This window comes from Falco peregrinus, chromosome 1 (genome assembly GCF_023634155.1).
Source record: "Falco peregrinus isolate bFalPer1 chromosome 1, bFalPer1.pri, whole genome shotgun sequence".
NCBI lineage: Eukaryota > Metazoa > Chordata > Aves > Falconiformes > Falconidae > Falco > Falco peregrinus.
The window spans coordinates 55,613,685-55,683,956 of NC_073721.1; positions in this window are offsets into that span (position 1 = coordinate 55,613,685).

Genomic DNA, 70,272 nt, shown 5'->3' on the forward strand with positions numbered 1-70,272 from the left:
AAGCAGGTAGAACAAGTCTTGTGGTGCCTTTCAGCTGCCTACCCGAGTAATGTAAAAAATTTTAACAGAACTCCTTTCTGGCACCTTCTCCAGTGGAGTTGTGCATGGGGTGTGTTTGGAACTTTTTGTCACCAGCCGAGTCCAAAATTCAGCGCTTCCCCATCTCAGCCCAGAAAGCAGGTAGAACAAGTCTTGTGGTGCCTTTCAGCTGCCTACTGGGCTAGTGTAAAAACTTCCAACGGAACTCCTTTCTGGCACCTTCCCCGGTGGAGTTGTGCTTTGGGTGTGTTTGGAACATTTTGTCACCAGCCGAGTCCAAAATTCAGCGCTTTCCCATCTCAGCCCAGAAAGCAGGTAGAACAAGTCTTGTGGTGCCTTTCAGCTGCCTAACGGAGCAATGTAAAAAATACCAAAAGAACTCGTTTCTGGCACCTTCCCCGGTGGAGTTGTGCATGGGGTGTGTTTGGAACATTTTGTCACCAGCCGAGTCCAAAATTCAGCGCTTTCCCATCTCAGCCCAGAAAGCAGGTAGAACAAGTCTTGTGGTGCCTTTCAGCTGCCTAACGGAGCAATGTAAAAAATACCAAAAGAACTCGTTTCTGGCACCTTCCCCGGTGGAGTTGTGCATGGGGTGTGTTGGGAACATTTTGTCACCAGCCGAGTCCAAAATTCAGCGCTTCCCCATCTCAGCCCAGAAAGCAGGTAGAACAAGTTTTGTGGTGCCTTTCAGCTGCCTACTGGGGTAGTGTAAAAACTACCAACGGAACTCCTTTCTGGCACATTCCCCGATGGAGTTGTGCATGGGGTGTGTTTGGAACATTTTGTCACCAGCCGAGGCCAAACATCAGCGCTTCCCCATCTCAGCCCAGAAAGCAGGTAGAACAAGTCTTGTGGTGCCTTTCAGCTGCCTACTGGGGTAGTGTAAAAACTTCCAACGGAACTCCTTTCTGGCACCTTCCCCGGTGGAGTTGTGCTTTGGGTGTGTTTGGAACATTTTGTCACCAGCCGAGTCCAAAATTCAGCGATTCCCCATCTCAGCCCAGAAAGCAGGTAGAACAAGTCTTGTGGTGCCTTTCAGCTGCCTAACGGAGCAATGTAAAAAATACCAAAAGAACTCGTTTCTGGCACCTTCCCCGGTGGAGTTGTGCATGGGGTGTGTTTGGAACATTTTGTCACCAGCCGAGTCCAAAATTCAGCGCTTCCCCATCTCAGCCCAGAAAGCAGGTAGAACAAGTCTTGTGGTGCCTTTCAGCTGCCTAACGGAGCAATGTAAAAAATACCAAAAGAACTCGTTTCTGGCACCTTCCCCGGTGGAGTTGTGCATGGGGTGTGTTGGGAACATTTTGTCACCAGCCGAGTCCAAAATTCAGCGCTTCCCCATCTCAGCCCAGAAAGCAGGTAGAACAAGTTTTGTGGTGCCTTTCAGCTGCCTACTGGGGTAGTGTAAAAACTACCAACGGAACTCCTTTCTGGCACCTTCCCCGATGGAGTTGTGCATGGGGTGTGTTTGGAACATTTTGTCACCAGCCGAGGCCAAAATTCAGCGCTTCCCAATCTCAGCCCAGAAAGCAGGATGAACTACATCTGTGGTGCATTTCAGCTGCCTACCCGAGTAATGTAAAAAGTTCTAAGAGAACTCCTTTCTGGCACCTTGCTCGATGGAGTTGTGCATGGGGTGTGTTTGGAACATTTTATCACCAGCCGAGTCCAAAATTCAGCGCTTCCCCATCTCAGCCCAGAAAGCAGGTAGAACAAGTCTTGTGGTGCCTTCCAGCTGCCTACCCTAGCAATGTAAAAAATACCGAGAGAACTCCTTTGTGGCACCTTCCCCGATGGAGTTGTGCATGGGGTGTGTTTGGAACATTTTGTCACCAGCCGAGTCCAAAATTCAGCGCTTCCCCAACTGAGCCCAGAAAGCAGGTAGAACAACTTTTGTGATGCATTTCAGCTGCCTACCGCGGTAGTCTAAAAACTAGCCACAGAACTCGTATCTGGCCCCTTCGCCAGTGGAGTTGTGCATGGGGTGTGTTTGGAACATTTTGTCACCAGCCGAGGGCAAAATTCAGCGCTTCCCCATCTCAGCCCAGAAAGTAGATAGAACAAGTCTTGTGGTGCCTTTCAGCTGCCTACCCTAGCAATGTAAAAAGTACCGAGAGAACTCCTTTCTGGCACCTTCCCCGGAGGAGTTGTGCATGGGTTGTGTTTGGAACATTTTGTCACCAGCCGAGTCCAAAATTCAGCGCTTCCCCAACTGAGCCCAGAAAGCAGGTAGAACAACTTTTGTGATGCATTTCAGCTGCCTACCGCGGTAGTCTAAAAACTAGCCACAGAACTCGTATCTGGCCCCTTCGCCAGTGGAGTTGTGCATGGGGTGTGTTTGGAACATTTTGTCACCAGCCGAGGCCAAAATTCAGCGCTTCCCCATCTCAACCCAGAAAGCAGGTAGAACAACTTTTGTGGTGCCTCCCAGCTGCCTACCCTAGCACTGTAAAAAGTACCAACAGAACTCCTTTCTGGCACGTTCCGCGGTGGAGTTGTGCATGGGGTGTGTTTGGAACATTTTGTCACCAGCCGAGGCCAAAATTCAGCGCTTCCCCATCTCAGCCCAGAAAGCAGGATGAACTACATCTGTGGTGCATTTCAGCTGCCTACCCGAGTAATGTAAAAAGTTCCAAAAGAACTCCTTTCTGGCACCTTGCCCAGCGGAGTTGTGCATGGGGTGTGTTTGGAACATTTTGTCACCAGCCGAGTCCAAAATTCAGCGCTTCCCCATCTCAGCCCAGAAAGCAGGTAGAACAAGTTATGTGGTGCCTTTCAGCTGCCTACTGGGGTAGTGTAAAAACTACCAACCGAACTCCTTTCTGGCACATTCCCCGGTGGAGTTGTGCATGGGGTGTTTTTGGAACATTTTGTCACCAGCCGAGTCCAAAATTCAGCGCTTCCCCATCTCAGCCCAGAAAGCAGGTAGAACAAGTCTTGTGGTGCCTTTCAGCTGCCTACCCGAGTAATGTAAAAAATTTTAACAGAACTCCTTTCTGGCACCTTCTCCAGTGGAGTTGTGCATGGGGTGTGTTTGGAACATTTTGTCACCAGCCGAGTCCAAAATGCAGCGCTTCCCCATCTCAGCCCAGAAAGCAGGCAGAACAAGTTATGTGGTGCCTTTCAGCTGCCTACTGGGGTAGTGTAAAAACTACCAACGGAACTCCTTTCTGGCACCTTCCCCGGTGGAGTTGTGCATGGGGTGTGTTTGGAACATTTTGTCACCAGCCGAGTCCAAAATTCAGCGCTTCCCCATCTCAGCCCAGAAAGCAGGTAGAACAAGTTTTGTGGTGCCTTTCAGCTGCCTACCGGGGTAATGTAAAAACTACCAAGAGAACTCCTTTCTGGCACCTTCCCCGATGGAGTTGTGCATGGGGTGTGTTTGGAACATTTTGTCACCAGCCGAGGCCAAAATTCAGCGCTTCCCCACCTCACCCCAGAAAGCAGGATGAACTACATCTGTGGTACCTTTCAGCTGCCTACCGGGGTAGTGTAAAAACTACCAACGGAACTCCTTTCTGGCACCTTCCCCGGTGGAGTTGTGCATGGGGTGTGTTTGGAACATTTTGTGACCAGCCGAGGCCAAAATTCAGCGCTTCCCCATCCTAGCCCAGAAAGCAGGTAGAACAACTTTTGTGGTGCCTTCCTGCTGCCTACCCTAGCAATGTAAAAAGTACCAAGAGAACTCCTTTCTGGCACCTTCTCCAGTGGAGTTGTGCATGGGGTGTATTTGGAACATTTTGTCACCAGCCGAGGCCAAAATTCAGCGCTTCCCCATCTCAGCCCAGAAAGCAGGTAGAACAAGTCTTGTGGTGCCTTTCAGCTGCCTACCCGAGTAATGTAAAAAATTTCAACAGAACTCCTTACTGGCACCTTCTCCAGTGGAGTTGTGCATGGGGTGTGTTTGGAACTTTTTGTCACCAGCCGAGTCCAAAATTCAGCGCTTCCCCATCTCAGCCCAGAAAGCAGGTAGAACAAGTCTTGTGGTGCCTTTCAGCTGCCGACTGGGGTAGTGTAAAAACTTCCAACGGAACTCCTTTCTGGCACCTTCCCCGGTGGAGTTGTGCATGGGGTGTGTTTGGAACATTTTGTCACCAGCCGAGTCCAAAATTCAGCGATTCCCCATCTCAGCCCAGAAAGCAGTTAGAACAAGTCTTGTGGTGCCTTTCAGCTGCCTACCCGAGTAATGTAAAAAGTACCAAGAGAACTCCTTTCTGGCACCTTCCCCGGTGGAGTTGTGCATGGGGTGTGTTTGGAACATTTTGTCACCAGCCGAGTCCAAAATTCAGCGCTTCCCCATCTCAGCCCAGAAAGCAGGTAGAACAAGTCTTGTGGTGCCTTTCAGCTGCCTAACGGAGCAATGTAAAAAATACCAAAAGAACTCCTTTCTGGCACCTTCTCCAGTGGAGTTGTGCATGGGGTGTGTTTGGAACATTTTGTCACCAGCCGAGTCCAAAATTCAGCGCTTCCCCATCTCAGCCCAGAAAACAGGTAGAACAAGTTTTGTGGTGCCTTTCAGCTGCCTACTGGGGTAATGTAAAAACTAGCAAAGGAACTCCTTTCTGGCACCTTCCCCGGTGGAGTTGTGCATGGGGTGTGTTTGGAACATTTTGTCACCAGCCGAGTCCAAAATTCAGCGCTTCCCAATCTCAGCCCAGAAAGCAGGATGAACTACATCTGTGGTGCATTTCAGCTGCCTACCCGAGTAATGTAAAAAGTTCCAACAGAACTCCTTTCTGGCACCTTGCCCGATGGAGTTGTGCATGGGGTGTGTTTGGAACATTTTGTCACCAGCCGAGTCCAAAATTCAGCGCTTCCCCAACTGAGCCCAGAAAGCAGGTAGAACAACTTTTGTGATGCATTTCAGCTGCCTACCGCGGTAGTCTAAAAACTAGCCACAGAACTCGTATCTGGCCCCTTCGCCAGTGGAGTTGTGCATGGGGTGTGTTTGGAACATTTTGTCACCAGCCGAGTCCAAAATTCAGCGCTTCCCCATCTCAGCCCAGAAAGCAGGTAGAACAAGTTATGTGGTGCCTTTCAGCTGCCTACTGGGGTAGTGTAAAAACTAGCAAAGGAACTCCTTTCTGGCCCCTTCCCCGGTGGAGTTGTGCATGGGGTGTTTTTGGAACATTTTGTCACCAGCCGAGTCCAAAATTCAGCGCTTCCCCATCTCAGCCCAGAAAGCAGGTAGAACAAGTCTTGTGGTGCCTTTCAGCTGCCTACCCGAGTAATGTAAAAAATTTCAACAGAACTCCTTTCTGGCACCTTCTCCAGTGGAGTTGTGCATGGGGTGTGCTTGGAACATTTTGTCACCAGCCGAGGCCAAAATTCAGCGCTTCCCCATCTCAGCCCAGAAAGCAGGTAGAACAAGTTATGTGGTGCCTTTCAGCTGCCTACTGGGGTAGTGTAAAAACTACCAACGGAACTCCTTTCTGGCACGTTTCCTGATGGAGTTGTGCATGGGGTGTGTTTGGAACATTTTGTCACCAGCCGAGTCCAAAATTCAGCGATTCCCCATCTCAGCCCAGAAAGCAGGTAGAACAACTTCTGTGGTGCCTTTCACCTGCCTACCGCGGTAGTGTAAAAACTACTAAGAGAACTCCTGTCTGGCACGTTTCCCGATGGAGTTGTGCATGGGGTGTGTTTGGAACATTTTGTCACCAGCCGAGTCCAAAATTCAGCGCTTCCCCATCTCAGCCCAGAAAGCAGGTAGAACAAGTTTTGTGGTGCCTTTCAGCTGCCTACCGGGGTAATGTAAAAACTACCAAGAGAACTCGTTTCTGTCACCTTGCCCGATGGAGTTGTGCATGGGGTGTGTTTGGAACATTTTGTCACCAGCCGAGTCCAAAATTCAGCGATTCCCCATCTCAGCCCAGAAAGCAGGTAGAACAACTTCTGTGGTGCCTTTCACCTGCCTACCGCGGTAGTGTAAAAACTACTAAGAGAACTCCTGTCTGGCACGTTTCCCGATGGAGTTGTGCATGGGGTGTGTTTGGAACATTTTGTCACCAGCCGAGTCCAAAATTCAGCGCTTCCCCATCTCAGCCCAGAAAGCAGGTAGAACAAGTTATGTGGTGCCTTTCAGCTGCCTACTGGGGTAGTGTAAAAACTACCAACGGAACTCCTTTCTGGCACATTCCCCGGTGGAGTTGTGCATGGGGTGTTTTTGGAACATTTTGTCACCAGCCGAGTCCAAAATTCAGCGCTTCCCCATCTCAGCCCAGAAAGCAGGTAGAACAAGTCTTGTGGTGCCTTTCAGCTGCCTACCCGAGTAATGTAAAAAATTTCAACAGAACTCCTTTCTGGCACCTTCTCCAGTGGAGTTGTGCATGGGGTGTGCTTGGAACATTTTGTCACCAGCCGAGGCCAAAATTCAGCGCTTCCCCATCTCAGCCCAGAAAGCAGGTAGAACAAGTTATGTGGTGCCTTTCAGCTGCCTACTGGGGTAGTGTAAAAACTACCAACGGAACTCCTTTCTGGCACGTTTCCTGATGGAGTTGTGCATGGGGTGTGTTTGGAACATTTTGTCACCAGCCGAGTCCAAAATTCAGCGATTCCCCATCTCAGCCCAGAAAGCAGGTAGAACAACTTCTGTGGTGCCTTTCACCTGCCTACCGCGGTAGTGTAAAAACTACTAAGAGAACTCCTGTCTGGCACGTTTCCCGATGGAGTTGTGCATGGGGTGTGTTTGGAACATTTTGTCACCAGCCGAGTCCAAAATTCAGCGCTTCCCCATCTCAGCCCAGAAAGCAGGTAGAACAAGTTTTGTGGTGCCTTTCAGCTGCCTACCGGGGTAATGTAAAAACTACCAAGAGAACTCGTTTCTGTCACCTTGCCCGATGGAGTTGTGCATGGGGTGTGTTTGGAACATTTTGTCACCAGCCGAGTCCAAAATTCAGCGATTCCCCATCTCAGCCCAGAAAGCAGGTAGAACAAGTTTTGTGGTGCGTTTCAGCTGCCTACCGGGGTAATGTAAAAACTAGCAACAGAACTCCTTTCTGGCACCTTCCCCGATCGAGTTGTGCATGGGGTGTGTTTGGAACATTTTGTCACCAGCCGAGTCCAAACTTCAGCTCTTCCCCATCTCAGCCCAGAAAGCAGGATGAACTACATCTGTGGTCCCTTTCACCTGCCTAACGGGGTAGTGTAAAAACTACCAACGGATCTTCTTTCTGGCACCTTCCCCGGAGGAGTTGTGCATGGGGTGTGTTTGGAACATTTTGTCACCAGCCGAGGCCAAAATTCAGCGCTTCCCCATTTCAGCCCAGAAAGCAGGATGAACTACATCTGTGGTACCTTTCAGCTGCCTACCGGGGTAGTGTAAAAACTAGCAAAGGAACTCCTTTCTGGCACCTTCCCCGGTGGAGTTGTGCATGGGGTGTGTTTGGAACATTTTGTCACCAGCCGAGTCCAAAATTCAGCGCTTCCCCACCTCACCCCAGAAAGCAGGTAGAACAAGTTATGTGGTGCCTTTCAGCTGCCTAACGGAGCAATGTAAAAAATACCAAAAGAACTCGTTTCTGTCACCTTGCCCGATGGAGTTGTGCATGGGGTGTGTTTGGAACATTTTGTCACCAGCCGAGTCCAAAATTCAGCGATTCCCCATCTCAGCCCAGAAAGCAGGTAGAACAACTTCTGTGGTGCCTTTCACCTGCCTACCGCGGTAGTGTAAAAACTACTAAGAGAACTCCTGTCTGGCACGTTTCCCGATGGAGTTGTGCATGGGGTGTGTTTGGAACATTTTGTCACCAGCCGAGTCCAAAATTCAGCGCTTCCCCATCTCAGCCCAGAAAGCAGGTAGAACAAGTTTTGTGGTGCCTTTCAGCTGCCTACCGGGGTAATGTAAAAACTACCAAGAGAACTCGTTTCTGTCACCTTGCCCGATGGAGTTGTGCATGGGGTGTGTTTGGAACATTTTGTCACCAGCCGAGTCCAAAATTCAGCGATTCCCCATCTCAGCCCAGAAAGCAGGTAGAACAAGTTTTGTGGTGCGTTTCAGCTGCCTACCGGGGTAATGTAAAAACTAGCAACAGAACTCCTTTCTGGCACCTTCCCCGATGGAGTTGTGCATGGGGTGTGTTTGGAACATTTTGTCACCAGCCGAGTCCAAACTTCAGCTCTTCCCCATCTCAGCCCAGAAAGCAGGATGAACTACATCTGTGGTCCCTTTCACCTGCCTAACGGGGTAGTGTAAAAACTACCAACGGATCTTCTTTCTGGCACCTTCCCCGGAGGAGTTGTGCATGGGGTGTGTTTGGAACATTTTGTCACCAGCCGAGGCCAAAATTCAGCGCTTCCCCATTTCAGCCCAGAAAGCAGGATGAACTACATCTGTGGTACCTTTCAGCTGCCTACCGGGGTAGTGTAAAAACTAGCAAAGGAACTCCTTTCTGGCACCTTCCCCGGTGGAGTTGTGCATGGGGTGTGTTTGGAACATTTTGTCAACAGCCGAGTCCAAAATTCAGCGCTTCCCCACCTCACCCCAGAAAGCAGGTAGAACAAGTTATGTGGTGCCTTTCAGCTGCCTAACGGAGCAATGTAAAAAATACCAAAAGAACTCGTTTCTGTCACCTTGCCCGATGGAGTTGTGCATGGGGTGTGTTTGGAACATTTTGTCACCAGCCTAGGCCAAACTTCAGCGCTTCCCCATCTCAGCCCAGAAAGCAGGATGAACTACATCTGTGGTCCCTTTCACCTGCCTACCGGGGTAGTGTAAAAACTACCAACGGATCTTCTTTCTGGCACCTTCCCCGGAGGAGTTGTGCATGGGGTGTGTTTGGAACATTTTGTCACCAGCCGAGGCCAAAATTCAGCGCTACCCCATCTCAGCCCAGAAAGCAGGTAGAACAAGTCTTGTGGTGCCTTTCAGCTGCCTAACGGAGCAATGTAAAAAATACCAAAAGAACTCGTTTCTGGCACCTTCCCCGGTGGAGTTGTGCATTGGGTGTGTTTGGAACATTTTGTCAACAGCCGAGTCCAAAATTCAGCGCTTCCCCACCTCACCCCAGAAAGCAGGTAGAACAAGTTATGTGGTGCCTTTCAGCTGCCTAACGGAGCAATGTAAAAAATACCAAAAGAACTCGTTTCTGTCACCTTGCCCGATGGAGTTGTGCATGGGGTGTGTTTGGAACATTTTGTCACCAGCCGACTCCAAAATTCAGCGCTTCCCCATCTCAGCCCAGAAAGCAGGTAGAACAAGTTTTGTGGTGCGTTTCAGCTGCTTACCGGGGTAATGTAAAAACTAGCAACAGAACTCGTATCTGGCCCCTTCCCCGATGGAGTTGTGCATGGGGTGTTTGGAACATTTTGTCACCAGCCGAGGCCAAAATTCAGCGCTTCCCCATCTCAGCCCAGGAAGCAGGTAGAATAAGTTTTGTGTTGCATTTCAGCTGCCTACCGCGGTAGTGTAAAAACTACCAACGGAACTCCTTTCTGGCACCTTCCCCGGAGGAGTTGTGCATGGGGTGTGTTTGGAACATTTTGTCACCAGCCGAGTCCAAAATTCAGAGCTTCCCCAACTGAGCCCAGAAAGCAGGTAGAACAACTTTTGTGGTGCCTTCCAGCTGCCTACCGCGGTAGTCTAAAAACTAGCCACAGAACTCGTATCTGGCCCCTTCCCCGGTGGAGTTGTGCATGGGGTGTGTTTGGAACATTTTGTCACCAGCCGAGTCCAAAATTCAGCGCTTCCCCACCTCAGCCCAGAAAGCAGGTAGAACAAGTCTTGTGGTGCCTTTCAGCTGCCTACCCGAGTAATGTAAAAAATTTCAACAGAACTCCTTTCTGGCACCTTCTCCAGTGGAGTTGTGCATGGGGTGTGCTTGGAACATTTTGTCACCAGCCGAGTCCAAAATTCAGCGCTTCCCCATCTCAGCCCAGAAAGCAGGTAGAACAAGTCTTGTGGTGCCTTTCAGCTGCCTACCCGAGCAATGTAAAAAGTACCAAAAGAACTCGTTTCTGGCACCTTCCCCGGTGGAGTTGTGCATGGGGTGTGTTTGGAACATTTTGTCACCAGCCGAGGCCAAAATTCAGCGCTTCCCAATCTCAGCCCAGAAAGCAGGATGAACTACATCTGTGGTGCATTTCAGCTGCCTACCCGAGTAATGTAAAAAATACCAAAAGAACTCCTTTCTGGCACCTTGCTCGATGGAGTTGTGCATGGGGTGTGTTTGGAACATTTTATCACCAGCCGAGTCCAAAATTCAGCGCTTCCCCATCTCAGCCCAGAAAGCAGGTAGAACAAGTCTTGTGGTGCCTTCCAGCTGCCTACCCTAGCAATGTAAAAAATACCGAGAGAACTCCTTTGTGGCACCTTCCCCGATGGAGTTGTGCATGGGGTCTGTTTGGAACATTTTGTCACCAGCCGAGTCCAAAATTCAGCGCTTCCCCAACTGAGCCCAGAAAGCAGGTAGAACAACTTTTGTGATGCATTTCAGCTGCCTACCGCGGTAGTCTAAAAACTAGCCACAGAACTCGTATCTGGCCCCTTCGCCAGTGGAGTTGTGCATGGGGTGTGTTTGGAACATTTTGTCACCAGCCGAGTCCAAAATTCAGCGCTTCCCCATCTCAACCCAGAAAGCAGGTAGAACAACTTTTGTGGTGCCTTCCAGCTGCCTACCCTAGCAATGTAAAAAGTACCAACAGAACTCCTTTCTGGCACGTTCCGCGGTGGAGTTGTGCATGGGGTGTGTTTGGAACATTTTGTCACCAGCCGAGGCCAAAATTCAGCGCTTCCCAATCTCAGCCCAGAAAGCAGGATGAACTACATCTGTGGTGCATTTCAGCTGCCTACCCGAGTAATGTAAAAAGTTCCAAAAGAACTCCTTTCTGGCACCTTGCCCAGCGGAGTTGTGCATGGGGTGTGTTTGGAACATTTTGTCACCAGCCGAGTCCAAAATTCAGCGCTTCCCCATCTCAGCCCAGAAAGCAGGTAGAACAAGTTATGTGGTGCCTTTCAGCTGCCTACTGGGGTAGTGTAAAAACTACCAACGGAACTCCTTTCTGGCACATTCCCCGGTGGAGTTGTGCATGGGGTGTTTTTGGAACATTTTGTCACCAGCCGAATCCAAAATTCAGCGCTTCCCCATCTCAGCCCAGAAAGCAGGTAGAACAAGTCTTGTGGTGCCTTTCAGCTGCCTACCCGAGTAATGTAAAAAATTTTAACAGAACTCCTTTCTGGCACCTTCTCCAGTGGAGTTGTGCATGGGGTGTGTTTGGAACATTTTGTCACCAGCCGAGTCCAAAATGCAGCGCTTCCCCATCTCAGCCCAGAAAGCAGGTAGAACAAGTTATGTGGTGCCTTTCAGCTGCCTACTGGGGTAGTGTAAAAACTACCAACGGAACTCCTTTCTGGCACCTTCCCCGGTGGAGTTGTGCATGGGGTGTGTTTGGAACATTTTGTCACCAGCCGAGTCCAAAATTCAGCGCTTCCCCATCTCAGCCCAGAAAGCAGGTAGAACAAGTTTTGTGGTGCCTTTCAGCTGCCTACCGGGGTAATGTAAAAACTACCAAGAGAACTCCTTTCTGGCACCTTCCCCGATGGAGTTGTGCATGGGGTGTGTTTGGAACATTTTGTCACCAGCCGAGGCCAAAATTCAGCGCTTCCCCACCTCACCCCAGAAAGCAGGATGAACTACATCTGTGGTACCTTTCAGCTGCCTACCGGGGTAGTGTAAAAACTACCAACGGAACTCCTTTCTGGCACCTTCCCCGGTGGAGTTGTGCATGGGGTGTGTTTGGAACATTTTGTGACCAGCCGAGGCCAAAATTCAGCGCTTCCCCATCCTAGCCCAGAAAGCAGGTAGAACAACTTTTGTGGTGCCTTCCTGCTGCCTACCCTAGCAATGTAAAAAGTTCCAAAAGAACTCCTTTCTGGCACCTTGCCCAGCGGAGTTGTGCATGGGGTGTGTTTGGAACATTTTGTCACCAGCCGAGTCCAAAATTCAGCGCTTCCCCATCTCAACCCAGAAAGCAGGTAGAACAAGTTATGTGGTGCCTTTCAGCTGCCTACTGGGGTAGTGTAAAAACTACCAACGGAACTCCTTTCTGGCACATTCCCCGGTGGAGTTGTGCATGGGGTGTTTTTGGAACATTTTGTCACCAGCCGAATCCAAAATTCAGCGCTTCCCCATCTCAGCCCAGAAAGCAGGTAGAACAAGTTTTGTGGTGCCTTTCAGCTGCCTACCGGGGTAATGTAAAAACTACCAAGAGAACTCCTTTCTGGCACCTTCCCCGATGGAGTTGTGCATGGGGTGTGTTTGGAACATTTTGTCACCAGCCGAGGCCAAAATTCAGCGCTTCCCCACCTCACCCCAGAAAGCAGGATGAACTACATCTGTGGTACCTTTCAGCTGCCTACCGGGGTAGTGTAAAAACTACCAACGGAACTCCTTTCTGGCACCTTCCCCGGTGGAGTTGTGCATGGGGTGTGTTTGGAACATTTTGTGACCAGCCGAGGCCAAAATTCAGCGCTTCCCCATCCTAGCCCAGAAAGCAGGTAGAACAACTTTTGTGGTGTCTTTCAGCTGCCTAACGGAGCAATGTAAAAAATACCAAAAGAACTCGTTTCTGGCACCTTCCCCGGTGGAGTTGTGCATGGGGTGTGTTGGGAACATTTTGTCACCAGCCGAGTCCAAAATTCAGCGCTTCCCCATCTCAGCCCAGAAAGCAGGTAGAACAAGTCTTGTTGTGCCTTTCAGCTGCCTACCGGGGTAATGTAAAAACTACCAAGAGAACTCGTTTCTGTCACCTTGCCCGATGGAGTTGTGCATGGGGTGTGTTTGGAACATTTTGTCACCAGCCGAGTCCAAAATTCAGCGATTCCCCATCTCAGCCCAGAAAGCAGGTAGAACAAGTTTTGTGGTGCGTTTCAGCTGCCTACCGGGGTAATGTAAAAACTAGCAACAGAACTCCTTTCTGGCACCTTCCCCGATGGAGTTGTGCATGGGGTGTGTTTGGAACATTTTGTCACCAGCCTAGGCCAAACTTCAGCGCTTCCCCATCTCAGCCCAGAAAGCAGGATGAACTACATCTGTGGTCCCTTTCACCTGCCTAACGGGGTAGTGTAAAAACTACCAACGGAACTCCTTTCTGGCACGTTTCCTGATGGAGTTGTGCATGGGGTGTGTTTGGAACATTTTGTCACCAGCCGAGTCCAAAATTCAGCGATTCCCCATCTCAGCCCAGAAAGCAGGTAGAACAACTTCTGTGGTGCCTTTCACCTGCCTACCGCGGTAGTGTAAAAACTACTAAGAGAACTCCTGTCTGGCACGTTTCCCGATGGAGTTGTGCATGGGGTGTGTTTGGAACATTTTGTCAACAGCCGAGTCCAAAATTCAGCGCTTCCCCACCTCACCCCAGAAAGCAGGTAGAACAAGTTATGTGGTGCCTTTCAGCTGCCTAACGGAGCAATGTAATAAATACCAAAAGAACTCGTTTCTGTCACCTTGCCCGATGGAGTTGTGCATGGGGTGTGATTGGAACATTTTGTCACCAGCCGACTCCAAAATTCAGCGCTTCCCCATCTCAGCCCAGAAAGCAGGTAGAACAAGTTTTGTGGTGCGTTTCAGCTGCCTACCGGGGTAATGTAAAAACTAGCAACAGAACTCGTATCTGGCCCCTTCCCCGATGGAGTTGTGCATGGGGTGTTTGGAACATTTTGTCACCAGCCGAGGCCAAAATTCAGCGCTTCCCCATCTCAGCCCAGAAAGCAGGTAGAACAAGTTATGTGGTGCCTTTCAGCTGCCTACTGGGGTAGTGTAAAAACTACCAACGGAACTCCTTTCTGGCACATTCCCCGGTGGAGTTGTGCATGGGGTGTGTTTGGAACATTTTGTCACCAGCCGAGTCCAAAATTCAGCGCTTCCCCACCTCAGCCCAGAAAGCAGGTAGAACAAGTCTTGTGGTGCCTTTCAGCTGCCTACCCGAGTAATGTAAAAAATTTCAACAGAACTCCTTTCTGGCACCTTCTCCAGTGGAGTTGTGCATGGGGTGTGTTTGGAACATTTTGTCACCAGCCGAGTCCAAAATTCAGCGCTTCCCCATCTCAGCCCAGAAAGCAGGTAGAACAAGTCTTGTGGTGCCTTTCAGCTGCCTACCCGAGCAATGTAAAAAGTACCAAAAGAACTCGTTTCTGGCACCTTCCCCGGTGGAGTTGTGCATGGGGTGTGTTTGGAACATTTTGTCACCAGCCGAGGCCAAAATTCAGCGCTTCCCAATCTCAGCCCAGAAAGCAGGATGAACTACATCTGTGGTGCATTTCAGCTGCCTACCCGAGTAATGTAAAAAGTTCTAAGAGAACTCCTTTCTGGCACCTTGCTCGATGGAGTTGTGCATGGGGTGTGTTTGGAACATTTTATCACCAGCCGAGTCCAAAATTCAGCGCTTCCCCATCTCAGCCCAGAAAGCAGGTAGAACAAGTCTTGTGGTGCCTTCCAGCTGCCTACCCTAGCAATGTAAAAAATACCGAGAGAACTCCTTTGTGGCACCTTCCCCGATGGAGTTGTGCATGGGGTGTGTTTGGAACATTTTGTCACCAGCCGAGTCCAAAATTCAGCGCTTCCCCATCTCAGCCCAGAAAGCAGGTAGAACAACTTTTGTGATGCATTTCAGCTGCCTACCACGGTAGTCTAAAAACTAGCCACAGAACTCGTATCTGGCCCCTTCGCCAGTGGAGTTGTGCATGGGGTGTGTTTGGAACATTTTGTCACCAGCCGACTCCAAAATTCAGCGCTTCCCCATCTCAGCCCAGAAAGTAGATAGAACAAGTCTTGTGGTGCCTTTCAGCTGCCTACCCTAGCAATGTAAAAAGTACCGAGAGAACTCCTTTCTGGCACCTTCCCCGGAGGAGTTGTGCATGGGTTGTGTTTGGAACATTTTGTCACCAGCCGAGTCCAAAATTCAGCGCTTCCCCAACTGAGCCCAGAAAGCAGGTAGAACAACTTTTGTGATGCATTTCAGCTGCCTACCGCGGTAGTCTAAAAACTAGCCACAGAACTCGTATCTGGCCCCTTCGCCAGTGGAGTTGTGCATGGGGTGTGTTTGGAACATTTTGTCACCAGCCGAGGCCAAAATTCAGCGCTTCCCCATCTCAACCCAGAAAGCAGGTAGAACAACTTTTGTGGTGCCTTCCAGCTGCCTACCCTAGCAATGTAAAAAGTACCAACAGAACTCCTTTCTGGCACGTTCCGCGGTGGAGTTGTGCATGGGGTGTGTTTGGAACATTTTGTCACCAGCCGAGGCCAAAATTCAGCGCTTCCCAATCTCAGCCCAGAAAGCAGGATGAACTACATCTGTGGTGCATTTCAGCTGCCTACCCGAGTAATGTAAAAAGTTCCAAAAGAACTCCTTTCTGGCACCTTGCCCAGCGGAGTTGTGCATGGGGTGTGTTTGGAACATTTTGTCACCAGCCGAGTCCAAAATTCAGCGCTTCCCCATCTCAGCCCAGAAAGCAGGTAGAACAAGTTATGTGGTGCCTTTCAGCTGCCTACTGGGGTAGTGTAAAAACTACCAACGGAACTCCTTTCTGGCACATTCCCCGGTGGAGTTGTGCATGGGGTGTTTTTGGAACATTTTGTCACCAGCCGAATCCAAAATTCAGCGCTTCCCCATCTCAGCCCAGAAAGCAGGTAGAACAAGTCTTGTGGTGCCTTTCAGCTGCCTACCCGAGTAATGTAAAAAATTATAACAGAACTCCTTTCTGGCACCTTCTCCAGTGGAGTTGTGCATGGGGTGTGTTTGGAACATTTTGTCACCAGCCGAGTCCAAAATGCAGCGCTTCCCCATCTCAGCCCAGAAAGCAGGTAGAACAAGTTATGTGGTGCCTTTCAGCTGCCTACTGGGGTAGTGTAAAAACTACCAACGGAACTCCTTTCTGGCACCTTCCCCGATGGAGTTGTGCATGGGGTGTGTTTGGAACATTTTGTCACCAGCCGAGGCCAAAATTCAGCGCTTCCCCACCTCACCCCAGAAAGCAGGATGAACTACATCTGTGGTACCTTTCAGCTGCCTACCGGGGTAGTGTAAAAACTACCAACGGAACTCCTTTCTGGCACCTTCCCCGGTGGAGTTGTGCATGGGGTGTGTTTGGAACATTTTGTCACCAGCCGAGGCCAAAATTCAGCGCTTCCCCATCCTAGCCCAGAAAGCAGGTAGAACAACTTTTGTGGTGCCTTCCTGCTGCCTACCCTAGCAATGTAAAAAGTTCCAAAAGAACTCCTTTCTGGCACCTTGCCCAGCGGAGTTGTGCATGGGGTGTGTTTGGAACATTTTGTCACCAGCCGAGTCCAAAATTCAGCGCTTCCCCATCTCAGCCCAGAAAGCAGGTAGAACAAGTTATGTGGTGCCTTTCAGCTGCCTACTGGGGTAGTGTAAAAACTACCAACGGAACTCCTTTCTGGCACATTCCCCGGTGGAGTTGTGCATGGGGTGTTTTTGGAACATTTTGTCACCAGCCGAATCCAAAATTCAGCGCTTCCCCATCTCAGCCCAGAAAGCAGGTAGAACAAGTCTTGTGGTGCCTTTCAGCTGCCTACCCGAGTAATGTAAAAAATTTTAACAGAACTCCTTTCTGGCACCTTCTCCAGTGGAGTTGTGCATGGGGTGTGTTTGGAACATTTTGTCACCAGCCGAGTCCAAAATGCAGCGCTTCCCCATCTCAGCCCAGAAAGCAGGTAGAACAAGTTATGTGGTGCCTTTCAGCTGCCTACTGGGGTAGTGTAAAAACTACCAACGGAACTCCTTTCTGGCACCTTCCCCGGTGGAGTTGTGCATGGGGTGTGTTTGGAACATTTTGTCACCAGCCGAGTCCAAAATTCAGCGCTTCCCCATCTCAGACCAGAAAGCAGGTAGAACAAGTTTTGTGGTGCCTTTCAGCTGCCTACCGGGGTAATGTAAAAACTACCAAGAGAACTCCTTTCTGGCACCTTCCCCGATGGAGTTGTGCATGGGGTGTGTTTGGAACATTTTGTCACCAGCCGAGGCCAAAATTCAGCGCTTCCCCACCTCACCCCAGAAAGCAGGATGAACTACATCTGTGGTACCTTTCAGCTGCCTACCGGGGTAGTGTAAAAACTACCAACGGAACTCCTTTCTGGCACCTTCCCCGGTGGAGTTGTGCATGGGGTGTGGTTGGAACATTTTGTGACCAGCCGAGGCCAAAATTCAGCGCTTCCCCATCCTAGCCCAGAAAGCAGGTAGAACAACTTTTGTGGTGCCTTCCTGCTGCCTACCCTAGCAATGTAAAAAGTACCAAGAGAACTCCTTTCTGGCACCTTCTCCAGTGGAGTTGTGCATGGGGTGTATTTGGAACATTTTGTCACCAGCCGAGTCCAAAATTCAGCGCTTCCCCATCTCAGCCCAGAAAGCAGGTAGAACAAGTCTTGTTGTGCCTTTCAGCTGCCTACCGGGGTAATGTAAAAACTACCAAGAGAACTCGTTTCTGTCACCTTGCCCGATGGAGTTGTGCATGGGGTGTGTTTGGAACATTTTGTCACCAGCCGAGTCCAAAATTCAGCGATTCCCCATCTCAGCCCAGAAAGCAGGTAGAACAAGTTTTGTGGTGCGTTTCAGCTGCCTACCGGGGTAATGTAAAAACTAGCAACAGAACTCCTTTCTGGCACCTTCCCCGATGGAGTTGTGCATGGGGTGTGTTTGGAACATTTTGTCACCAGCCTAGGCCAAACTTCAGCGCTTCCCCATCTCAGCCCAGAAAGCAGGATGAACTACATCTGTGGTCCCTTTCACCTGCCTAACGGGGTAGTGTAAAAACTACCAACGGATCTTCTTTCTGGCACCTTCCCCGGAGGAGTTGTGCATGGGGTGTGTTTGGAACATTTTGTCACCAGCCGAGGCCAAAATTCAGCGCTTCCCCATTTCAGCCCAGAAAGCAGGATGAACTACATCTGTGGTACCTTTCAGCTGCCTACCGGGGTAGTGTAAAAACTAGCAAAGGAACTCCTTTCTGGCACCTTCCCCGGTGGAGTTGTGCATGGGGTGTGTTTGGAACATTTTGTCAACAGCCGAGTCCAAAATTCAGCGCTTCCCCACCTCACCCCAGAAAGCAGGTAGAACAAGTTATGTGGTGCCTTTCAGCTGCCTAACGGAGCAATGTAATAAATACCAAAAGAACTCGTTTCTGTCACCTTGCCCGATGGAGTTGTGCATGGGGTGTGATTGGAACATTTTGTCACCAGCCGACTCCAAAATTCAGCGCTTCCCCATCTCAGCCCAGAAAGCAGGTAGAACAAGTTTTGTGGTGCGTTTCAGCTGCCTACCGGGGTAATGTAAAAACTAGCAACAGAACTCGTATCTGGCCCCTTCCCCGATGGAGTTGTGCATGGGGTGTTTGGAACATTTTGTCACCAGCCGAGGCCAAAATTCAGCGCTTCCCCATCTCAGCCCAGGAAGCAGGTAGAATAAGTTTTGTGTTGCATTTCAGCTGCCTACCGCGGTAGTGTAAAAACTACCAACGGAACTCCTTTCTGGCACCTTCCCCGGAGGAGTTGTGCATGGGGTGTGTTTGGAACATTTTGTCACCAGCCGAGTCCAAAATTCAGAGCTTCCCCAACTGAGCCCAGAAAGCAGGTAGAACATCTTTTGTGGTGCCTTCCAGCTGCCTACCGCGGTAGTCTAAAAACTAGCCACAGAACTCGTATCTGGCCCCTTCCCCGGTGGAGTTGTGCATGGGGTGTGTTTGGAACATTTTGTCACCAGCCGAGGCCAAAATTCAGCGCTTCCCCATCTCAGCCCAGAAAGCAGGTAGAACAAGTTATGTGGTGCCTTTCAGCTGCCTACTGGGGTAGTGTAAAAACTACCAACGGAACTCCTTTCTGGCACATTCCCCGGTGGAGTTGTGCATGGGGTGTTTTTGGAACATTTTGTCACCAGCCGAGGCCAAAATTCAGCGCTTCCCAATCTCAGCCCAGAAAGCAGGTAGAACAAGTCTTGTGGTGCCTTTCAGCTGCCTACCCGAGTAATGTAAAAAATTTCAACAGAACTCCTTTCTGGCACCTTCTCCAGTGGAGTTGTGCATGGGGTGTGCTTGGAACATTTTGTCACCAGCCGAGTCCAAAATTCAGCGCTTCCCCATCTCAGCCCAGAAAGCAGGTAGAACAAGTCTTGTGGTGCCTTTCAGCTGCCTACCCGAGCAATGTAAAAAGTACCAAAAGAACTCGTTTCTGGCACCTTCCCCGGTGGAGTTGTGCATGGGGTGTGTTTGGAACATTTTGTCACCAGCCGAGGCCAAAATTCAGCGCTTCCCAATCTCAGCCCAGAAAGCAGGATGAACTACATCTGTGGTGCATTTCAGCTGCCTACCCGAGTAATGTAAAAAGTTCTAAGAGAACTCCTTTCTGGCACCTTGCTCGATGGAGTTGTGCATGGGGTGTGTTTGGAACATTTTATCACCAGCCGAGTCCAAAATTCAGCGCTTCCCCATCTCAGCCCAGAAAGCAGGTAGAACAAGTCTTGTGGTGCCTTCCAGCTGCCTACCCTAGCAATGTAAAAAATACCGAGAGAACTCCTTTGTGGCACCTTCCCCGATGGAGTTGTGCATGGGGTGTGTTTGGAACATTTTGTCACCAGCCGAGTCCAAAATTCAGCGCTTCCCCAACTGAGCCCAGAAAGCAGGTAGAACAACTTTTGTGATGCATTTCAGCTGCCTACCGCGGTAGTCTAAAAACTAGCCACAGAACTCTTATCTGGCCCCTTCGCCAGTGGAGTTGTGCATGGGGTGTGTTTGGAACATTTTGTCACCAGCCGAGGGCAAAATTCAGCGCTTCCCCATCTCAGCCCAGAAAGTAGATAGAACAAGTCTTGTGGTGCCTTTCAGCTGCCTACCCTAGCAATGTAAAAAGTACCGAGAGAACTCCTTTCTGGCACCTTTTCCGGAGGAGTTGTGCATGGGTTGTGTTTGGAACATTTTGTCACCAGCCGAGTCCAAAATTCAGCGCTTCCCCAACTGAGCCCAGAAAGCAGGTAGAACAACTTTTGTGATGCATTTCAGCTGCCTACCGCGGTAGTCTAAAAACTAGCCACAGAACTCGTATCTGGCCCCTTCGCCAGTGGAGTTGTGCATGGGGTGTGTTTGGAACATTTTGTCACCAGCCGAGGCCAAAATTCAGCGCTTCCCCATCTCAACCCAGAAAGCAGGTAGAACAACTTTTGTGGTGCCTTCCAGCTGCCTACCCTAGCAATGTAAAAAGTACCAACAGAACTCCTTTCTGGCACGTTCCGCGGTGGAGTTGTGCATGGGGTGTGTTTGGAACATTTTGTCACCAGCCGAGGCCAAAATTCAGCGCTTCCCAATCTCAGCCCAGAAAGCAGGATGAACTACATCTGTGGTGCATTTCAGCTGCCTACCCGAGTAATGTAAAAAGTTCCAAAAGAACTCCTTTCTGGCACCTTGCCCAGCGGAGTTGTGCATGGGGTGTGTTTGGAACATTTTGTCACCAGCCGAGTCCAAAATTCAGCGCTTCCCCATCTCAGCCCAGAAAGCAGGTAGAACAAGTTATGTGGTGCCTTTCAGCTGCCTACTGGGGTAGTGTAAAAACTACCAACGGAACTCCTTTCTGGCACATTCCCCGGTGGAGTTGTGCATGGGGTGTTTTTGGAACATTTTGTCACCAGCCGAATCCAAAATTCAGCGCTTCCCCATCTCAGCCCAGAAAGCAGGTAGAACAAGTCTTGTGGTGCCTTTCAGCTGCCTACCCGAGTAATGTAAAAAATTATAACAGAACTCCTTTCTGGCACCTTCTCCAGTGGAGTTGTGCATGGGGTGTGTTTGGAACATTTTGTCACCAGCCGAGTCCAAAATGCAGCGCTTCCCCATCTCAGCCCAGAAAGCAGGTAGAACAAGTTATGTGGTGCCTTTCAGCTGCCTACTGGGGTAGTGTAAAAACTACCAACGGAACTCCTTTCTGGCACCTTCCCCGGTGGAGTTGTGCATGGGGTGTGTTTGGAACATTTTGTCACCAGCCGAGTCCAAAATTCAGCGCTTCCCCATCTCAGCCCAGAAAGCAGGTAGAACATGTTTTGTGGTGCCTTTCAGCTGCCTACCGGGGTAATGTAAAAACTACCAAGAGAACTCCTTTCTGGCACCTTCCCCGATGGAGTTGTGCATGGGGTGTGTTTGGAACATTTTGTCACCAGCCGAGGCCAAAATTCAGCGCTTCCCCACCTCACCCCAGAAAGCAGGATGAACTACATCTGTGGTACCTTTCAGCTGCCTACCGGGGTAGTGTAAAAACTACCAACGAAACTCCTTTCTGGCACCTTCCACGGTGGAGTTGTGCATGGGGTGTGTTTGGAACATTTTGTCACCAGCCGAGGCCAAAATTCAGCGCTTCCCCATCCTAGCCCAGAAAGCAGGTAGAACAACTTTTGTGGTGCCTTCCTGCTGCCTACCCTAGCAATGTAAAAAGTACCAAGAGAACTCCTTTCTGGCACCTTCTCCAGTGGAGTTGTGCATGGGGTGTATTTGGAACATTTTGTCACCAGCCGAGTCCAAAATTCAGCGCTTCCCCATCTCAGCCCAGAAAGCAGGTAGAACAAGTCTTGTGGTGCCTTTCAGCTGCCTACCCGAGTAATGTAAAAAATTTCAACAGAACTCCTTTCTGGCACCTTCTCCAGTGGAGTTGTGCATGGGGTGTGTTTGGAACTTTTTGTCACCAGCCGAGTCCAAAATTCAGCGCTTCCCCATCTCAGCCCAGAAAGCAGGTAGAACAAGTCTTGTGGTGCCTTTCAGCTGCCGACTGGGGTAGTGTAAAAACTTCCAACGTAACTCCTTTCTGGCACCTTCCCCGGTGGAGTTGTGCATGGGGTGTGTTTGGAACATTTTGTCACCAGCCGAGTCCAAAATTCAGCGATTCCCCATCTCAGCCCAGAAAGCAGGTAGAACAAGTCTTGTGGTGCCTTTCAGCTGCCTACCCGAGCAATGTAAAAAGTACCAAAAGAACTCGTTTCTGGCACCTTCCCCGGTGGAGTTGTGCATGGGGTGTGTTTGGAACATTTTGTCACCAGCCGAGGCCAAAATTCAGCGCTTCCCAATCTCAGCCCAGAAAGCAGGATGAACTACATCTGTGGTGCATTTCAGCTGCCTACCCGAGTAATGTAAAAAGTTCTAAGAGAACTCCTTTCTGGCACCTTGCTCGATGGAGTTGTGCATGGGGTGTGTTTGGAACATTTTATCACCAGCCGAGTCCAAAATTCAGCGCTTCCCCATCTCAGCCCAGAAAGCAGGTAGAACAAGTCTTGTGGTGCCTTCCAGCTGCCTACCCTAGCAATGTAAAAAATACCGAGAGAACTCCTTTCTGGCACCTTCCCCGATGGAGTTGTGCATGGGGTGTGTTTGGAACATTTTGTCACCAGCCGAGTCCAAAATTCAGCGCTTCCCCAACTGAGCCCAGAAAGCAGGTAGAACAACTTTTGTGATGCATTTCAGCTGCCTACCGCGGTAGTCTAAAAACTAGCCACAGAACTCGTATCTGGCCCCTTCGCCAGTGGAGTTGTGCATGGGGTGTGTTTGGAACATTTTGTCACCAGCCGAGGGCAAAATTCAGCGCTTCCCCATCTCAGCCCAGAAAGTAGATAGAACAAGTCTTGTGGTGCCTTTCAGCTGCCTACCCTAGCAATGTAAAAAGTACCGAGAGAACTCCTTTCTGGCACCTTCCCCGGAGGAGTTGTGCATGGGTTGTGTTTGGAACATTTTGTCACCAGCCGAGTCCAAAATTCAGCGCTTCCCCAACTGAGCCCAAAAAGCAGGTAGAACAACTTTTGTGATGCATTTCAGCTGCCTACCGCGGTAGTCTAAAAACTAGCCACAGAACTCGTATCTGGCCCCTTCGCCAGTGGAGTTGTGCATGGGGTGTGTTTGGAACATTTTGTCACCAGCCGAGGCCAAAATTCAGCGCTTCCCCATCTCAACCCAGAAAGCAGGTAGAACAACTTTTGTGGTGCCTTCCAGCTGCCTACCCTAGCAATGTAAAAAGTACCAACAGAACTCCTTTCTGGCACGTTCCGCGGTGGAGTTGTGCATGGGGTGTGTTTGGAACATTTTGTCACCAGCCGAGGCCAAAATTCAGCGCTTCCCAATCTCAGCCCAGAAAGCAGGATGAACTACATCTGTGGTGCATTTCAGCTGCCTACCCGAGTAATGTAAAAAGTTCCAAAAGAACTCCTTTCTGGCACCTTGCCCAGCGGAGTTGTGCATGGGGTGTGTTTGGAACATTTTGTCACCAGCCGAGTCCAAAATTCAGCGCTTCCCCATCTCAGCCCAGAAAGCAGGTAGAACAAGTTATGTGGTGCCTTTCAGCTGCCTACTGGGGTAGTGTAAAAACTACCAACGGAACTCCTTTCTGGCACATTCCCCGGTGGAGTTGTGCATGGGGTGTTTTTGGAACATTTTGTCACCAGCCGAGTCCAAAATTCAGCGCTTCCCCATCTCAGCCCAGAAAGCAGGTAGAACAAGTCTTGTGGTGCCTTTCAGCTGCCTACCCGAGTAATGTAAAAAATTTTAACAGAACTCCTTTCTGGCACCTTCTCCAGTGGAGTTGTGCATGGGGTGTGTTTGGAACATTTTGTCACCAGCCGAGTCCAAAATGCAGCGCTTCCCCATCTCAGCCCAGAAAGCAGGTAGAACAAGTTATGTGGTGCCTTTCAGCTGCCTACTGGGGTAGTGTAAAAACTATCAACGGAACTCCTTTCTGGCACCTTCCCCGGTGGAGTTGTGCATGGGGTAGGTTTGGAACATTTTGTCACCAGCCGAGTCCAAAATTCAGCGCTTCCCCATCTCAGCCCAGAAAGCAGGTAGAACAAGTTTTGTGGTGCCTTTCAGCTGCCTACCGGGGTAATGTAAAAACTACCAAGAGAACTCCTTTCTGGCACCTTCCCCGATGGAGTTGTGCATGGGGTGTGTTTGGAACATTTTGTCACCAGCCGAGGCCAAAATTCAGCGCTTCCCCACCTCACCCCAGAAAGCAGGATGAACTACATCTGTGGTACCTTTCAGCTGCCTACCGGGGTAGTGTAAAAACTACCAACGGAACTCCTTTCTGGCACCTTCCCCGGTGGAGTTGTGCATGGGGTGTGTTTGGAACATTTTGTGACCAGCCGAGGCCAAAATTCAGCGCTTCCCCATCCTAGCCCAGAAAGCAGGTAGAACAACTTTTGTGGTGCCTTCCTGCTGCCTACCCTAGCAATGTAAAAAGTACCAAGAGAACTCCTTTCTGGCACCTTCTCCAGTGGAGTTGTGCATGGGGTGTATTTGGAACATTTTGTCACCAGCCGAGTCCAAAATTCAGCGCTTCCCCATCTCAGCCCAGAAAGCAGGTAGAACAAGTCTTGTGGTGCCTTTCAGCTGCCTACCCGAGTAATGTAAAAAATTTCAACAGAACTCCTTTCTGGCACCTTCTCCAGTGGAGTTGTGCATGGGGTGTGTTTGGAACTTTTTGTCACCAGCCGAGTCCAAAATTCAGCGCTTCCCCATCTCAGCCCAGAAAGCAGGTAGAACAAGTCTTGTGGTGCCTTTCAGCTGCCGACTGGGGTAGTGTAAAAACTTCCAACGGAACTCCTTTCTGGCACCTTCCCCGGTGGAGTTGTGCATGGGGTGTGTTTGGAACATTTTGTCACCAGCCGAGTCCAAAATTCAGCGATTCCCCATCTCAGCCCAGAAAGCAGTTAGAACAAGTCTTGTGGTGCCTTTCAGCTGCCTACCCGAGTAATGTAAAAAGTACCAAGAGAACTCCTTTCTGGCACCTTCCCCGGTGGAGTTGTGCATGGGGTGTGTTTGGAACATTTTGTCACCAGCCGAGTCCAAAATTCAGCGATTCCCCATCTCAGCCCAGAAAGCAGGTAGAACAAGTCTTGTGGTGCCTTTCAGCTGCCTAACGGAGCAATGTAAAAAATACCAAAAGAACTCGTTTCTGGCACCTTCCCCGGTGGAGTTGTGCATGGGGTGTGTTTGGAACATTTTGTCACCAGCCGAGTCCAAAATTCAGCGCTTCCCCATCTCAGCCCAGAAAGTAGGATGAAGTACATCTGTGGTACCTTTCAGCTGCCTACCGGGGTAGTGTAAAAACTAGCAAAGGAACTCCTTTCTGGCACCTTCCCCGGTGGAGTTGTGCATGGGGTGTGTTTGGAACATTTTGTGACCAGCCGAGGCCAAAATTCAGCGCTTCCCCATCCTAGCCCAGAAAGCAGGTAGAACAACTTTTGTGGTGCCTCCCAGCTGCCTACCCTAGCACTGTAAAAAGTACCAACAGAACTCCTTTCTGGCACCTTCTCCAGTGGAGTTGTGCATGGGGTGTGTTTGGAACATTTTGTCACCAGCCGAGTCCAAAATTCACCGCTTCCCCATCTCAGCCCAGAAAGCAGGTAGAACAAGTCTTGTGGTGCCTTTCAGCTGCCTACCCGAGTAATGTAAAAAATTTCAACAGAACTCCTTTCTGGCACCTTCTCCAGTGGAGTTGTGCATGGGGTGTGTTTGGAACTTTTTGTCACCAGCCGAGTCCAAAATTCAGCGCTTCCCCATCTCAGCCCAAAAAGCAGGTAGAACAAGTTATGTGGTGCCTTTCAGCTGCCTACCCGAGTAATGTAAAAAGTACCAAGAGAACTCCTTTCTGGCACCTTCCCCGGTGGAGTTGTGCATGGGGTGTGTTTGGAACATTTTGTCACCAGCCGAGTCCAAAATTCAGCGCTTCCCCATCTCAGCCCAGAAAGCAGGTAGAACAAGTCTTGTGGTGCCTTTCAGCTGCCTAACGGAGCAATGTAAAAAATACCAAAAGAACTCGTTTCTGGCACCTTCCCCGGTGGAGTTGTGCATGGGGTGTGTTTGGAACATTTTGTCACCAGCCGAGTCCAAAATTCAGCGCTTCCCCATCTCAGCCCAGAAAGCAGGTAGAACAAGTCTTGTGGTGCCTTTCAGCTGCCTAACGGAGCAATGTAAAAAATACCAAAAGAACTCGTTTCTGGCACCTTCCCCGGTGGAGTTGTGCATGGGGTGTGTTTGGAACATTTTGTCACCAGCCGACTCCAAAATTCAGCGCTTCCCCATCTCAGCCCAGAAAGTAGGATGAAGTACATCTGTGGTACCTTTCAGCTGCCTACCGGGGTAGTGTAAAAACTAGCAAAGGAACTCCTTTCTGGCACCTTCCCCGGTGGAGTTGTGCATGGGGTGTGTTTGGAACATTTTGTGACCAGCCGAGGCCAAAATTCAGCGCTTCCCCATCCTAGCCCAGAAAGCAGGTAGAACAACTTTTGTGGTGCCTCCCAGCTGCCTACCCTAGCACTGTAAAAAGTACCAACGGAACTCCTTTCTGGCACCTTCTCCAGTGGAGTTGTGCATGGGGTGTATTTGGAACATTTTGTCACCAGCCGAGTCCAAAATTCAGCGCTTCCCCATCTCAGCCCAGAAAGCAGGTAGAACAAGTCTTGTGGTGCCTTTCAGCTGCCTAAAGGAGCAATGTAAAAAGTACCAAAAGAACTCGTTTCTGGCACCTTCCCCGGTGGAGTTGTGCATGGGGTGTGTTTGGAACATTTTGTCACCAGCCGAGTCCAAAATTCAGCGCTTCCCAATCTCAGCCCAGAAAGCAGGATGAACTACATCTGTGGTGCATTTCAGCTGCCTACCCGAGTAATGTAAAAACTACCAAGAGAACTCCTTTCTGGCACCTTCCCCGATGGAGTTGTGCATGGGGTGTGTTTGGAACATTTTGTCACCAGCCGAGTCCAAAATTCAGCGCTTCCCCAACTGAGCCCAGAAAGCAGGTAGAACAACTTTTGTGATGCATTTCAGCTGCCTACCGCGGTAGTCTAAAAACTAGCCACAGAACTCGTATCTGGCCCCTTCGCCAGTGGAGTTGTGCATGGGGTGTGTTTGGAACATTTTGTCACCAGCCGAGTCCAAAATTCAGCGCTTCCCCATCTCAGCCCAGAAAGCAGGTAGAACAAGTCTTGTGGTGCCTTTCAGCTGCCTACCCGAGTAATGTAAAAAGTACCAAGAGAACTCCTTTCTGGCACCTTCCCCGGTGGAGTTGTGCATGGGGTGTGTTTGGAACATTTTGTCACCAGCCGAGTCCAAAATTCAGCGCTTCCCCATCTCAGCCCAGAAAGCAGGTAGAACAAGTCTTGTGGTGCCTTTCAGCTGCCTAACGGAGCAATGTAAAAAATACCAAAAGAACTCGTTTCTGGCACCTTCCCCGGTGGAGTTGTGCATGGGGTGTGTTTGGAACATTTTGTCACCAGCCGAGTCCAAAATTCAGCGCTTCCCCATCTCAGCCCAGAAAGTAGGATGAAGTACATCTGTGGTACCTTTCAGCTGCCTACCGGGGTAGTGTAAAAACTAGCAAAGGAACTCCTTTCTGGCACCTTCCCCGGTGGAGTGGTGCATGGGGTGTGTTTGGAACATTTTGTGACCAGCCGAGGCCAAAATTCAGCGCTTCCCCATCCTAGCCCAGAAAGCAGGTAGAACAACTTTTGTGGTGCCTCCCAGCTGCCTACCCTAGCACTGTAAAAAGTACCAACAGAACTCCTTTCTGGCACCTTCTCCAGTGGAGTTGTGCATGGGGTGTATTTGGAACATTTTGTCACCAGCCGAGTCCAAAATTCAGCGCTTCCCCATCTCAGCCCAGAAAGCAGGTAGAACAAGTCTTGTGGTGCCTTTCAGCTGCCTAACGGAGCAATGTAAAAAGTACCAAAAGAACTCGTTTCTGGCACCTTCCCCGGTGGAGTTGTGCATGGGGTGTGTTTGGAACATTTTGTCACCAGCCGAGTCCAAAATTCAGCGCTTCCCAATCTCAGCCCAGAAAGCAGGTAGAACTACATCTGTGGTGCATTTCAGCTGCCTACCCGAGTAATGTAAAAAGTTCCAACAGAACTCCTTTCTGGCACCTTGCCCGATGGAGTTGTGCATGCGGTGTGTTTGGAACATTTTGTCACCAGCCGAGTCCAAAATTCAGCGCTTCCCCAACTGAGCCCAGAAAGCAGGTAGAACAACTTTTGTGATGCATTTCAGCTGCCTACCGCGGTAGTCTAAAAACTAGCCACAGAACTCGTATCTGGCCCCTTCGCCAGTGGAGTTGTGCATGGGGTGTGTTTGGAACATTTTGTCACCAGCCGAGTCCAAAATTCAGCGCTTCCCCATCTCAGCCCAGAAAGCAGGTAGAACAAGTTATGTGGTGCCTTTCAGCTGCCTACTGGGGTAGTGTAAAAACTAGCAAAGGAACTCCTTTCTGGCACATTCCCCGGTGGAGTTGTGCATGGGGTGTTTTTGGAACATTTTGTCACCAGCCGAGTCCAAAATTCAGCGCTTCCCCATCTCAGCCCAGAAAGCAGGTAGAACAAGTCTTGTGGTGCCTTTCAGCTGCCTACCCGAGTAATGTAAAAAATTTCAACAGAACTCCTTTCTGGCACCTTCTCCAGTGGAGTTGTGCATGGGGTGTGCTTGGAACATTTTGTCACCAGCCGAGTCCAAAATTCAGCGCTTCCCCATCTCAGCCCAGAAAGCAGGTAGAACAAGTTATGTGGTGCCTTTCAGCTGCCTACTGGGGTAGTGTAAAAACTACCAACGGAACTCCTTTCTGGCACGTTTCCTGATGGAGTTGTGCATGGGGTGTGTTTGGAACATTTTGTCACCAGCCGAGTCCAAAATTCAGCGATTCCCCATCTCAGCCCAGAAAGCAGGTAGAACAACTTCTGTGGTGCCTTTCACCTGCCTACCGCGGTAGTGTAAAAACTACTAAGAGAACTCCTGTCTGGCACGTTTCCCGATGGAGTTGTGCATGGGGTGTGTTTGGAACATTTTGCCAACAGCCGAGTCCAAAATTCAGCGCTTCCCCACCTCACCCCAGAAAGCAGGTAGAACAACTTTTGTGGTGCCTTTCAGCTGCCTAACGGAGCAATGTAAAAAATACCAAAAGAACTCGTTTCTGTCACCTTGCCCGATGGAGTTGTGCATGGGGTGTGTTTGGAACATTATGTCACCAGCCTAGGCCAAACTTCAGCGCTTCCCCATCTCAGCCCAGAAAGCAGGATGAACTACATCTGTGGTCCCTTTCACCTGCCTACCGGGGTAGTGTAAAAACTACCAACGGATCTTCTTTCTGGCACCTTCCCCGGAGGAGTTGTGCATGGGGTGTGTTTGGAACATTTTGTCACCAGCCGAGGCCAAAATTCAGCGCTACCCCATCTCAGCCCAGAAAGCAGGTAGAACAAGTCTTGTGGTGCCTTTCAGCTGCCTAACGGAGCAATGTAAAAAATACCAAAAGAACTCGTTTCTGGCACCTTCCCCGGTGGAGTTGTGCATGGGGTGTGTTTGGAACATTTTGTCAACAGCCGAGTCCAAAATTCAGCGCTTCCCCATCTCAGCCCAGAAAGCAGGTAGAACAAGTTTTGTGGTGCGTTTCAGCTGCCTACCGGGGTAATGTAAAAACTAGCAACAGAACTCGTATCTGGCCCCTTCCCCGATGGAGTTGTGCATGGGGTGTTTGGAACATTTTGTCACCAGCCGAGGCCAAAATTCAGCGCTTCCCCATCTCAGCCCAGGAAGCAGGTAGAATAAGTTTTGTGTTGCATTTCAGCTGCCTACCGCGGTAGTGTAAAAACTACCAACGGAACTCCTTTCTGGCACCTTCCCCGGAGGAGTTGTGCATGGGGTGTGTTTGGAACATTTTGTCACCAGCCGAGTCCAAAATTCAGAGCTTCCCCAACTGAGCCCAGAAAGCAGGTAGAACAACTTTTGTGGTGCCTTCCAGCTGCCTACCGCGGTAGTCTAAAAACTAGCCACAGAACTCGTATCTGGCCCCTTCCCCGGTGGAGTTGTGCATGGGGTGTGTTTGGAACATTTTGTCACCAGCCAAGTCCAAAATTCAGCGCTTCCCCATCTCAGCCCAGAAAGCAGGTAGAACAAGTTATGTGGTGCCTTTCAGCTGCCTACTGGGGTAGTGTAAAAACTACCAACGGAACTCCTTTCTGGCACATTCCCCGGTGGAGTTGTGCATGGGGTGTTTTTGGAACATTTTGTCACCAGCCGAGTCCAAAATTCAGCGCTTCCCCACCTCAGCCCAGAAAGCAGGTAGAACAAGTCTTGTGGTGCCTTTCAGCTGCCTACCCGAGTAATGTAAAAAATTTCAACAGAACTCCTTTCTGGCACCTTCTCCAGTGGAGTTGTGCATGGGGTGTGCTTGGAACATTTTGTCACCAGCCGAGTCCAAAATTCAGCGCTTCCCCATCTCAGCCCAGAAAGCAGGTAGAACAAGTCTTGTGGTGCCTTTCAGCTGCCTACTGGGGTAGTGTAAAAACTACCAACGGAACTCCTTTCTGGCACGTTTCCTGATGGAGTTGTGCATGGGGTGTGTTTGGAACATTTTGTCACCAGCCGAGTCCAAAATTCAGCGATTCCCCATCTCAGCCCAGAAAGCAGGTAGAACAACTTCTGTGGTGCCTTTCAGCTGCCTACTGGGGTAGTGTAAAAACTTCCAACGGAACTCCTTTCTGGCACCTTCCACGGTGGAGTTGTGCATGGGGTGTGTTTGGAACATTTTGTCACCAGCCGAGGCCAAAATTCAGCGCTTTCCCATCTCAGCCCAGAAAGCAGGTAGAACAAGTCTTGTGGTGCCTTTCAGCTGCCTAACGGAGCAATGTAAAAAATACCAAAAGAACTCGTTTCTGGCACCTTCCCCGGTGGAGTTGTGCATGGGGTGTGTTTGGAACATTTTGTCACCAGCCGAGTCCAAAATTCAGCGCTTCCCCATCTCAGCCCAGAAAGCAGGTAGAACAAGTTTTGTGGTGCCTTTCAGCTGCCTACCGGGGTAATGTAAAAACTAGCCACAGAACTCCTTTCTGGCACCTTCCCCGATGGAGTTGTGCATGGGGTGTGTTTGGAACATTTTGTCACCAGCCGAGGCCAAAATTCAGCGCTTCCCCATCCTAGCCCAGAAAGCAGGTAGAACAACTTTTGTGGTGCCTTCCAGCTGCCTACCCTAGCAATGTAAAAAGTACCGAGAGAACTCCTTTCTGGCCCCTTCGCCAGTGGAGTTGTGCATGGGGTGTGTTTGGAACATTTTGTCACCAGCCGAGTCCAAAATTCAGCGCTTCCCCAACTGAGCCCAGAAAGCAGGTAGAACAACTTTTGTGATGCATTTCAGCTGCCTACCGCGGTAGTCTAAAAACTAGCCACAGAACTCGTATCTGGCCCCTTCGCCAGTGGAGTTGTGCATGGGGTGTGTTTGGAACATTTTGTCACCAGCCGAGTCCAAAATTCAGCGCTTCCCCATCTCAGCCCAGAAAGCAGGTAAAACAACTTCTGTGGTGCCTTTCAGCTGCCTACAGGGGTAATGTAAAAACTAGCAACAGAACTCGTATCTGGCCCCTTCCCCGGTGGAGTTGTGCATGGGGTGTGTTTGGAACATTTGTCACCAGCCGAGGCCAAAATTCAGCGCTTCCCCATCTCAGCCCAGAAAGCAGGTAGAACAAGTTTTGTGGTGCGTTTCAGCTGCCTACTGGGGTAGTGTAAAAACTACCAATAGAACTCGTTTCTGGCACATTCCCCGGTGGAGTTGTGCATGGGGTGTGTTTGGAACATTTTGTCACCAGCCGAGTCCAAAATTCAGCGCTTCCCCATCTCAGCCGAATAAGTTTTGTGTTGCATTTCAGCTGCCTACCGCGGTAGTCTAAAAACTACCAACGGAACTCCTTTCTGGCACCTTCCCCGGAGGAGTTGTGCATGGGGTGTGTTTGGAACATTTTGTCACCAGCCGAGGCCAAACTTCAGCGCTTCCCCATCTCAGCCCAGAAAGCAGGATGAACTACATCTGTGGTCCCTTTCACCTGCCTACCGGGGTAGTGTAAAAACTACCAACGGATCTTCTTTCTGGCAGCTTCCCCGGAGGAGTTGTGCATGGGGTGTGTTTGGAACATTTTGTCACCAGCCGAGGCCAAAATTCAGCGCTTCCCGATCTCAGCCCAGAAAGCAGGTAGAACAAGTTTTGTGGTGCCTTTCAGCTGCCTACTGGGGTAGTGTAAAAACTACCAAAAGAACTCATTTCTGGCACCTTCCCCGGTGGAGTTGTGCATGGGGTGTGTTTGGAACATTTTGTCACCAGCCGAGTCCAAAATTCAGCGCTTCCCCATCTCAGCCCAGAAAGCAGGTAGAACAAGTTTTGTGGTGCGTTTCAGCTGCCTACTGGGGTAGTGTAAAAACTACCAATAGAACTCGTTTCTGGCACATTCCCCGGTGGAGTTGTGCATGGGGTGTGTTTGGAACATTTTGTCACCAGCCGAGTCCAAAATTCAGCGCTTCCCCATCTCAGCCCAGAAAGCAGGTAGAATAAGTTTTGTGTTGCATTTCAGCTGCCTACCGCGGTAGTGTAAAAACTACCAACGGAACTGCTTTCTGGCACCTTCCCCGATGGAGTTGTGCATGGGGTGTGTTTGGAACATTTTGTCACCAGCCGAGTCCAAAATTCAGCGCTTCCCCATCTCAGCCCAGAAAGCAGGTAAAACAACTTCTGTGGTGCCTTTCAGCTGCCTACAGGGGTAATGTAAAAACTAGCAACAGAATTCGTATCTGGCCCCTTCCCCGGTGGAGTTGTGCATGGGGTGTGTTTGGAACATTTTGTCACCAGCCGAGGCCAAAATTCAGCGCTTCCCCATCTCAGCCCAGAAAGCAGGTAGAACAAGTTTTGTGGTGCGTTTCAGCTGCCTACTGGGGTAGTGTAAAAACTACCAATAGAACTCGTTTCTGGCACATTCCCCGGTGGAGTTGTGCATGGGGTGTGTTTGGAACATTTTGTCACCAGCCGAGTCCAAAATTCAGCGCTTCCCCATCTCAGCCGAATAAGTTTTGTGTTGCATTTCAGCTGCCTACCGCGGTAGTCTAAAAACTACCAACGGAACTCCTTTCTGGCACCTTCCCCGGAGGAGTTGTGCATGGGGTGTGTTTGGAACATTTTGTCACCAGCCGAGGCCAAACTTCAGCGCTTCCCCATCTCAGCCCAGAAAGCAGGATGAACTACATCTGTGGTCCCTTTCACCTGCCTACCGGGGTAGTGTAAAAACTACCAACGGATCTTCTTTCTGGCAGCTTCCCCGGAGGAGTTGTGCATGGGGTGTGTTTGGAACATTTTGTCACCAGCCGAGGCCAAAATTCAGCGCTTCCCGATCTCAGCCCAGAAAGCAGGTAGAACAAGTTTTGTGGTGCCTTTCAGCTGCCTACTGGGGTAGTGTAAAAACTACCAAAAGAACTCATTTCTGGCACCTTCCCCGGTGGAGTTGTGCATGGGGTGTGTTTGGAACATTTTGTCACCAGCCGAGTCCAAAATTCAGCGCTTCCCCATCTCAGCCCAGAAAGCAGGTAGAACAAGTTTTGTGGTGCGTTTCAGCTGCCTACTGGGGTAGTGTAAAAACTACCAATAGAACTCGTTTCTGGCACAATCCCCGGTGGAGTTGTGCATGGGGTGTGTTTGGAACATTTTGTCACCAGCCGAGTCCAAAATTCAGCGCTTCCCCATCTCAGCCCAGAAAGCAGGTAGAATAAGTTTTGTGTTGCATTTCAGCTGCCTACCGCGGTAGTGTAAAAACTACCAACGGAACTCCTTTCTGGCACCTTCCCCGATGGAGTTGTGCATGGGGTGTGTTTGGAACATTTTGTCACCAGCCGAGGCCAAACATCAGCGCTTCCCCATCTCAGCCCAGAAAGCAGGATGAACTACATCTGTGGTCCCTTTCACCTGCCTACCGGGGTAGTGTAAAAACTACCAACGGATCTTCTTTCTGGCAACTTCCCCGGAGGAGTTGTGCATGGGGTGTGTTTGGAACATTTTGTCACCAGCCGAGTCCAAAATTCAGCGCTTCCCCATCTCAGCCCAGAAAGCAGGTAGAACAAGTCTTGTGGTGCCTTTCAGCTGCCTACCCGAGTAATGTAAAAAATTTCAACAGAACTCCTTTCTGGCACCTTCTCCAGTGGAGTTGTGCATGGGGTGTGTTTGGAACTTTTTGTCACCAGCCGAGTCCAAAATTCAGCGCTTCCCCATCTCAGCCCAGAAAGCAGGTAGAACAAGTCTTGTGGTGCCTTTCAGCTGCCTACTGGGGTAGTGTAAAAACTTCCAACGGAACTCCTTTCTGGCACCTTCCACGGTGGAGTTGTGCATGGGGTGTGTTTGGAACATTTTGTCACCAGCCGAGGCCAAAATTCAGCGCTTTCCCATCTCAGCCCAGAAAGCAGGTAGAACAAGTCTTGTGGTGCCTTTCAGCTGCCTAACGGAGCAATGTAAAAAATACCAAAAGAACTCGTTTCTGGCACCTTCCCCGGTGGAGTTGTGCATGGGGTGTGTTTGGAACATTTTGTCACCAGCCGAGTCCAAAATTCAGCGCTTCCCCATCTCAGCCCAGAAAGCAGGTAGAACAAGTTTTGTGGTGCCTTTCAGCTGCCTACCGGGGTAATGTAAAAACTAGCAACAGAACTCCTTTCTGGCACCTTCCCCGATGGAGTTGTGCATGGGGTGTGTTTGGAACATTTTGTCACCAGCCGAGTCCAAAATTCAGCGCTTCCCCATCTCAGCCCAGAAAGCAGGTAGAACAAGTTTTGTGGTGCCTTTCAGCTGCCTAACGGAGCAATGTAAAAACTAGCCACAGAACTCGTATCTGGCCCCTTCGCCAGTGGAGTTGTGCATGGGGTGTGTTTGGAACATTTTGTGACCAGCCGAGGCCAAAATTCAGCGCTTCCCCATCCTAGCCCAGAAAGCAGGTAGAACAACTTTTGTGGTGCCTTCCAGCTGCCTACCCTAGCAATGTAAAAAGTACCGAGAGAACTCCTTTCTGGCCCCTTCGCCAGTGGAGTTGTGCATGGGGTGTGTTTGGAACATTTTGTCACCAGCCGAGTCCAAAATTCAGCGCTTCCCCAACTGAGCCCAGAAAGCAGGTAGAACAACTTTTGTGATGCATTTCAGCTGCCTACCGCGGTAGTCTAAAAACTAGCCACAGAACTCGTATCTGGCCCCTTCGCCAGTGGAGTTGTGCATGGGGTGTGTTTGGAACATTTTGTCACCAGCCGAGTCCAAAATTCAGCGCTTCCCCATCTCAGCCCAGAAAGCAGGTAGAACAAGTTTTGTGGTGCGTTTCAGCTGCCTACTGGGGTAGTGTAAAAACTACCAATAGAACTCGTTTCTGGCACATTCCCCGGTGGAGTTGTGCATGGGGTGTGTTTGGAACATTTTGTCACCAGCCGAGTCCAAAATTCAGCGCTTCCCCATCTCAGCCCAGAAAGCAGGTAGAATAAGTTTTGTGTTGCATTTCAGCTGCCTACCGCGGTAGTCTTAAAACTACCAACGGAACTCGTTTCTGGCACCTTCCCCGGTGGAGTTGTGCATGGGGTGTGTTTGGAACATTTTGTCACCAGCCGAGGCCAAACTTCAGCTCTTCCCCATCTCAGCCCAGAAAGCAGGATGAACTACATCTGTGGTCCCTTTCACCTGCCTACCGGGGTAGTGTAAAAACTACCAACGGATCTTCTTTCTGGCAGCTTCCCCGGAGGAGTTGTGCATGGGGTGTGTTTGGAACATTTTGTCACCAGCCGAGTCCAAAATTCAGCGCTTCCCCATCTCAGCCCAGAAAGCAGGTAGAACAAGTCTTGTGGTGCCTTTCAGCTGCCTACCCGAGCAATCTAAAAAGTACCAAGAGAACTCCTTTCTGGCACCTTCCCCGGTGGAGTTGTGCATGGGGTGTGTTAGGAACATTTTGTCACCAGCCGAGGCCAAAATTCAGCGCTTCCCGATCTCAGCCCAGAAAGCAGGTAGAACAAGTCTTGTGGTGCCTTTCAGCTGCCTACTGGGGTAGTGTAAAAACTACCAATAGAACTCATTTCTGGCACCTTCCCCGGTGGAGTTGTGCATGGGGTGTGTTTGGAACATTTTGTCACCAGCCGAGTCCAAATTTCAGCGCTTCCCCATCTCAGCCCAGAAAGCAGGTAGAACAAGTTTTGTGGTGCGTTTCAGCTGCCTACTGGGGTAGTGTAAAAACTACCAAGAGAACTCGTTTCTGGCACCTTCCCCGGTGGAGTTGTGCATGGGGTGTGTTTGGAACATTTTGTCACCAGCGAGTCCAAAATTCAGCGCTTTCCCATCTCAGCCCAGAAAGCAGGATGAACTACATCTGTGGTCCCTTTCACCTGCCTACCGGGGTAGTGTAAAAACTACCAACGGATCTTCTTTCTGGCAGCTTCCCCGGAGGAGTTGTGCATGGGGTGTGTTTGGAACATTTTGTCACCAGCCGAGTCCAAAATTCAGCGCTTCCCCATCTCAGCCCAGAAAGCAGGTAGAACAAGTCTTGTGGTGCCTTTCAGCTGCCTACCCGAGCAATCTAAAAAGTACCAAGAGAACTCCTTTCTGGCACCTTCCCCGGTGGAGTTGTGCATGGGGTGTGTTTGGAACATTTTGTCACCAGCCGAGGCCAAAATTCAGCGCTTCCCGATCTCAGCCCAGAAAGCAGGTAGAACAAGTTTTGTGGTGCCTTTCAGCTGCCTACTGGGGTAGTGTAAAAACTACCAATAGAACTCATTTCTGGCACCTTCCCCGGTGGAGTCGTGCATGGGGTGTGTTTGGAACATTTTGTCACCAGCCGAGTCCAAAATTCAGCGCTTCCCCATCTCAGCCCAGAAAGCAGGTAGAACAAGTCTTGTGGTGCCTTTCAGCTGCCGACTGGGGTAGTGTAAAAACTTCCAACGGAACTCCTTTCTGGCACCTTCCCCGGTGGAGTTGTGCATGGGGTGTGTTTGGAACATTTTGTCACCAGCCGAGTCCAAAATTCAGCGATTCCCCATCTCAGCCCAGAAAGCAGTTAGAACAAGTCTTGTGGTGCCTTTCAGCTGCCTACCCGAGCAATGTAAAAAGTACCAAGAGAACTCCTTTCTGGCACCTTCCCCGGTGGAGTTGTGCATGGGGTGTGTTTGGAACATTTTGTCACCAGCCGAGTCCAAAATTCAGCGCTTCCCCATCTCAGCCCAGAAAGCAGGTAGAACAAGTCTTGTGGTGCCTTTCAGCTGCCTAACGGAGCAATGTAAAAAATACCAAAAGAACTCGTTTCTGGCACCTTCCCCGGTGGAGTTGTGCATGGGGTGTGTTTGGAACATTTTGTCACCAGCCGAGGCCAAAATTCAGCCCTTCCCCATCTCAGCCCAGGAAGCAGGTAGAACAAGTTTTGTGGTGCCTTTCAGCTGCCTATTGGGGTAGTGTAAGAACTACCAATAGAACTCCTTTCTGGCACCTTCCCCGGAGGAGCTGTGCATGGGGTGTGTTTGGAACATTTTGTCACCAGCCGAGGCCAAATTTCAGCGCTTCCCCATCTCAGCCCAGAAAGCAGGTAGAACAAGTCTTGTGGTGCCTTTCAGCTGCCTACCCGAGCAATGTAAAAAGTACCAAAAGAACTCGTTTCTGGCACCTTCCCCGGTGGAGTTGTGCATGGGGTGTGTTTGGAACATTTTATCACCAGCCGAGTCCAAAATTCAGCGCTTCCCCATCTCAGCCCAGAAAGCAGGTAGAACAAGTCTTGTGGTGCCTTCCAGCTGCCTACCCTAGCAATGTAAAAAATACCGAGAGAACTCCTTTCTGGCACCTTCCCCGATGGAGTTGTGCATGGGGTGTGTTTGGAACATTTTGTCACCAGCCGAGTCCAAAATTCAGCGCTTCCCCAACTGAGCCCAGAAAGCAGGTAGAACAACTTTTGTGATGCATTTCAGCTGCCTACCGCGGTAGTCTAAAAACTAGCCACAGAACTCCTATCTGGCCCCTTCGCCAGTGGAGTTGTGCATGGGGTGTGTTTGGAACATTTTGTCACCAGCCGAGGGCAAAATTCAGCGCTTCCCCATCTCAGCCCAGAAAGTAGATAGAACAAGTCTTGTGGTGCCTTTCAGCTGCCTACCCTAGCAATGTAAAAAGTACCGAGAGAACTCCTTTCTGGCACCTTCCCCGGAGGAGTTGTGCATGGGTTGTGTTTGGAACATTTTGTCACCAGCCGAGTCCAAAATTCAGCGCTTCCCCAACTGAGCCCAGAAAGCAGGTAGAACAACTTTTGTGATGCATTTCAGCTGCCTACCGCGGTAGTCTAAAAACTAGCCACAGAACTCGTATCTGGCCCCTTCGCCAGTGGAGTTGTGCATGGGGTGTGTTTGGAACATTTTGTCACCAGCCGAGGCCAAAATTCAGCGCTTCCCCATCTCAACCCAGAAAGCAGGTAGAACAACTTTTGTGGTGCCTCCCAGCTGCCTACCCTAGCACTGTAAAAAGTACCAACAGAACTCCTTTCTGGCACGTTCCGCGGTGGAGTTGTGCATGGGGTGTGTTTGGAACATTTTGTCACCAGCCGAGTCCAAAATTCAGCGCTTCCCCATCTCAGCCCAGAAAGCAGGTAGAACAAGTTATGTGGTGCCTTTCAGCTGCCTACTGGGGTAGTGTAAAAACTACCAACGGAACTCCTTTCTGGCACATTCCCCGGTGGAGTTGTGCATGGGGTGTTTTTGGAACATTTTGTCACCAGCCGAGTCCAAAACTCAGCGCTTCCCGATCTCAGCCCAGAAAGCAGGTAGAACAAGTCTTGTGGTGCCTTTCAGCTGCCTACTGGGGTAGTGTAAAAACTACCAATAGAACTCATTTCTGGCACCTTCCCCGGTGGAGTTGTGCATGGGGTGTGTTTGGAACATTTTGTCAACAGCCGAGTCCAAAATTCAGCGCTTCCCCATCTCAGCCCAGAAAGCAGGTAGAACAAGTTTTGTGGTGCGTTTCAGCTGCCTACTGGGGTAGTGTAAAAACTACCAAGAGAACTCGTTTCTGGCACCTTCCCCGGTGGAGTTGTGCATGGGGTGTGTTTGGAACATTTTGTCACCAGCGAGTCCAAAATTCAGCGCTTTCCCATCTCAGCCCAGAAAGCAGGATGAACTACATCTGTGGTCCCTTTCACCTGCCTACCGGGGTAGTGTAAAAACTACCAACGGATCTTCTTTCTGGCAGCTTCCCCGGAGGAGTTGTGCATGGGGTGTGTTTGGAACATTTTGTCACCAGCCGAGTCCAAAATTCAGCGCTTCCCCATCTCAGCCCAGAAAGCAGGTAGAACAAGTCTTGTGGTGCCTTTCAGCTGCCTACCCGAGCAATCTAAAAAGTACCAAGAGAACTCCTTTCTGGCACCTTCCCCGGTGGAGTCGTGCATGGGGTGTGTTTGGAACATTTTGTCACCAGCCGAGTCCAAAATTCAGCGCTTCCCCATCTCAGCCCAGAAAGCAGGTAGAACAAGTCTTGTGGTGCCTTTCAGCTGCCGACTGGGGTAGTGTAAAAACTTCCAACGGAACTCCTTTCTGGCACCTTCCCCGGTGGAGTTGTGCATGGGGTGTGTTTGGAACATTTTGTCACCAGCCGAGTCCAAAATTCAGCGATTCCCCATCTCAGCCCAGAAAGCAGTTAGAACAAGTCTTGTGGTGCCTTTCAGCTGCCTACCCGAGCAATGTAAAAAGTACCAAGAGAACTCCTTTCTGGCACCTTCCCCGGTGGAGTTGTGCATGGGGTGTGTTTGGAACATTTTGTCACCAGCCGAGTCCAAAATTCAGCGCTTCCCCATCTCAGCCCAGAAAGCAGGTAGAACAAGTCTTGTGGTGCCTTTCAGCTGCCTAACGGAGCAATGTAAAAAATACCAAAAGAACTCGTTTCTGGCACCTTCCCCGGTGGAGTTGTGCATGGGGTGTGTTTGGAACATTTTGTCACCAGCCGAGGCCAAAATTCAGCCCTTCCCCATCTCAGCCCAGGAAGCAGGTAGAACAAGTTTTGTGGTGCCTTTCAGCTGCCTATTGGGGTAGTGTAAGAACTACCAATAGAACTCCTTTCTGGCACCTTCCCCGGAGGAGCTGTGCATGGGGTGTGTTTGGAACATTTTGTCACCAGCCGAGGCCAAACTTCAGCGCTTCCCCATCTCAGCCCAGAAAGCAGGTAGAACAAGTCTTGTGGTGCCTTTCAGCTGCCTACCCGAGCAATGTAAAAAGTACCAAAAGAACTCGTTTCTGGCACCTTCCCCGGTGGAGTTGTGCATGGGGTGTGTTTGGAACATTTTGTCACCAGCCGAGGCCAAAATTCAGCGCTTCCCAATCTCAGCCCAGAAAGCAGGATGAACTACATCTGTGGTGCATTTCAGCTGCCTACCCGAGTAATGTAAAAAGTTCTAAGAGAACTCCTTTCTGGCACCTTGCTCGATGGAGTTGTGCATGGGGTGTGTTTGGAACATTTTATCACCAGCCGAGTCCAAAATTCAGCGCTTCCCCATCTCAGCCCAGAAAGCAGGTAGAACAAGTCTTGTGGTGCCTTCCAGCTGCCTACCCTAGCAATGTAAAAAATACCGAGAGAACTCCTTTCTGGCACCTTCCCCGATGGAGTTGTGCATGGGGTGTGTTTGGAACATTTTGTCACCAGCCGAGTCCAAAATTCAGCGCTTCCCCAACTGAGCCCAGAAAGCAGGTAGAACAACTTTTGTGATGCATTTCAGCTGCCTACCGCGGTAGTCTAAAAACTAGCCACAGAACTCGTATCTGGCCCCTTCGCCAGTGGAGTTGTGCATGGGGTGTGTTTGGAACATTTTGTCACCAGCCGAGGGCAAAATTCAGCGCTTCCCCATCTCAGCCCAGAAAGTAGATAGAACAAGTCTTGTGGTGCCTTTCAGCTGCCTACCCTAGCAATGTAAAAAGTACCGAGAGAACTCCTTTCTGGCACCTTCCCCGGAGGAGTTGTGCATGGGTTGTGTTTGGAACATTTTGTCACCAGCCGAGTCCAAAATTCAGCGCTTCCCCAACTGAGCCCAGAAAGCAGGTAGAACAACTTTTGTGATGCATTTCAGCTGCCTACCGCGGTAGTCTAAAAACTAGCCACAGAACTCGTATCTGGCCCCTTCGCCAGTGGAGTTGTGCATGGGGTGTGTTTGGAACATTTTGTCACCAGCCGAGGCCAAAATTCAGCGCTTCCCCATCTCAACCCAGAAAGCAGGTAGAACAACTTTTGTGGTGCCTCCCAGCTGCCTACCCTAGCACTGTAAAAAGTACCAACAGAACTCCTTTCTGGCACGTTCCGCGGTGGAGTTGTGCATGGGGTGTGTTTGGAACATTTTGTCACCAGCCGAGGCCAAAATTCAGCGCTTCCCAATCTCAGCCCAGAAAGCAGGATGAACTACATCTGTGGTGCATTTCAGCTGCCTACCCGAGTAATGTAAAAAGTTCCAAAAGAACTCCTTTCTGGCACCTTGCCCAGCGGAGTTGTGCATGGGGTGTGTTTGGAACATTTTGTCACCAGCCGAGTCCAAAATTCAGCGCTTCCCCATCTCAGCCCAGAAAGCAGGTAGAACAAGTTACGTGGTGCCTTTCAGCTGCCTACTGGGGTAGTGTAAAAACTACCAACGGAACTCCTTTCTGGCACCTTCCCCGATGGAGTTGTGCATGGGGTGTTTTTGGAACATTTTGTCACCAGCCGAGTCCAAAATTCAGCGCTTCCCCATCTCAGCCCAGAAAGCAGGTAGAACAAGTCTTGTGGTGCCTTTCAGCTGCCTACCCGAGTAATGTAAAAAATTTTAACAGAACTCCTTTCTGGCACCTTCTCCAGTGGAGTTGTGCATGGGGTGTGTTTGGAACATTTTGTCACCAGCCGAGTCCAAAATGCAGCGCTTCCCCATCTCAGCCCAGAAAGCAGGTAGAACAAGTTATGTGGTGCCTTTCAGCTGCCTACTGGGGTAGTGTAAAAACTACCAACGGAACTCCTTTCTGGCACCTTCCCCGGTGGAGTTGTGCATGGGGTGTGTTTGGAACATTTTGTCACCAGCCGAGTCCAAAATTCAGCGCTTCCCCATCTCAGCCCAGAAAGCAGGTAGAACAAGTTTTGTGGTGCCTTTCAGCTGCCTACCGGGGTAATGTAAAAACTACCAAGAGAACTCCTTTCTGGCACCTTCCCCGATGGAGTTGTGCATGGGGTGTGTTTGGAACATTTTCTCACCAGCCGAGGCCAAAATTCAGCGCTTCCCCACCTCACCCCAGAAAGCAGGATGAACTACATCTGTGGTACCTTTCAGCTGCCTACCGGGGTAGTGTAAAAACTACCAACGGAACTCCTTTCTGGCACCTTCCCCGGTGGAGTTGTGCATGGGGTGTGTTTGGAACATTTTGTCACCAGCCGAGGCCAAAATTCAGCGCTTCCCCATCCTAGCCCAGAAAGCAGGTAGAACAAGTCTTGTGGTGCCTTTCAGCTGCCTACCCGAGTAATGTAAAAAATTTCAACAGAACTCCTTTCTGGCACCTTCTCCAGTGGAGTTGTGCATGGGGTGTGTTTGGAACTTTTTGTCACCAGCCGAGTCCAAAATTCAGCGCTTCCCCATCTCAGCCCAGAAAGCAGGTAGAACAAGTCTTGTGGTGCCTTTCAGCTGCCGACTGGGGTAGTGTAAAAACTTCCAACGGAACTCCTTTCTGGCACCTTCCCCGGTGGAGTTGTGCATGGGGTGTGTTTGGAACATTTTGTCACCAGCCGAGTCCAAAATTCAGCGATTCCCCATCTCAGCCCAGAAAGCAGTTAGAACAAGTCTTGTGGTGCCTTTCAGCTGCCTACCCGAGTAATGTAAAAAGTACCAAGAGAACTCCTTTCTGGCACCTTCCCCGGTGGAGTTGTGCATGGGGTGTGTTTGGAACATTTTGTTACCAGCCGAGTCCAAAATTCAGCGCTTCCCCATCTCAGCCCAGAAAGCAGGTAGAACAAGTCTTGTGGTGCCTTTCAGCTGCCTAACGGAGCAATGTAAAAAATACCAAAAGAACTCGTTTCTGGCACCTTCCCCGGTGGAGTTGTGCATGGGGTGTGTTTGGAACATTTTGTCACCAGCCGAGTCCAAAACTCAGCGCTTCCCCATCTCAGCCCAGAAAACAGGTAGAACAAGTTTTGTGGTGCCTTTCAGCTGCCTACTGGGGTAATGTAAAAACTACCAATAGAACTCATTTCTGGCACATTCCCCGGTGGAGTCGTGCATGGGGTGTGTTTGGAACATTTTATCACCAGCCGAGTCCAAAATTCAGCGCTTCCCCATCTCAGCCCAGAAAGTAGGGTGAAGTACATCTGTGGTACCTTTCAGCTGCCTACCGGGGTAGTGTAAAAACTAGCAAAGGAACTCCTTTCTGGCACCTTCCCCGGTGGAGTTGTGCATGGGGTGTGTTTGGAACATTTTGTGACCAGCCGAGGCCAAAATTCAGCGCTTCCCCATCCTAGCCCAGAAAGCAGGTAGAACAACTTTTGTGGTGCCTCCCAGCTGCCTACCCTAGCACTGTAAAAAGTACCAACAGAACTCCTTTCTGGCACCTTCTCCAGTGGAGTTGTGCATGGGGTGTATTTGGAACATTTTGTCACCAGCCGAGTCCAAAATTCAGCGCTTCCCAATCTCAGCCCAGAAAGCAGGATGAACTACATCTGTGGTGCATTTCAGCTGCCTACCCGAGTAATGTAAAAAGTTCCAACAGAACTCCTTTCTGGCACCTTGCCCGATGGAGTTGTGCATGGGGTGTGTTTGGAACATTTTGTCACCAGCCGAGTCCAAAATTCAGCGCTTCCCCAACTGAGCCCAGAAAGCAGGTAGAACAACTTTTGTGATGCATTTCAGCTGCCTACCGCGGTAGTCTAAAAACTAGCCACAGAACTCGTATCTGGCCCCTTCGCCAGTGGAGTTGTGCATGGGGTGTGTTTGGAACATTTTGTCACCAGCCGAGTCCAAAATTCAGCGCTTCCCCATCTCAGCCCAGAAAGCAGGTAGAACAAGTTATGTGGTGCCTTTCAGCTGCCTACTGGGGTAGTGTAAAAACTAGCAAAGGAACTCCTTTCTGGCCCCTTCCCCGGTGGAGTTGTGCATGGGGTGTTTTTGGAACATTTTGTCACCAGCCGAGTCCAAAATTCAGCGCTTCCCCATCTCAGCCCAGAAAGCAGGTAGAACAAGTCTTGTGGTGCCTTTCAGCTGCCTACCCGAGTAATGTAAAAAATTTCAACAGAACTCCTTTCTGGCACCTTCTCCAGTGGAGTTGTGCATGGGGTGTGCTTGGAACATTTTGTCACCAGCCGAGGCCAAAATTCAGCGCTTCCTCATCTCAGCCCAGAAAGCAGGTAGAACAAGTTATGTGGTGCCTTTCAGCTGCCTACTGGGGTAGTGTAAAAACTACCAACGGAACTCCTTTCTGGCACGTTTCCTGATGGAGTTGTGCATGGGGTGTGTTTGGAACATTTTGTCACCAGCCGAGTCCAAAATTCAGCGATTCCCCATCTCAGCCCAGAAAGCAGGTAGAACAACTTCTGTGGTGCCTTTCACCTGCCTACCGCGGTAATGTAAAAACTACTAAGAGAACTCCTGTCTGGCACGTTTCCCGATGGAGTTGTGCATGGGGTGTGTTTGGAACATTTTGTCACCAGCCGACTCCAAAATTCAGCGCTTCCCCATCTCAGCCCAGAAAGTAGGTAGAACAAGTTTTGTGGTGCCTTTCAGCTGCCTACCGGGGTAATGTAAAAACTACCAAGAGAACTCGTTTCTGTCACCTTGCCCGATGGAGTTGTGCATGGGGTGTGTTTGGAACATTTTGTCACCAGCCGAGTCCAAAATTCAGCGATTCCCCATCTCAGCCCAGAAAGCAGGTAGAACAAGTTTTGTGGTGCGTTTCAGCTGCCTACCGGGGTAATGTAAAAACTAGCAACAGAACTCCTTTCTGGCACCTTCCCCGATGGAGTTGTGCATGGGGTGTGTTTGGAACATTTTGTCACCAGCCGAGTCCAAACTTCAGCTCTTCCCCATCTCAGCCCAGAAAGCAGGATGAACTACATCTGTGGTGCCTTTCAGCTTCCTACTGGGGTAGTGTAAAAACTACCAACGGATCTTCTTTCTGGCACCTTCCCCGGAGGAGTTGTGCATGGGGTGTGTTTGGAACATTTTGTCACCAGCCGAGGCCAAAATTCAGCGCTTCCCCATTTCAGCCCAGAAAGCAGGATGAACTACATCTGTGGTACCTTTCAGCTGCCTACCGGGGTAGTGTAAAAACTAGCAAAGGAACTCCTTTCTGGCACCTTCCCCGGTGGAGTTGTGCATGTGGTGTGTTTGGAACATTTTGTCAACAGCCGAGTCCAAAATTCAGCGCTTCCCCACCTCACCCCAGAAAGCAGGTAGAACAACTTTTGTGGTGCCTTTCAGCTGCCTAACGGAGCAATGTAAAAAATACCAAAAGAACTAGTTTCTGTCACCTTGCCCGATGGAGTTGTGCATGGGGTGTGTTTGGAACATTTTGTCACCAGCCTAGGCCAAACTTCAGCGCTTCCCCATCTCAGCCCAGAAAGCAGGATGAACTACATCTGTGGTCCCTTTCACCTGCCTACCGGGGTAGTGTAAAAACTACCAACGGATCTTCTTTCTGGCACCTTCCCCGGAGGAGTTGTGCATGGGGTGTGTTTGGAACATTTTGTCACCAGCCGAGGCCAAAATTCAGCGCTACCCCATCTCAGCCCAGAAAGCAGGTAGAACAAGTCTTGTGGTGCCTTTCAGCTGCCTAACGGAGCAATGTAAAAAATACCAAAAGAACTCGTTTCTGGCACCTTCCCCGGTGGAGTTGTGCATGGGGTGTGTTTGGAACATTTTGTCAACAGCCGAGTCCAAAATTCAGCGCTTCCCCACCTCACCCCAGAAAGCAGGTAGAACAAGTTATGTGGTGCCTTTCAGCTGCCTAACGGAGCAATGTAAAAAATACCAAAAGAACTCGTTTCTGTCACCTTGCCCGATGGAGTTGTGCATGGGGTGTGTTTGGAACATTTTGTCACCAGCCGAGTCCAAAATTCAGCGCTTCCCCATCTCAGCCCAGAAAGCAGGTAGAATAAGTTTTGTGTTGCATTTCAGCTGCCTACCGGGGTAGTGTAAAAACTACCAACGGAACTCCTTTCTGGCACCTTCCCCGGTGGAGTTGTGCATGGGGTGTGTTTGGAACATTTTGTCACCAGCCGAGGCCAAACTTCAGCGCTTCCCCATCTCAGCCCAGAAAGCAGGATGAACTACATCTGTGGTCCCTTTCACCTGCCTACCGGGGTAGTGTAAAAACTACCAACGGATCTTCTTTCTGGCAGCTTCCCCGGAGGAGTTGTGCATGGGGTGTGTTTGGAACATTTTATCACCAGCCGAGTCCAAAATTCAGCGCTTCCCCATCTCAGCCCAGAAAGCAGGTAGAACAAGTCTTGTGGTGCCTTTCAGCTGCCTACCCGAGCAATCTAAAAAGTACCAAGAGAACTCCTTTCTGGCACCTTCCCCGGTGGAGTTGTGCATGGGGTGTGTTTGGAACATTTTGTCACCAGCCGAGTCCAAAATTCAGCGCTTCCCCATCTCAGCCCAGAAAGCAGGTAGAACAAGTTATGTGGTGCCTTTCAGCTTCCTACTGGGGTAGTGTAAAAACTACCAACGGAACTCCTTTCTGGCACATTCCCCGGTGGAGTTGTGCATGGGGTGTTTTTGGAACATTTTGTCACCAGCCGAGTCCAAAATTCAGCGCTTCCCCATCTCAGCCCAGAAAGCAGGTAGAACAAGTCTTGTGGTGCCTTTCAGCTGCCTACCCGAGTAATGTAAAAAATTTTAACAGAACTCCTTTCTGGCACCTTCTCCAGTGGAGTTGTGCATGGGGTGTGCTTGGAACATTTTGTCACCAGCCGAGTCCAAAATTCAGCGCTTCCCCATCTCAGCCCAGAAAGCAGGTAGAACAAGTCTTGTGGTGCCTTTCAGCTGCCTACTGGGGTAGTGTAAAAACTACCAACGGAACTCTTTTCTGGCACGTTTCCTGATGGAGTTGTGCATGGGGTGTGTTTGGAACATTTTGTCACCAGCCGAGTCCAAAATTCAGCGATTCCCCATCTCAGCCCAGAAAGCAGGTAGAACAACTTCTGTGGTGCCTTTCACCTGCCTACCGCGGTAGTGTAAAAACTACCAAGAGAACTCCTGTCTGGCACGTTTCCCGATGGAGTTGTGCATGGGGTGTGTTTGGAACATTTTGTCACCAGCCGAGTCCAAAACTCAGCGCTTCCCCATCTCAGCCCAGAAAGCAGGTAGAACAAGTCTTGTGGTGCCTTTCAGCTGCCTACCCGAGTAATGTAAAAAATTTCAACAGAACTCCTTTCTGGCACCTTCTCCAGTGGAGTTGTGCATGGGGTGTGTTTGGAACTTTTTGTCACCAGCCGAGTCCAAAATTCAGCGCTTCCCCATCTCAGCCCAGAAAGCAGGTAGAACAAGTCTTGTGGTGCCTTTCAGCTGCCTACTGGGGTAGTGTAAAAACTTCCAACGGAACTCCTTTCTGGCACCTTCCCCGGTGGAGTTGTGCATGGGGTGTGTTTGGAACATTTTGTCACCAGCCGAGTCCAAAATTCAGCGCTTTCCCATCTCAGCCCAGAAAGCAGGTAGAACAAGTCTTGTGGTGCCTTTCAGCTGCCTAACGGAGCAATGTAAAAAATACCAAAAGAACTCGTTTCTGGCACCTTCCCCGGTGGAGTTGTGCATGGGGTGTGTTTGGAACATTTTGTCACCAGCCGAGTCCAAAATTCAGCGCTTTCCCATCTCAGCCCAGAAAGCAGGTAGAACAAGTCTTGTGGTGCCTTTCAGCTGCCTAACGGAGCAATGTAAAAAATACCAAAAGAACTCGTTTCTGGCACCTTCCCCGGTGGAGTTGTGCATGGGGTGTGTTTGGAACATTTTGTCACCAGCCGAGTCCAAAATTCAGCGCTTCCCCATCTCAGCCCAGAAAGCAGGTAGAACAAGTTTTGTGGTGCCTTTCAGCTGCCTACCGGGGTAATGTAAAAACTAGCAACAGAACTCCTTTCTGGCACCTTCCCCGGTGGAGTTGTGCATGGGGTGTGTTTGGAACATTTTGTCACCAGCCGAGTCCAAAATTCAGCGCTTCCCCATCTCAGCCCAGAAAGCAGGTAGAACAAGTCTTGTGGTGCCTTTCAGCTGCCTACCCGAGTAATGTAAAAAATTTCAACAGAACTCCTTTCTGGCACCTTCTCCAGTGGAGTTGTGCATGGGGTGTGTTTGGAACCTTTTGTCACCAGCCGAGGCCAAAATTCAGCGCTTCCCCATCTCAGCCCAGAAAGCAGGTAGAACAAGTCTTGTGGTGCCTTTCAGCTGCCGACTGGGGTAGTGTAAAAACTTCCAACGGAACTCCTTTCTGGCCCCTTCCCCGGTGGAGTTGTGCATGGGGTGTGTTTGGAACATTTTGTCACCAGCCGAGTCCAAAATTCAGCCCTTCCCCATCTCAGCCCAGAAAGCAGTTAGAACAAGTCTTGTGGTGCCTTTCAGCTGCCTACCCGAGCAATGTAAAAAGTACCAAGAGAACTCCTTTCTGGCACCTTCCCCGGTGGAGTTGTGCATGGGGTGTGTTTGGAACATTTTGTCACCAGCCGAGTCCAAAATTCAGCGCTTCCCCATCTCAGCCCAGAAAGCAGGTAGAACAAGTCTTGTGGTGCCTTTCAGCTGCCTAACGGAGCAATGTAAAAAATACCAAAAGAACTCGTTTCTGGCACCTTCCCCGGTGGAGTTGTGCATGGGGTGTGTTTGGAACATTTTGTCACCAGCCGAGGCCAAAATTCAGCCCTTCCCCATCTCAGCCCAGGAAGCAGGTAGAACAAGTTTTGTGGTGCCTTTCAGCTGCCTATTGGGGTAGTGTAAGAACTACCAATAGAACTCCTTTCTGGCACCTTCCCCGGAGGAGCTGTGCATGGGGTGTGTTTGGAACATTTTGTCACCAGCCGAGGCCAAACTTCAGCGCTTCCCCATCTCAGCCCAGAAAGCAGGTAGAACAAGTCTTGTGGTGCCTTTCAGCTGCCTACCCGAGCAATGTAAAAAGTACCAAAAGAACTCGTTTCTGGCACCTTCCCCGGTGGAGTTGTGCATGGGGTGTGTTTGGAACATTTTGTCACCAGCCGACGCCAAAATTCAGCGCTTCCCAATCTCAGCCCAGAAAGCAGGATGAACTACATCTGTGGTGCATTTCAGCTGCCTACCCGAGTAATGTAAAAAGTTCTAAGAGAACTCCTTTCTGGCACCTTGCTCGATGGAGTTGTGCATGGGGTGTGTTTGGAACATTTTATCACCAGCCGAGTCCAAAATTCAGCGCTTCCCCATCTCAGCCCAGAAAGCAGGTAGAACAAGTCTTGTGGTGCCTTCCAGCTGCCTACCCTAGCAATGTAAAAAATACCGAGAGAACTCCTTTCTGGCACCTTCCCCGATGGAGTTGTGCATGGGGTGTGTTTGGAACATTTTGTCACCAGCCGAGTCCAAAATTCAGCGCTTCCCCAACTGAGCCCAGAAAGCAGGTAGAACAACTTTTGTGATGCATTTCAGCTGCCTACCGCGGTAGTCTAAAAACTAGCCACAGAACTCGTATCTGGCCCCTTCGCCAGTGGAGTTGTGCATGGGGTGTGTTTGGAACATTTTGTCACCAGCCGAGGGCAAAATTCAGCGCTTCCCCATCTCAGCCCAGAAAGTAGATAGAACAAGTCTTGTGGTGCCTTTCAGCTGCCTACCCTAGCAATGTAAAAAGTACCGAGAGAACTCCTTTCTGGCACCTTCCCCGGAGGAGTTGTGCATGGGTTGTGTTTGGAACATTTTGTCACCAGCCGAGTCCAAAATTCAGCGCTTCCCCAACTGAGCCCAGAAAGCAGGTAGAACAACTTTTGTGATGCATTTCAGCTGCCTACCGCGGTAGTCTAAAAACTAGCCACAGAACTCGTATCTGGCCCCTTCGCCAGTGGAGTTGTGCATGGGGTGTGTTTGGAACATTTTGTCACCAGCCGAGGCCAAAATTCAGCGCTTCCCCATCTCAACCCAGAAAGCAGGTAGAACAACTTTTGTGGTGCCTCCCAGCTGCCTACCCTAGCACTGTAAAAAGTACCAACAGAACTCCTTTCTGGCACGTTCCGCGGTGGAGTTGTGCATGGGGTGTGTTTGGAACATTTTGTCACCAGCCGAGGCCAAAATTCAGCGCTTCCCCATCTCAGCCCAGAAAGCAGGATGAACTACATCTGTGGTGCATTTCAGCTGCCTACCCGAGTAATGTAAAAAGTTCCAAAAGAACTCCTTTCTGGCACCTTGCCCAGCGGAGTTGTGCATGGGGTGTGTTTGGAACATTTTGTCACCAGCCGAGTCCAAAATTCAGCGCTTCCCCATCTCAGCCCAGAAAGCAGGTAGAACAAGTTATGTGGTGCCTTTCAGCTGCCTACCGGGGTAGTGTAAAAACTACCAACGGAACTCCTTTCTGGCACATTCCCCGGTGGAGTTGTGCATGGGGTGTTTTTGGAACATTTTGTCACCAGCCGAGTCCAAAATTCAGCGCTTCCCCATCTCAGCCCAGAAAGCAGGTAGAACAAGTCTTGTGGTGCCTTTCAGCTGCCTACCCGAGTAATGTAAAAAATTTTAACAGAACTCCTTTCTGGCACCTTCTCCAGTGGAGTTGTGCATGGGGTGTGTTTGGAACATTTTGTCACCAGCCGAGTCCAAAATGCAGCGCTTCCCCATCTCAGCCCAGAAAGCAGGTAGAACAAGTTATGTGGTGCCTTTCAGCTGCCTACTGGGGTAGTGTAAAAACTACCAACGGAACTCCTTTCTGGCACCTTCCCCGGTGGAGTTGTGCATGGGGTGTGTTTGGAACATTTTGTCACCAGCCGAGTCCAAAATTCAGCGCTTCCCCATCTCAGCCCAGAAAGCAGGTAGAACAAGTTTTGTGGTGCCTTTCAGCTGCCTACCGGGGTAATGTAAAAACTACCAAGAGAACTCCTTTCTGGCACCTTCCCCGATGGAGTTGTGCATGGGGTGTGTTTGGAACATTTTGTCACCAGCCGAGGCCAAAATTCAGCGCTTCCCCACCTCACCCCAGAAAGCAGGATGAACTACATCTGTGGTACCTTTCAGCTGCCTACCGGGGTAGTGTAAAAACTACCAACGGAACTCCTTTCTGGCACCTTCCCCGGTGGAGTTGTGCATGGGGTGTGTTTGGAACATTTTGTGACCAGCCGAGGCCAAAATTCAGCGCTTCCCCATCCTAGCCCAGAAAGCAGGTAGAACAACTTTTGTGGTGCCTTCCTGCTGCCTACCCTAGCAATGTAAAAAGTACCAAGAGAACTCCTTTCTGGCACCTTCTCCAGTGGAGTTGTGCATGGGGTGTATTTGGAACATTTTGTCACCAGCCGAGTCCAAAATTCAGCGCTTCCCCATCTCAGCCCAGAAAGCAGGTAGAACAAGTCTTGTGGTGCCTTTCAGCTGCCTACCCGAGTAATGTAAAAAATTTCAACAGAACTCCTTTCTGGCACCTTCTCCAGTGGAGTTGTGCATGGGGTGTATTTGGAACATTTTGTCACCAGCCGAGTCCAAAATTCAGCGCTTCCCCATCTCAGCCCAGAAAGCAGGTAGAACAAGTCTTGTGGTGCCTTTCAGCTGCCTACCCGAGTAATGTAAAAAATTTCAACAGAACTCCTTTCTGGCACCTTCTCCAGTGGAGTTGTGCATGGGGTGTGTTTGGAACTTTTTGTCACCAGCCGAGTCCAAAATTCAGCGCTTCCCCATCTCAGCCCAGAAAGCAGGTAGAACAAGTCTTGTGGTGCCTTTCAGCTGCCGACTGGGGTAGTGTAAAAACTTCCAACGGAACTCCTTTCTGGCACCTTCCCCGGTGGAGTTGTGCATGGGGTGTGTTTGGAACATTTTGTCACCAGCCGAGTCCAAAATTCAGCGATTCCCCATCTCAGCCCAGAAAGCAGTTAGAACAAGTCTTGTCGTGCCTTTCAGCTGCCTACCCGAGTAATGTAAAAAGTACCAAGAGAACTCCTTTCTGGCACCTTCCCCGGTGGAGTTGTGCATGGGGTGTGTTTGGAACATTTTGTCACCAGCCGAGTCCAAAATTCAGCGCTTCCCAATCTCAGCCCAGAAAGCAGGATGAACTACATCTGTGGTGCATTTCAGCTGCCTACCCGAGAAATGTAAAAAGTTCCAACAGAACTCCTTTCTGGCACCTTGCCCGATGGAGTTGTGCATGGGGTGTGTTTGGAACATTTTGTCACCAGCCGAGTCCAAAATTCAGCGCTTCCCCAACTGAGCCCAGAAAGCAGGTAGAACAACTTTTGTGATGCATTTCAGCTGCCTACCGCGGTAGTCTAAAAACTAGCCACAGAACTCGTATCTGGCCCCTTCGCCAGTGGAGTTGTGCATGGGGTGTTTTTGGAACATTTTGTCACCAGCCGAGTCCAAAATTCAGCGCTTCCCCATCTCAGCCCAGAAAGCAGGTAGAACAAGTCTTGTGGTGCCTTTCAGCTGCCTACCCGAGTAATGTAAAAAATTTCAACAGAACTCCTTTCTGGCACCTTCTCCAGTGGAGTTGTGCATGGGGTGTGCTTGGAACATTTTGTCACCAGCCGAGGCCAAAATTCAGCGCTTCCCCATCTCAGCCCAGAAAGCAGGTAGAACAAGTTATGTGGTGCCTTTCAGCTGCCTACTGGGGTAGTGTAAAAACTACCAACGGAACTCCTTTCTGGCACGTTTCCTGATGGAGTTGTGCATGGGGTGTGTTTGGAACATTTTGTCACCAGCCGAGTCCAAAATTCAGCGATTCCCCATCTCAGCCCAGAAAGCAGGTAGAACAACTTCTGTGGTGCCTTTCACCTGCCTACCGCGGTAGTGTAAAAACTACTAAGAGAACTCCTGTCTGGCACGTTTCCCGATGGAGTTGTGCATGGGGTGTGTTTGGAACATTTTGTCACCAGCCGACTCCAAAATTCAGCGCTTCCCCATCTCAGCCCAGAAAGCAGGTAGAACAAGTTTTGTGGTGCCTTTCAGCTGCCTACCGGGGTAATGTAAAAACTACCAAGAGAACTCGTTTCTGTCACCTTGCCCGATGGAGTTGTGCATGGGGTGTGTTTGGAACATTTTGTCACCAGCCGAGTCCAAAATTCAGCGATTCCCCATCTCAGCCCAGAAAGCAGGTAGAACAAGTTATGTGGTGCCTTTCAGCTGCCTACTGGGGTAGTGTAAAAACTACCAACGGAACTCCTTTCTGGCACCTTCCCCGGTGGAGTTGTGCATGGGGTGTGTTTGGAACATTTTGTCACCAGCCGAGTCCAAAATTCAGCGCTTCCCCATCTCAGCCCAGAAAGCAGGTAGAACAAGTTTTGTGGTGCCTTTCAGCTGCCTACCGGGGTAATGTAAAAACTACCAAGAGAACTCCTTTCTGGCACCTTCCCCGATGGAGTTGTGCATGGGGTGTGTTTGGAACATTTTGTCACCAGCCGAGGCCAAAATTCAGCGCTTCCCCACCTCACCCCAGAAAGCAGGATGAACTACATCTGTGGTACCTTTCAGCTGCCTACCGGGGTAGTGTAAAAACTACCAACGGAACTCCTTTCTGGCACCTTCCCCGGTGGAGTTGTGCATGGGGTGTGTTTGGAACATTTTGTGACCAGCCGAGGCCAAAATTCAGCGCTTCCCCATCCTAGCCCAGAAAGCAGGTAGAACAACTTTTGTGGTGCCTTCCTGCTGCCTACCCTAGCAATGTAAAAAGTACCAAGAGAACTCCTTTCTGGCACCTTCTCCAGTGGAGTTGTGCATGGGGTGTATTTGGAACATTTTGTCACCAGCCGAGTCCAAAATTCAGCGCTTCCCCATCTCAGCCCAGAAAGCAGGTAGAACAAGTCTTGTGGTGCCTTTCAGCTGCCTACCCGAGTAATGTAAAAAATTTCAACAGAACTCCTTTCTGGCACCTTCTCCAGTGGAGTTGTGCATGGGGTGTATTTGGAACATTTTGTCACCAGCCGAGTCCAAAATTCAGCGCTTCCCCATCTCAGCCCAGTAAGCAGGTAGAACAAGTCTTGTGGTGCCTTTCAGCTGCCTACCCGAGTAATGTAAAAAATTTCAACAGAACTCCTTTCTGGCACCTTCTCCAGTGGAGTTGTGCATGGGGTGTGTTTGGAACTTTTTGTCACCAGCCGAGTCCAAAATTCAGCGCTTCCCCATCTCAGCCCAGAAAGCAGGTAGAACAAGTCTTGTGGTGCCTTTCAGCTGCCGACTGGGGTAGTGTAAAAACTTCCAACGGAACTCCTTTCTGGCACCTTCCCCGGTGGAGTTGTGCATGGGGTGTGTTTGGAACATTTTGTCACCAGCCGAGTCCAAAATTCAGCGATTCCCCATCTCAGCCCAGAAAGCAGTTAGAACAAGTCTTGTGGTGCCTTTCAGCTGCCTACCCGAGTAATGTAAAAAGTACCAAGAGAACTCCTTTCTGGCACCTTCCCCGGTGGAGTTGTGCATGGGGTGTGTTTGGAACATTTTGTCACCAGCCGAGTCCAAAATTCAGCGCTTCCCAATCTCAGCCCAGAAAGCAGGATGAACTACATCTGTGGTGCATTTCAGCTGCCTACCCGAGTAATGTAAAAAGTTCCAACAGAACTCCTTTCTGGCACCTTGCCCGATGGAGTTGTGCATGGGGTGTGTTTGGAACATTTTGTCACCAGCCGAGTCCAAAATTCAGCGCTTCCCCAACTGAGCCCAGAAAGCAGGTAGAACAACTTTTGTGATGCATTTCAGCTGCCTACCGCGGTAGTCTAAAAACTAGCCACAGAACTCGTATCTGGCCCCTTCGCCAGTGGAGTTGTGCATGGGGTGTGTTTGGAACATTTTGTCACCAGCCGAGTCCAAAATTCAGCGCTTCCCCATCTCAGCCCAGAAAGCAGGTAGAACAAGTTATGTGGTGCCTTTCAGCTGCCTACTGGGGTAGTGTAAAAACTAGCAAAGGAACTCCTTTCTGGCACATTCCCCGGTGGAGTTGTGCATGGGGTGTTTTTGGAACATTTTGTCACCAGCCGAGTCCAAAATTCAGCGCTTCCCCATCTCAGCCCAGAAAGCAGGTAGAACAAGTCTTGTGGTGCCTTTCAGCTGCCTACCCGAGTAATGTAAAAAATTTCAACAGAACTCCTTTCTGGCACCTTCTCCAGTGGAGTTGTGCATGGGGTGTGCTTGGAACATTTTGTCACCAGCCGAGGCCAAAATTCAGCGCTTCCCCATCTCAGCCCAGAAAGCAGGTAGAACAAGTTATGTGGTGCCTTTCAGCTGCCTACTGGGGTAGTGTAAAAACTACCAACGGAACTCCTTTCTGGCACGTTTCCTGATGGAGTTGTGCATGGGGTGTGTTTGGAACATTTTGTCACCAGCCGAGTCCAAAATTCAGCGATTCCCCATCTCAGCCCAGAAAGCAGGTAGAACAACTTCTGTGGTGCCTTTCACCTGCCTACCGCGGTAGTGTAAAAACTACTAAGAGAACTCCTGTCTGGCACGTTTCCCGATGGAGTTGTGCATGGGGTGTGTTTGGAACATTTTGTCACCAGCCGACTCCAAAATTCAGCGCTTCCCCATCTCAGCCCAGAAAGCAGGTAGAACAAGTTTTGTGGTGCCTTTCAGCTGCCTACCGGGGTAATGTAAAAACTACCAAGAGAACTCGTTTCTGTCACCTTGCCCGATGGAGTTGTGCATGGGGTGTGTTTGGAACATTTTGTCACCAGCCGAGTCCAAAATTCAGCGATTCCCCATCTCAGCCCAGAAAGCAGGTAGAACAAGTTATGTGGTGCCTTTCAGCTGCCTACTGGGGTAGTGTAAAAACTACCAACGGAACTCCTTTCTGGCACCTTCCCCGGTGGAGTTGTGCATGGGGTGTGTTTGGACCATTTTGTCACCAGCCGAGTCCAAAATTCAGCGCTTCCCCATCTCAGCCCAGAAAGCAGGTAGAACAAGTTTTGTGGTGCCTTTCAGCTGCCTACCGGGGTAATGTAAAAACTACCAAGAGAACTCCTTTCTGGCACCTTCCCCGATGGAGTTGTGCATGGGGTGTGTTTGGAACATTTTGTCACCAGCCGAGGCCAAAATTCAGCGCTTCCCCACCTCACCCCAGAAAGCAGGATGAACTACATCTGTGGTACCTTTCAGCTGCCTACCGGGGTAGTGTAAAAACTACCAACGGAACTCCTTTCTGGCACCTTCCCCGGTGGAGTTGTGCATGGGGTGTGTTTGGAACATTTTGTGACCAGCCGAGGCCAAAATTCAGCGCTTCCCCATCCTAGCCCAGAAAGCAGGTAGAACAACTTTTGTGGTGCCTTCCTGCTGCCTACCCTAGCAATGTAAAAAGTACCAAGAGAACTCCTTTCTGGCACCTTCTCCAGTGGAGTTGTGCATGGGGTGTATTTGGAACATTTTGTCACCAGCCGAGTCCAAAATTCAGCGCTTCCCCATCTCAGCCCAGAAAGCAGGTAGAACAAGTCTTGTGGTGCCTTTCAGCTGCCTACCCGAGTAATGTAAAAAATTTCAACAGAACTCCTTTCTGGCACCTTCTCCAGTGGAGTTGTGCATGGGGTGTATTTGGAACATTTTGTCACCAGCCGAGTCCAAAATTCAGCGCTTCCCCATCTCAGCCCAGAAAGCAGGTAGAACAAGTCTTGTGGTGCCTTTCAGCTGCCTACCCGAGTAATGTAAAAAATTTCAACAGAACTCCTTTCTGGCACCTTCTCCAGTGGAGTTGTGCATGGGGTGTGTTTGGAACTTTTTGTCACCAGCCGAGTCCAAAATTCAGCGCTTCCCCATCTCAGCCCAGAAAGCAGGTAGAACAAGTCTTGTGGTGCCTTTCAGCTGCCGACTGGGGTAGTGTAAAAACTTCCAAAGGAACTCCTTTCTGGCACCTTCCCCGGTGGAGTTGTGCATGGGGTGTGTTTGGAACATTTTGTCACCAGCCGAGTCCAAAATTCAGCGATTCCCCATCTCAGCCCAGAAAGCAGTTAGAACAAGTCTTGTGGTGCCTTTCAGCTGCCTACCCGAGTAATGTAAAAAGTACCAAGAGAACTCCTTTCTGGCACCTTCCCCGGTGGAGTTGTGCATGGGGTGTGTTTGGAACATTTTGTCACCAGCCGAGTCCAAAATTCAGCGCTTCCCAATCTCAGCCCAGAAAGCAGGATGAACTACATCTGTGGTGCATTTCAGCTGCCTACCCGAGTAATGTAAAAAGTTCCAACAGAACTCCTTTCTGGCACCTTGCCCGATGGAGTTGTGCATGGGGTGTGTTTGGAACATTTTGTCACCAGCCGAGTCCAAAATTCAGCGCTTCCCCAAATGAGCCCAGAAAGCAGGTAGAACAACTTTTGTGATGCATTTCAGCTGCCTACCGCGGTAGTCTAAAAACTAGCCACAGAACTCGTATCTGGCCCCTTCGCCAGTGGAGTTGTGCATGGGGTGTGTTTGGAACATTTTGTCACCAGCCGAGTCCAAAATTCAGCGCTTCCCCATCTCAGCCCAGAAAGCAGGTAGAACAAGTTATGTGGTGCCTTTCAGCTGCCTACTGGGGTAGTGTAAAAACTAGCAAAGGAACTCCTTTCTGGCACATTCCCCGGTGGAGTTGTGCATGGGGTGTTTTTGGAACATTTTGTCACCAGCCGAGTCCAAAATTCAGCGCTTCCCCATCTCAGCCCAGAAAGCAGGTAGAACAAGTCTTGTGGTGCCTTTCAGCTGCCTACCCGAGTAATGTAAAAAATTTCAACAGAACTCCTTTCTGGCACCTTCTCCAGTGGAGTTGTGCATGGGGTGTGCTTGGAACATTTTGTCACCAGCCGAGGCCAAAATTCAGCGCTTCCCCATCTCAGCCCAGAAAGCAGGTAGAACAAGTTATGTGGTGCCTTTCAGCTGCCTACTGGGGTAGTGTAAAAACTACCAACGGAACTCCTTTCTGGCACGTTTCCTGATGGAGTTGTGCATGGGGTGTGTTTGGAACATTTTGTCACCAGCCGAGTCCAAAATTCAGCGATTCCCCATCTCAGCCCAGAAAGCAGGTAGAACAACTTCTGTGGTGCCTTTCACCTGCCTACCGCGGTAGTGTAAAAACTACTAAGAGAACTCCTGTCTGGCACGTTTCCCGATGGAGTTGTGCATGGGGTGTGTTTGGAACATTTTGTCACCAGCCGACTCCAAAATTCAGCGCTTCCCCATCTCAGCCCAGAAAGCAGGTAGAACAAGTTTTGTGGTGCCTTTCAGCTGCCTACCGGGGTAATGTAAAAACTACCAAGAGAACTCGTTTCTGTCACCTTGCCCGATGGAGTTGTGCATGGGGTGTGTTTGGAACATTTTGTCACCAGCCGAGTCCAAAATTCAGCGATTCCCCATCTCAGCCCAGAAAGCAGGTAGAACAAGTTATGTGGTGCCTTTCAGCTGCCTACTGGGGTAGTGTAAAAACTACCAACGGAACTCCTTTCTGGCACCTTCCCCGGTGGAGTTGTGCATGGGGTGTGTTTGGAACATTTTGTGACCAGCCGAGTCCAAAATTCAGCGCTTCCCCATCTCAGCCCAGAAAGCAGGTAGAACAAGTTTTGTGGTGCCTTTCAGCTGCCTACCGGGGTAATGTAAAAACTACCAAGAGAACTCCTTTCTGGCACCTTCCCCGATGGAGTTGTGCATGGGGTGTGTTTGGAACATTTTGTCACCAGCCGAGGCCAAAATTCAGCGCTTCCCCACCTCACCCCAGAAAGCAGGATGAACTACATCTGTGGTACCTTTCAGCTGCCTACCGGGGTAGTGTAAAAACTACCAACGGAACTCCTTTCTGGCACCTTCCCCGGTGGAGTTGTGCATGGGGTGTGTTTGGAACATTTTGTGACCAGCCGAGGCCAAAATTCAGCGCTTCCCCATCCTAGCCCAGAAAGCAGGTAGAACAACTTTTGTGGTGCCTTCCTGCTGCCTACCCTAGCAATGTAAAAAGTACCAAGAGAACTCCTTTCTGGCACCTTCTCCAGTGGAGTTGTGCATGGGGTGTATTTGGAACATTTTGTCACCAGCCGAGTCCAAAATTCAGCGCTTCCCCATCTCAGCCCAGAAAGCAGGTAGAACAAGTCTTGTGGTGCCTTTCAGCTGCCTACCCGAGTAATGTAAAAAATTTCAACAGAACTCCTTTCTGGCACCTTCTCCAGTGGAGTTGTGCATGGGGTGTATTTGGAACATTTTGTCACCAGCCGAGTCCAAAATTCAGCGCTTCCCCATCTCAGCCCAGAAAGCAGGTAGAACAAGTCTTGTGGTGCCTTTCAGCTGCCTACCCGAGTAATGTAAAAAATTTCAACAGAACTCCTTTCTGGCACCTTCTCCAGTGGAGTTGTGCATGGGGTGTGTTTGGAACTTTTTGTCACCAGCCGAGTCCAAAATTCAGCGCTTCCCCATCTCAGCCCAGAAAGCAGGTAGAACAAGTCTTGTGGTGCCTTTCAGCTGCCGACTGGGGTAGTGTAAAAACTTCCAACGGAACTCCTTTCTGGCACCTTCCCCGGTGGAGTTGTGCATGGGGTGTGTTTGGAACATTTTGTCACCAGCCGAGTCCAAAATTCAGCGATTCCCCATCTCAGCCCAGAAAGCAGTTAGAACAAGTCTTGTGGTGCCTTTCAGCTGCCTACCCGAGTAATGTAAAAAGTACCAAGAGAACTCCTTTCTGGCACCTTCCCCGGTGGAGTTGTGCATGGGGTGTGTTTGGAACATTTTGTCACCAGCCGAGTCCAAAATTCAGCGCTTCCCAATCTCAGCCCAGAAAGCAGGATGAACTACATCTGTGGTGCATTTCAGCTGCCTACCCGAGTAATGTAAAAAGTTCCAACAGAACTCCTTTCTGGCACCTTGCCCGATGGAGTTGTGCATGGGGTGTGTTTGGAACATTTTGTCACCAGCCGAGTCCAAAATTCAGCGCTTCCCCAACTGAGCCCAGAAAGCAGGTAGAACAACTTTTGTGATGCATTTCAGCTGCCTACCGCGGTAGTCTAAAAACTAGCCACAGAACTCGTATCTGGCCCCTTCGCCAGTGGAGTTGTGCATGGGGTGTGTTTGGAACATTTTGTCACCAGCCGAGTCCAAAATTCAGCGCTTCCCCATCTCAGCCCAGAAAGCAGGTAGAACAAGTTATGTGGTGCCTTTCAGCTGCCTACTGGGGTAGTGTAAAAACTAGCAAAGGAACTCCTTTCTGGCACATTCCCCGGTGGAGTTGTGCATGGGGTGTTTTTGGAACATTTTGTCACCAGCCGAGTCCAAAATTCAGCGCTTCCCCATCTCAGCCCAGAAAGCAGGTAGAACAAGTCTTGTGGTGCCTTTCAGCTGCCTACCCGAGTAATGTAAAAAATTTCAACAGAACTCCTTTCTGGCACCTTCTCCAGTGGAGTTGTGCATGGGGTGTGCTTGGAACATTTTGTCACCAGCCGAGGCCAAAATTCAGCGCTTCCCCATCTCAGCCCAGAAAGCAGGTAGAACAAGTTATGTGGTGCCTTTCAGCTGCCTACTGGGGTAGTGTAAAAACTACCAACGGAACTCCTTTCTGGCACGTTTCCTGATGGAGTTGTGCATGGGGTGTGTTTGGAACATTTTGTCACCAGCCGAGTCCAAAATTCAGCGATTCCCCATCTCAGCCCAGAAAGCAGGTAGAACAACTTCTGTGGTGCCTTTCACCTGCCTACCGCGGTAGTGTAAAAACTACTAAGAGAACTCCTGTCTGGCACGTTTCCCGATGGAGTTGTGCATGGGGTGTGTTTGGAACATTTTGTCACCAGCCGACTCCAAAATTCAGCGCTTCCCCATCTCAGCCCAGAAAGCAGGTAGAACAAGTTTTGTGGTGCCTTTCAGCTGCCTACCGGGGTAATGTAAAAACTACCAAGAGAACTCGTTTCTGTCACCTTGCCCGATGGAGTTGTGCATGGGGTGTGTTTGGAACATTTTGTCACCAGCCGAGTCCAAAATTCAGCGATTCCCCATCTCAGCCCAGAAAGCAGGTAGAACAAGTTATGTGGTGCCTTTCAGCTGCCTACTGGGGTAGTGTAAAAACTACCAACGGAACTCCTTTCTGGCACCTTCCCCGGTGGAGTTGTGCATGGGGTGTGTTTGGAACATTTTGTCACCAGCCGAGGCCAAAATTCAGCGCTTCCCCACCTCACCCCAGAAAGCAGGATGAACTACATCTGTGGTACCTTTCAGCTGCCTACCGGGGTAGTGTAAAAACTACCAACGGAACTCCTTTCTGGCACCTTCCCCGGTGGAGTTGTGCATGGGGTGTGTTTGGAACATTTTGTGACCAGCCGAGGCCAAAATTCAGCGCTTCCCCATCCTAGCCCAGAAAGCAGGTAGAACAACTTTTGTGGTGCCTTCCTGCTGCCTACCCTAGCAATGTAAAAAGTACCAAGAGAACTCCTTTCTGGCACCTTCTCCAGTGGAGTTGTGCATGGGGTGTATTTGGAACATTTTGTCACCAGCCGAGTCCAAAATTCAGCGCTTCCCCATCTCAGCCCAGAAAGCAGGTAGAACAAGTCTTGTGGTGCCTTTCAGCTGCCTACCCGAGTAATGTAAAAAATTTCAACAGAACTCCTTTCTGGCACCTTCTCCAGTGGAGTTGTGCATGGGGTGTATTTGGAACATTTTGTCACCAGCCGAGTCCAAAATTCAGCGCTTCCCCATCTCAGCCCAGAAAGCAGGTAGAACAAGTCTTGTGGTGCCTTTCAGCTGCCTACCCGAGTAATGTAAAAAATTTCAACAGAACTCCTTTCTGGCACCTTCTCCAGTGGAGTTGTGCATGGGGTGTGTTTGGAACTTTTTGTCACCAGCCGAGTCCAAAATTCAGCGCTTCCCCATCTCAGCCCAGAAAGCAGGTAGAACAAGTCTTGTGGTGCCTTTCAGCTGCCGACTGGGGTAGTGTAAAAACTTCCAACGGAACTCCTTTCTGGCACCTTCACCGGTGGAGTTGTGCATGGGGTGTGTTTGGAACATTTTGTCACCAGCCGAGTCCAAAATTCAGCGATTCCCCATCTCAGCCCAGAAAGCAGTTAGAACAAGTCTTGTGGTGCCTTTCAGCTGCCTACCCGAGTAATGTAAAAAGTACCAAGAGAACTCCTTTCTGGCACCTTCCCCGGTGGAGTTGTGCATGGGGTGTGTTTGGAACATTTTGTCACCAGCCGAGTCCAAAATTCAGCGCTTCCCAATCTCAGCCCAGAAAGCAGGATGAACTACATCTGTGGTGCATTTCAGCTGCCTACCCGAGTAATGTAAAAAGTTCCAACAGAACTCCTTTCTGGCACCTTGCCCGATGGAGTTGTGCATGGGGTGTGTTTGGAACATTTTGTCACCAGCCGAGTCCAAAATTCAGCGCTTCCCCAACTGAGCCCAGAAAGCAGGTAGAACAACTTTTGTGATGCATTTCAGCTGCCTACCGCGGTAGTCTAAAAACTAGCCACAGAACTCGTATCTGGCCCCTTCGCCAGTGGAGTTGTGCATGGGGTGTGTTTGGAACATTTTGTCACCAGCCGAGTCCAAAATTCAGCGCTTCCCCATCTCAGCCCAGAAAGCAGGTAGAACAAGTTATGTGGTGCCTTTCAGCTGCCTACTGGGGTAGTGTAAAAACTAGCAAAGGAACTCCTTTCTGGCACATTCCCCGGTGGAGTTGTGCATGGGGTGTTTTTGGAACATTTTGTCACCAGCCGAGTCCAAAATTCAGCGCTTCCCCATCTCAGCCCAGAAAGCAGGTAGAACAAGTCTTGTGGTGCCTTTCAGCTGCCTACCCGAGTAATGTAAAAAATTTCAACAGAACTCCTTTCTGGCACCTTCTCCAGTGGAGTTGTGCATGGGGTGTGCTTGGAACATTTTGTCACCAGCCGAGGCCAAAATTCAGCGCTTCCCCATCTCAGCCCAGAAAGCAGGTAGAACAAGTTATGTGGTGCCTTTCAGCTGCCTACTGGGGTAGTGTAAAAACTACCAACGGAACTCCTTTCTGGCACGTTTCCTGATGGAGTTGTGCATGGGGTGTGTTTGGAACATTTTGTCACCAGCCGAGTCCAAAATTCAGCGATTCCCCATCTCAGCCCAGAAAGCAGGTAGAACAACTTCTGTGGTGCCTTTCACCTGCCTACCGCGGTAGTGTAAAAACTACTAAGAGAACTCCTGTCTGGCACGTTTCCCGATGGAGTTGTGCATGGGGTGTGTTTGGAACATTTTGTCACCAGCCGACTCCAAAATTCAGCGCTTCCCCATCTCAGCCCAGAAAGCAGGTAGAACAAGTTTTGTGGTGCCTTTCAGCTGCCTACCGGGGTAATGTAAAAACTACCAAGAGAACTCGTTTCTGTCACCTTGCCCGATGGAGTTGTGCATGGGGTGTGTTTGGAACATTTTGTCACCAGCCGAGTCCAAAATTCAGCGATTCCCCATCTCAGCCCAGAAAGCAGGTAGAACAAGTTATGTGGTGCCTTTCAGCTGCCTACTGGGGTAGTGTAAAAACTACCAACGGAACTCCTTTCTGGCACCTTCCCCGGTGGAGTTGTGCATGGGGTGTGTTTGGAACATTTTGTCACCAGCCGAGTCCAAAATTCAGCGCTTCCCCATCTCAGCCCAGAAAGCAGGTAGAACAAGTTTTGTGGTGCCTTTCAGCTGCCTACCGGGGTAATGTAAAAACTACCAAGAGAACTCCTTTCTGGCACCTTCCCCGATGGAGTTGTGCATGGGGTGTGTTTGGAACATTTTGTCACCAGCCGAGGCCAAAATTCAGCGCTTCCCCACCTCACCCCAGAAAGCAGGATGAACTACATCTGTGGTACCTTTCAGCTGCCTACCGGGGTAGTGTAAAAACTACCAACGGAACTCCTTTCTGGCACCTTCCCCGGTGGAGTTGTGCATGGGGTGTGTTTGGAACATTTTGTGACCAGCCGAGGCCAAAATTCAGCGCTTCCCCATCCTAGCCCAGAAAGCAGGTAGAACAACTTTTGTGGTGCCTTCCTGCTGCCTACCCTAGCAATGTAAAAAGTACCAAGAGAACTCCTTTCTGGCACCTTCTCCAGTGGAGTTGTGCATGGGGTGTATTTGGAACATTTTGTCACCAGCCGAGTCCAAAATTCAGCGCTTCCCCATCTCAGCCCAGAAAGCAGGTAGAACAAGTCTTGTGGTGCCTTTCAGCTGCCTACCCGAGTAATGTAAAAAATTTCAACAGAACTCCTTTCTGGCACCTTCTCCAGTGGAGTTGTGCATGGGGTGTATTTGGAACATTTTGTCACCAGCCGAGTCCAAAATTCAGCGCTTCCCCATCTCAGCCCAGAAAGCAGGTAGAACAAGTCTTGTGGTGCCTTTCAGCTGCCTACCCGAGTAATGTAAAAAATTTCAACAGAACTCCTTTCTGGCACCTTCTCCAGTGGAGTTGTGCATGGGGTGTGTTTGGAACTTTTTGTCACCAGCCGAGTCCAAAATTCAGCGCTTCCCCATCTCAGCCCAGAAAGCAGGTAGAACAAGTCTTGTGGTGCCTTTCAGCTGCCGACTGGGGTAGTGTAAAAACTTCCAACGGAACTCCTTTCTGGCACCTTCCCCGGTGGAGTTGTGCATGGGGTGTGTTTGGAACATTTTGTCACCAGCCGAGTCCAAAATTCAGCGATTCCCCATCTCAGCCCAGAAAGCAGTTAGAACAAGTCTTGTGGTGCCTTTCAGCTGCCTACCCGAGTAATGTAAAAAGTACCAAGAGAACTCCTTTCTGGCACCTTCCCCGGTGGAGTTGTGCATGGGGTGTGTTTGGAACATTTTGTCACCAGCCGAGGGCAAAATTCAGCGCTTCCCAATCTCAGCCCAGAAAGCAGGATGAACTACATCTGTGGTGCATTTCAGCTGCCTACCCGAGTAATGTAAAAAGTTCCAACAGAACTCCTTTCTGGCACCTTGCCCGATGGAGTTGTGCATGGGGTGTGTTTGGAACATTTTGTCACCAGCCGAGTCCAAAATTCAGCGCTTCCCCAACTGAGCCCAGAAAGCAGGTAGAACAACTTTTGTGATGCATTTCAGCTGCCTACCGCGGTAGTCTAAAAACTAGCCACAGAACTCGTATCTGGCCCCTTCGCCAGTGGAGTTGTGCATGGGGTGTGTTTGGAACATTTTGTCACCAGCCGAGTCCAAAATTCAGCGCTTCCCCATCTCAGCCCAGAAAGCAGGTAGAACAAGTTATGTGGTGCCTTTCAGCTGCCTACTGGGGTAGTGTAAAAACTAGCAAAGGAACTCCTTTCTGGCACATTCCCCGGTGGAGTTGTGCATGGGGTGTTTTTGGAACATTTTGTCACCAGCCGAGTCCAAAATTCAGCGCTTCCCCATCTCAGCCCAGAAAGCAGGTAGAACAAGTCTTGTGGTGCCTTTCAGCTGCCTACCCGAGTAATGTAAAAAATTTCAACAGAACTCCTTTCTGGCACCTTCTCCAGTGGAGTTGTGCATGGGGTGTGCTTGGAACATTTTGTCACCAGCCGAGGCCAAAATTCAGCGCTTCCCCATCTCAGCCCAGAAAGCAGGTAGAACAAGTTATGTGGTGCCTTTCAGCTGCCTACTGGGGTAGTGTAAAAACTACCAACGGAACTCCTTTCTGGCACGTTTCCTGATGGAGTTGTGCATGGGGTGTGTTTGGAACATTTTGTCACCAGCCGAGTCCAAAATTCAGCGATTCCCCATCTCAGCCCAGAAAGCAGGTAGAACAACTTCTGTGGTGCCTTTCACCTGCCTACCGCGGTAGTGTAAAAACTACTAAGAGAACTCCTGTCTGGCACGTTTCCCGATGGAGTTGTGCATGGGGTGTGTTTGGAACATTTTGTCACCAGCCGACTCCAAAATTCAGCGCTTCCCCATCTCAGCCCAGAAAGCAGGTAGAACAAGTTTTGTGGTGCCTTTCAGCTGCCTACCGGGGTAATGTAAAAACTACCAAGAGAACTCGTTTCTGTCACCTTGCCCGATGGAGTTGTGCATGGGGTGTGTTTGGAACATTTTGTCACCAGCCGAGTCCAAAATTCAGCGATTCCCCATCTCAGCCCAGAAAGCAGGTAGAACAAGTTATGTGGTGCCTTTCAGCTGCCTACTGGGGTAGTGTAAAAACTACCAATGGAACTCCTTTCTGGCACCTTCCCCGGTGGAGTTGTGCATGGGGTGTGTTTGGAACATTTTGTCACCAGCCGAGTCCAAAATTCAGCGCTTCCCCATCTCAGCCCAGAAAGCAGGTAGAACAAGTTTTGTGGTGCCTTTCAGCTGCCTACCGGGGTAATGTAAAAACTACCAAGAGAACTCCTTTCTGGCACCTTCCCCGATGGAGTTGTGCATGGGGTGTGTTTGGAACATTTTGTCACCAGCCGAGGCCAAAATTCAGCGCTTCCCCACCTCACCCCAGAAAGCAGGATGAACTACATCTGTGGTACCTTTCAGCTGCCTACCGGGGTAGTGTAAAAACTACCAACGGAACTCCTTTCTGGCACCTTCCCCGGTGGAGTTGTGCATGGGGTGTGTTTGGAACATTTTGTGACCAGCCGAGGCCAAAATTCAGCGCTTCCCCATCCTAGCCCAGAAAGCAGGTAGAACAACTTTTGTGGTGCCTTCCTGCTGCCTACCCTAGCAATGTAAAAAGTACCAAGAGAACTCCTTTCTGGCACCTTCTCCAGTGGAGTTGTGCATGGGGTGTATTTGGAACATTTTGTCACCAGCCGAGTCCAAAATTCAGCGCTTCCCCATCTCAGCCCAGAAAGCAGGTAGAACAAGTCTTGTGGTGCCTTTCAGCTGCCTACCCGAGTAATGTAAAAAATTTCAACAGAACTCCTTTCTGGCACCTTCTCCAGTGGAGTTGTGCATGGGGTGTATTTGGAACATTTTGTCACCAGCCGAGTCCAAAATTCAGCGCTTCCCCATCTCAGCCCAGAAAGCAGGTAGAACAAGTCTTGTGGTGCCTTTCAGCTGCCTACCCGAGTAATGTAAAAAATTTCAACAGAACTCCTTTCTGGCACCTTCTCCAGTGGAGTTGTGCATGGGGTGTGTTTGGAACTTTTTGTCACCAGCCGAGTCCAAAATTCAGCGCTTCCCCATCTCAGCCCAGAAAGCAGGTAGAACAAGTCTTGTGGTGCCTTTCAGCTGCCGACTGGGGTAGTGTAAAAACTTCCAACGGAACTCCTTTCTGGCACCTTCCCCGGTGGAGTTGTGCATGGGGTGTGTTTGGAACATTTTGTCACCAGCCGAGTCCAAAATTCAGCGATTCCCCATCTCAGCCCAGAAAGCAGTTAGAACAAGTCTTGTGGTGCCTTTCAGCTGCCTACCCGAGTAATGTAAAAAGTACCAAGAGAACTCCTTTCTGGCACCTTCCCCGGTGGAGTTGTGCATGGGGTGTGTTTGGAACATTTTGTCACCAGCCGAGTCCAAAATTCAGCGCTTCCCAATCTCAGCCCAGAAAGCAGGATGAACTACATCTGTGGTGCATTTCAGCTGCCTACCCGAGTAATGTAAAAAGTTCCAACAGAACTCCTTTCTGGCACCTTGCCCGATGGAGTTGTGCATGGGGTGTGTTTGGAACATTTTGTCACCAGCCGAGTCCAAAATTCAGCGCTTCCCCAACTGAGCCCAGAAAGCAGGTAGAACAACTTTTGTGATGCATTTCAGCTGCCTACCGCGGTAGTCTAAAAACTAGCCACAGAACTCGTATCTGGCCCCTTCGCCAGTGGAGTTGTGCATGGGGTGTGTTTGGAACATTTTGTCACCAGCCGAGTCCAAAATTCAGCGCTTCCCCATCTCAGCCCAGAAAGCAGGTAGAACAAGTTATGTGGTGCCTTTCAGCTGCCTACTGGGGTAGTGTAAAAACTAGCAAAGGAACTCCTTTCTGGCACATTCCCCGGTGGAGTTGTGCATGGGGTGTTTTTGGAACATTTTGTCACCAGCCGAGTCCAAAATTCAGCGCTTCCCCATCTCAGCCCAGAAAGCAGGTAGAACAAGTCTTGTGGTGCCTTTCAGCTGCCTACCCGAGTAATGTAAAAAATTTCAACAGAACTCCTTTCTGGCACCTTCTCCAGTGGAGTTGTGCATGGGGTGTGCTTGGAACATTTTGTCACCAGCCGAGGCCAAAATTCAGCGCTTCCCCATCTCAGCCCAGAAAGCAGGTAGAACAAGTTATGTGGTGCCTTTCAGCTGCCTACTGGGGTAGTGTAAAAACTACCAACGGAACTCCTTTCTGGCACGTTTCCTGATGGAGTTGTGCATGGGGTGTGTTTGGAACATTTTGTCACCAGCCGAGTCCAAAATTCAGCGATTCCCCATCTCAGCCCAGAAAGCAGGTAGAACAACTTCTGTGGTGCCTTTCACCTGCCTACCGCGGTAGTGTAAAAACTACTAAGAGAACTCCTGTCTGGCACGTTTCCCGATGGAGTTGTGCATGGGGTGTGTTTGGAACATTTTGTCACCAGCCGACTCCAAAATTCAGCGCTTCCCCATCTCAGCCCAGAAAGCAGGTAGAACAAGTTTTGTGGTGCCTTTCAGCTGCCTACCGGGGTAATGTAAAAACTACCAAGAGAACTCGTTTCTGTCACCTTGCCCGATGGAGTTGTGCATGGGGTGTGTTTGGAACATTTTGTCACCAGCCGAGTCCAAAATTCAGCGATTCCCCATCTCAGCCCAGAAAGCAGGTAGAACAAGTTATGTGGTGCCTTTCAGCTGCCTACTGGGGTAGTGTAAAAACTACCAACGGAACTCCTTTCTGGCACCTTCCCCGGTGGAGTTGTGCATGGGGTGTGTTTGGAACATTTTGTCACCAGCCGAGGCCAAAATTCAGCGCTTCCCCACCTCACCCCAGAAAGCAGGATGAACTACATCTGTGGTACCTTTCAGCTGCCTACCGGGGTAGTGTAAAAACTACCAACGGAACTCCTTTCTGGCACCTTCCCCGGTGGAGTTGTGCATGGGGTGTGTTTGGAACATTTTGTGACCAGCCGAGGCCAAAATTCAGCGCTTCCCCATCCTAGCCCAGAAAGCAGGTAGAACAACTTTTGTGGTGCCTTCCTGCTGCCTACCCTAGCAATGTAAAAAGTACCAAGAGAACTCCTTTCTGGCACCTTCTCCAGTGGAGTTGTGCATGGGGTGTATTTGGAACATTTTGTCACCAGCCGAGTCCAAAATTCAGCGCTTCCCCATCTCAGCCCAGAAAGCAGGTAGAACAAGTCTTGTGGTGCCTTTCAGCTGCCTACCCGAGTAATGTAAAAAATTTCAACAGAACTCCTTTCTGGCACCTTCTCCAGTGGAGTTGTGCATGGGGTGTATTTGGAACATTTTGTCACCAGCCGAGTCCAAAATTCAGCGCTTCCCCATCTCAGCCCAGAAAGCAGGTAGAACAAGTCTTGTGGTGCCTTTCAGCTGCCTACCCGAGTAATGTAAAAAATTTCAACAGAACTCCTTTCTGGCACCTTCTCCAGTGGAGTTGTGCATGGGGTGTGTTTGGAACTTTTTGTCACCAGCCGAGTCCAAAATTCAGCGCTTCCCCATCTCAGCCCAGAAAGCAGGTAGAACAAGTCTTGTGGTGCCTTTCAGCTGCCGACTGGGGTAGTGTAAAAACTTCCAACGGAACTCCTTTCTGGCACCTTCACCGGTGGAGTTGTGCATGGGGTGTGTTTGGAACATTTTGTCACCAGCCGAGTCCAAAATTCAGCGATTCCCCATCTCAGCCCAGAAAGCAGTTAGAACAAGTCTTGTGGTGCCTTTCAGCTGCCTACCCGAGTAATGTAAAAAGTACCAAGAGAACTCCTTTCTGGCACCTTCCCCGGTGGAGTTGTGCATGGGGTGTGTTTGGAACATTTTGTCACCAGCCGAGTCCAAAATTCAGCGCTTCCCAATCTCAGCCCAGAAAGCAGGATGAACTACATCTGTGGTGCATTTCAGCTGCCTACCCGAGTAATGTAAAAAGTTCCAACAGAACTCCTTTCTGGCACCTTGCCCGATGGAGTTGTGCATGGGGTGTGTTTGGAACATTTTGTCACCAGCCGAGTCCAAAATTCAGCGCTTCCCCAACTGAGCCCAGAAAGCAGGTAGAACAACTTTTGTGATGCATTTCAGCTGCCTACCGCGGTAGTCTAAAAACTAGCCACAGAACTCGTATCTGGCCCCTTCGCCAGTGGAGTTGTGCATGGGGTGTGTTTGGAACATTTTGTCACCAGCCGAGTCCAAAATTCAGCGCTTCCCCATCTCAGCCCAGAAAGCAGGTAGAACAAGTTATGTGGTGCCTTTCAGCTGCCTACTGGGGTAGTGTAAAAACTAGCAAAGGAACTCCTTTCTGGCACATTCCCCGGTGGAGTTGTGCATGGGGTGTTTTTGGAACATTTTGTCACCAGCCGAGTCCAAAATTCAGCGCTTCCCCATCTCAGCCCAGAAAGCAGGTAGAAC